The following is a 72,089-nucleotide window of genomic DNA, read 5'->3' as shown; positions in this document are numbered from 1 at the left end:
CTAGAGGCCAAAGTATGCCAACTGGAGTCATCTTGAGAGGTATGCTGTCTACCAGGTGCACACATCCAGAACTGAAAGGGTAAGAAATCTCATCAAGCCCACAGATTATTATCCTTTCTTGCTGATCCACATGGATACACATGATACTGCCCAGCACAGTCCAGAATGTATTAAAAGAGACTATGTGGCTCTGGGTAAGAAGGTGAAGGATCTAGGAGAATAGCTTTTATTTTCATCAGTTCTTCCTGTTGAAGGCCATGGCTTAGAAAGCGAAAGAAGAATACTGCAAATAAATGACTGGCTATGTAGATGGTGTCATCAGGAAAGGTTTGGACTTTTGGACCATGGATTATGTTTTCAAGATGAAACTCTTCTAACAGGAGATGGGTTGCACCTCACAAAGGCAGGGAAAATTGTGTTTGCTAAGAGTCTCGCAAACCTAATAAGGAGAGCTTTAAACTAAATTCTATGCAGGAGTGAGACAAAAAATCAGGCCTAGTACAATGCCAATAACTGGGGACAAGAAGACCAAAGTTTTGCAGGGAATGGCACATATGCAAGGGACAGTAACTGCTAAAGCTCAAGGAGTATAGAACATGGATTCTGATGTCTCTAAACTAATGCACAGAGTATGTGAAACAAGCAGGAGGAACTGGAAGTCCTAATACAGGAAGGGGACTATGGCATTACTGAAACTTGGTGGGATGACACCTACAATTGGAATATTAGGATTGAAAGGTACAACTTATTTAAAAGGGACAGACAAATAAGGAAGGGTGGAGGAGTCATACTGTATGTAAAGGAGGTATATACTTGTAAGAAAATATGGGAATCTGAGTATGGAAGTTCAGTTGAGAGTCTCTGGGTAAAAATAAAAGGAGTAAGAAATAATAGTGATATTATGATGGGGGTCTGCTATAGACCACCAAGCCAGGCAGAGGACTTGGATGAGGCACTACTAGAACAGATTACAAAGTTCTCAAAGAGACGGGACATGGAGGTCATGGAAGATTTCAATTACCCGGATATCTGTTGGATGTCCAACTCTGCTAAAAGCAAAAGGTCAAATAAATCCCTAACGTGTCTTGCTGACAACTTCATTTTCCAGAAAGTGTAGAGGGAAACAAGGAGATCTGCTATCTTGGACTTGATTCTCACCAACAGGGAAGAACTGGTAGACAAGGTGACTGTAGTTTTGGAATTTACAATCTTGGGGAAGGGAAAAGCTGTATAGGTTGGACTTCAGGAAAGTGAATTTCGATAAACTTAAAGTTATGCTAGGTAAAATCTCATGGCCAGAAATACTTGAGAAGGAGTTCAAGAGAGGGTGGGAGTTTCTTAAAAGTGAAATATTGAAGGCATAATCACAAATGATTCCTATGAGAAGAAAAAATGGGAGGAGGGGAGCCTTAAAAAGTCAAGATGACTCCATAAACAGTTTTCTAAGGACCTGAGAAATAAAAAAAGACTCAGTTTGGACATGGAAAGAGGGTCTTAAAACCAAGGATGAATATAAACAAAGAACCAGTGCTTGTAGAGAGAAAGGAAAGCTAAAGCTCAGGATGAGCTTAGGCTAGGGAGAGATGCTAAAAAAACAAAAAAAGGATTCCTTTCTGATGTTCAAAGTAAGAAAAAGAGCAAGGACATGCTAGTCTCATTGTGGGGACAGGAAAGTGAAATTGTAAGAGGTGATGAAGAAAGGGCAGAACTGCTCAATTCTTATTTTCTTTAGTCTTCTTCTGTAAGGGAAAAGGTGCTCAATGTGGCAAAAACATAACACATGATGAGGGAAGGGAGTTGCAGCCTAGGATTTACATGGGGTAAGTACATAAACACCTATTTTCTTTAAATGAAACAAAGTACTTGGGGCCAGATGAACTGCATCCAAGAGTACTAAAAGAATTTGCGAACATAATTTTTGAACCTCTGGCCATTATTTTTGAGAATTCTTGGAGAACAGGTGAGGTGCCAGACGATTAGAGGTGGGCAAATGTTGTCCCCATCTTCAAGAAGGGGAAGAAGGCAGATCCAGGTAACTAGTGACCTGTCAGCTTGATGTCTATACCTGGAAAGTTTTAGAACATATAATCAGTCAGTCCTTGAGCATTTAGAAAAGATAGTTGTGCTTACTAAGAGCCAGCATGGGTTTCTCAAGAATAAGTCATGTCGCACGAACCTTCTCTTTCTTTTTGGGGGAAAAATGTACTTACATTGCTGGATCAGGTAATGCTGTAGACATCGTTTATCTTCATTTCAGTAAGGCTGGCAAATTGGTAAAATGTGGTTTGGATCCTGTTATGTATGTGCTCATGAGAACTGAATTGGGTGTTGCTGCCTGGCTTATTGGAGCCAGACAACCAGAGCTTGGCGACTTGGGAACAATGGGCAGCAGGATCCTAATTCCTGCTGCCCCACTCCAATCATGGGCCCCCTACTGGTTTGGATGGACCAATAGAGTGTTTGCGCAGAAACCCTGACGTGTATATAAATTGGCCCTGTGGGCCCAGTCTTCAATCTTATGCTTAGCCTTAATATGTAATCAATAAAGTGCTGATGTTTCACTACCACCTCGACTCATCGATCCATGGAACCCACTATATTATAGATCCTGTTACTGTTAGGTAGATCTGTAACTGGTTGACAGATTGTGCCCAAAGAGTGTTTGTGAATGGTTCCTCATCCTTTTGGAGAGGAATAGCAAGTGGTGTGATTCGAAGATCTGTCCTGGGACCTGTTTTGTTCCAACATCTTTATAAATGATTTGGAGGAAGGAATAGAGGGAATGTTTATTAAATTTGCAGATGATACTAAGTTGGGAGGGGTAGGAAGGAGGAGGAGGAGGACGATGATGACATTGGATTTATATCCCGCCCTCCACTCCGAGTCTCAGAGCAATTCACAATCTCCTTTGTCTTCTTCCCCAACAACAGACACCCTGTGAGGTGGGTGGGGCTGAGAGGGCTCTCACAGCAGCTGCCCTTTCAAGGACAACCTCTGCTAGAGCTATCGCTGACCCAAGGTCATTCCAGCAGGTTCAAATGGAGGAGTGGGGGAAACAAACCCGGTTCTCCCAGATAAGGGTCCATGCATTTAACCACTACACCAAACCACTGCACCAAACCACTACACCAAACTAGAAGACTGAGTCAGGATACAAGATAATCTTGACAGGCTGGAAAACTGAGCTAAAACCAATAAAATTAATTTTAACAGGGATAAATGTAAAATTCTGCATTTAGGTAGGAAGAATCCAGTGCATAATTATAGGATGGGGGGGACTTATCTTAGCAGCTGTAAGTGCAAAAATGATTTAGGGATCTTGGTAGATCATACACTGAACATGAGTCAGCAGTGTGATGCAGTAGCTAAAAAGGCAAATTCAGTTTTGGGCAATATCAACAGAAATATAGTGTACAGAACACACAAAGTGATGATCAGGGCTGGTGCATGGGAGTAGACGGGGTTGTCAGCTGCCTAGAGTGCTACCTTGCCTTGGGGGTGCCGCTAGGTGCCCCCTTACTCTCCCTTGACCCTGCAGAGCTCTCTTCCAAGCCTGCCTTAAAGGCAGGCTCAGAGGAGCACTACACAATGCACTAAGCTCTTTGAAGGCTTCCTTGGAAGCTTTCGAAGAGTGCACTGTAGGAAAGTGGTGGCACAGCAGCACTCTTGTGCGCTGCCCATCACTCCCTCTCCCTGCCACTTTCAGTGACATCATAGTGCTGTGCACACACAAAGCATGTGTGCAAGAGGATTACCCTTAGGGGAGCTTGCAGGGGGAGGGTACCACCTTTACCCAGTACCCCAGAGAACTAAAATAGAACCTTGTCAGAAAATGAAGCACCAAGATGTTTCTAAAATTCAAAAACCAAATATGAAGGCAAGGAAGGGAGAAAGTAATAATTATTGGATGTTATTAAAACTCAGTTGGCAGGCAGAAATTCAAATTAACAAATTATCTCTAAACATTTGAGATGTTGGCAGGCTAATGTTATATAAACAACAGGCAAGCTGCTATTATAAAACAAATAAACAAACAGTGTTTCCTTAGCTCTGGAAAACACTTTGGCTTAGGGAAAGATTATAAAGTTGTCTTAGACTTTTAAAATATATATAAAATCCACACACTCTTTGTCATGCACTCAGAGGACTGTCTGAACTTGTGACAGAATTTATCCCCACACAGGCACTCTCCATTAGTACACAGGTACACTCCTAACTTTGTATCCATGGACATGGCTCAGCCAATCATAGTGAGCTTTTTCACACTGAGCGTTTTCGCACTCACCTTCAGCCGGCGCGACGCCCCTCTTCATTATTTATTATTTATTAATTTCATTTATATCCCACCCTCCCCCACCTTGGCAGGCTCAGGGCGGCTAACAACATTCCATAAAAACATACAGTAATAAATAAAGCATTAGATTTACAATATAGAACAATAAAACATGAAAACATTAAATTAAAACCAGTCTAGTAGATACAATTATACTGCGGTATAGATCTTTAGACCACATTGGCGGATCTTTGATTACCATTTTTCTTAGCAGTCCGAATATGCTGATTTAAAAAGGGTGGTCTTGCAGGCCCTGCGGAACTGTTCAAGGTTCCGCAGGGCCCGCACCTCCTCGGGGAGTCGGTTCCATAGGGTAGGGGCCGCGATCGAAAAGGCCCGTACTCTGGTGCTCTGATATTTAATTTCCTTCGGCCCAGGGATAGTCATTAGGTTTTTCCCCGTTGACCTCAGTGCTCTCTGGGGTTCATATGGGGAAAGACGGTCCCTCAGGTAGGCAGGTCCTCGGCCATATAAGGCTTTAAAGGTAACGACCAACACTTTGTACTGGACCCGGTATATAATCGGCAGCCAGTGCAGTTCACGTAGCCCCGGCCGTATATGTTCCCGTTTCGGGAGTCCCAACAACAGCCTGGCCGCCGCGTTCTGCACTAGCTGCAATTTCCGGGTCCGACACAGAGGTAGCCCCAAGTAGAGGGCATTACAGTAGTCTAGTCTTGAGGTGACCGTTGCGTGGATCACTGTTGCGAGGTCACCTTCACCATGCAGGATCTGCGCGGATTTCACACTAAACGCCGTGGAGCAGCCGGAAGAGCCGGAAAGTCCCGGCGCTTTTGCGGCGCAAACAGAAACCACCAAAAAGCAGAAGAGGGGAGTCGCGCCGGCTGAAGGTGAGTGCGAAAACGCCCACTCAGTCAGGCAAACTGCTTTCAGTTCATCACAGCACTAAAATGGTTAAGGGAATGGAACACCGTCCCTATGATGAAAGGTTAAAGAAGTTAGGGCTTTTTAGCTTGGAGAAATAATGACTGAGGAGTGACATAGTAGAGGTTTACAAAATTATGCATGGGACAGAGAAGGTAGAGAATGAAGTACTTTTCTCCCTTTCTCACAATACTCATGGACAGGAGGCTTAGAACAGATAAAAGAAAGTGGTGGTAGCTACATGCAGAGGTCGCTTCAGCAGGGGACTGGCTAAACATATGGACCAGAAGTCCATCAGTGGCTATTAGCCACCAAGTATAGATGGAATACTATGTCTGAGGCAGTAATGCTCTATATTCTTGGTGCTTGGGGGCAGCCGTGGGAGGGCTTCTGAAGTTATGGCCCCACTGGTGACCTCCTGATGGTACCTGAGTTATGGCCACTGTATGACACAAAGTGTTGGAATTGACCTGATCCAACATGGCTTCTCTTATGTTCACCCCTGAATAATTCTTGCCTTGAAAACCCCACAAGTTCACCATAAGTCAGCTGTGGTTTGACAGCATTTTCCACTAGCATGGCAACCAGTGCATAAAATCAACTGTCCCATGAGCTACCAAAATTTCAAAGTGAGTGAACAATATCATGGACCTTAGCATACAATGGTATCATGAGACAAACCTCCAGCCCAGCAATGATATATTTCAGAATGTCCGCCTTCTAAATAGTGGATGGATATTTATACTGCAAAGGTGTGGCCCTTTGTGTATAACACCAAATTAACTCTCAACTATTGAAGAACCTCTTGGGTTGGTTCACCTTGGTTGCTCCTGGATCATGCATGCTACAAACTATAATTGAGGTTTTGACTACATTGCGATACACCCCAGCCACACATGCACATAGTTGATTCATCAAATTTGTACTGTCTGTCTGCATACTTTGGAAACTGCTACTAAAATATTTCTCCTTTCACCTAATAACCTACCACACTTGCTAGCAGGGTTCTTGAAGGAGATTATAAACCATTTTAAACAGTCAGTTTTTACAGTAATGCAGTCAACAATCACAAAGCACAAAGATAATAACATACACTCTTAAACCTAGAGGACAAAACCTCACCACAAAAACCAGAGTTCCACTAAAACAGCCAATGTACGTTTTATCCCACTAAAAACCCTAGATTTTTTTTTAAAGTTCTTCACCTGGCCAAGCAAAGTGGGCAGCTGGCAAGTAGTGGACATGAAGAGGGAATTCAAAGAATGTGCTACCATCATAGAGGAAGTTTTGTTGCTTGAAAACTCCCAACTCATTTCCAAAGGACACACAGAGCAGTGATCCTGAAGAAAATACTCAGGCAGTTTCACACAGGAGAAGGTGGTTCTTCAGATATCCTTAGTCCTCAGGGGTCGTTTTGTAGAAAAATACTGTAGGTCAGGGGTGGCCAATGGTAGCTCTCCAGATGTTTTTTGCCTACAACTCCCATCAGTTTCAGCCATTGGCCATGCTGGCTGGGGCTGATGGGAGTTGTAGGCAAAAAACATCTGGAAAGCTACCTTTGGCCACCCCTGCTGTAGGTGGTGGAGCTCATCCAGGGATTGTTATGCAGCTGCAGCTACTATTCAATGGGCAAGGTGGGAAGGAGGAGGAGGGACCCTCAGAAAGGTCCAAGAGCTGTGCTCCTGTGAGCTCCTGTTGAATCTGAGGCCTGCTAGTCCCAGACTAAAAAAAAATAAAATAAGAACTAGTACTTTTAGTTGTGGGAGTGCACTGGTAACCAGAGGCAGCTGTTGTCAGGCTGTTACCAAGATCAAAAGAGTCAATGGTTAGCCTTTTTCATGCCAGTGGAATAGAAAGCCAGTGCCAGTGGAACAGTACATAATACAGAAATGATAATTGATATTCCATTGGATACAGCTGGGGGAGAGATCAGGAAATAGCAAGGAGAAGTAATGGGAGTCTCAAATGCAAGCGGATCAGCCAAAAGTTGGTTAGGGTAGGTAAGAAAAAAGGCTTTATTAAAATAATGGTTTTGAGAAAACTGGCAAAAAGGGGACTATTCCAAGAATAGAGTACTACACAAAAGAAAGCACAGGTATGGGTGAGAGAAAAGCTACAGTGAATTGATGCAGGATGAGCAAGACATTCAAACCAACATGCTATACTCCCAAGATTCCAGACTGATATTTATCCAGGAAACCCAGACTGATTTCACAGGAGGCTTGTTCCGGGTAGAGAGCCCTTTTACTCCCAGGGCTTCTCTCCATTTTCACACAAGTTGTCCCAGAGCTGCGAGTTGGCAGCAAGCAGAATCCTCTTCCAAGTGGTTTCTGCTTGCCGCGGGAGAACAGCGGGCCAACTTGCAGCTCTGGGCCAACTTGTGCGAAAATGGAGAGAAGTGCCGGGATCAAAAGGGCTCTCTAGCCGGAACAAGCCTCCTGCGAAATCGGTCTGGGTTTCAATTTCCCCTCTTTACTATAAAAAATGTAAAGGTAATCCCCTGCACAAGCACCAGTTGTTCCCGACTCTGGGGTGATGTTGCTTTCACAACGTTTTCACGGCAGACTTTTTATGGGGTGGTTTGCCATTGCCTCAGACTGGGGAAGGCAATGGCAAACCACCCTGTAAAAAGTCTGTCATGAAAACATTGTGAAAGCAACATCACCCCAGAGTCAGAAACAACTGGTGCTTGCACAGGGGACCTTTCCTTTCCTTCCTTTGCCATTGCCTTTCCCAGTCATCTACACTTCCCCCCCTCCAGCAAGCTGGGTACTCACTTTACTGACCTCTGAAGGATGGAAGGCTGAGTCAAACTCGAGCTGGCTACCTGAAACCCAGCTTCCGCCGGGATCGAACTCCAGTCGTGAGCAGAGCTTAGGACTGCTGTACCACAGCTTTACCACTCTACTATACAATTCCCCTATCCCTGTATCTGATTTAAATTTATTTTATGTAAAACATTATATTCTACACACAAAGAATATAATGTAGTTGGCTTACCCCACTTAAAGAGGGGTAGGTAGGCTTACCCCACTTAAATAGTTTAAAAAAGGCAAACAAAAAATAGAAACTGAGAGCTGATAAACTATCTGTGAAAAGCCAGAGTGAGGAATCAAAACCCTAAGCACAAGTAAGAACACAATCACCATCCAAACAGTAGCAGAGCAATCAATATGAGAGTAGAGCAAACCTGAAGACAACCATGATAAATAATGTAGAGTTAAGCATCCCCAGCCCAGAAAAGCCTATGGGAACAAATTTTTGGGAACCTCACAAGAACCAAGTGAGGACCTACATGAAAAAAGTTCAAGAGAAACCACCACAGCCCTTTCTCTAGTGCTACCTACATTACCTCTGAAGGCAGATCACTATACAGGGTCTAAAGTTGTCAGCCTCCTGATTAATTTGGCCATTTAAAAATGCCATGAGGGACATCATCATAACATCTGGTTTGGCCCTTAGGCAACAGGTAGTGTGCCTGCCATACTGACAGATGACTGATGGGGATCCGAAGCTGTACTTCCGTGCATGTATTTGTCTCAGACATGCTTCTAAAAGCTATAGTAACTCACAGCCGCTATAATTATAAAATTAATAGCTTTAGCACATAGAAAATACACTTATGGAAAACGAAACATAAGCAAGAGAAGAACAAAACACCTAAATAAATGTTTTCAAAAGTCCACCAGTACTATTTCAATTCTTAAGTCTTTTTTTGTTAAATGTGCCAAGTTCCAAACTCCTGTGAAGGAAACACAGTTAAAGACTGCCTCCAGAATGCCAAATTGAATGGGCGAATGTCAGCCAGCCAGGAATGATTCTTAAATGTGCAGTATATTTCCTTTTTTGATTTATAAGAACTAAATGAAGTTTCTGGAATATTCAGAACCCATTTTCACCTCCCAGGCTTTCTCTAAACTCCAATTATGACAAGGCACTTTAAAAAAGATCCATAGTTTCAGCTTTTCACAGCTCCAGACAGGTTTCCAATTTACAGATGAGGGCATATTGACAGATTAGGGCATAAATATTTGTGATATTTTGCTCCACTACCTGGAGTATTAAACTCATTGATTGGGTCACTGAAGTTAAACAGGATCGCCCCTGACTAATATTTGGATGGGAGACCTCCAAGAAATACCAGGATCATGACATGGAGGCAGGAAAAGGCAAGCCACCTCTGAATGCCTCTTGCCTTGAAAACCTTCCGGGATCACTGCAAGCCAGCTGTGACTTGATGCCACTTTTCACCATCACTACATTTGCAAGGGGGATCCTTGTCCATCAGCTGAAGTCCATCAAGCTTCAATATGCCAGAGAAAAGGAGAAACCCAAACAAGCACATCTATTCAGTTGCTGCTCGTAGCGTTTCCTCCTGTTTGGTCAGTGGAGTGGAGTGTGATAGCAGTTGGATTTGTCTGAAAATGCCATTTAGGTATTTCCTGTTTTTAATTTCCTTGAATTCGTTTAGGGAAAAGGTGGATATAAATATTTTAAATAAGCATTCCTTCCCCCTCAAAAAAAAAAATCAGCAAACCAGATGGAAAAAGGAATTGTTCAACTACCAAGAGAAAGAATAAGAACATACCAAATGACAACCAATTCCAGACACAACTAGTGAGCATGGCATTAACTAAAGAGGCTAGTCTTTATGTTTTTGTACTTCAAATTTGTACCAATAATATTTGCCCCTCTTCAATATGATGTAGCTTTCCTTCACTCCATAACTATTCTCTGCTAGAATCTATATAAATATCAGGCAAATAAATGTCTTTTAAAAAAAAATTCCCTCAGAGAAGTTGATGGTCATATTATGTCAGGCTACAAACTTAATTTTAGTGTTTCAGAAAGCAATCATACACAGGTCTACTCAATGTGGTTTACTCCCAGAGATTTGTTCCTAGAATTGTACTAACTTTTGATTCTGATAAAACTACTTTGTTGATAAGATCCTCTGCTCCATTGCAAATTTTGATATCTCTGTAATTTCCTCATGCAGACAGTGGGCTACAACACAAAGACTAATGGTCCTGGACAAGTTTGGCATCTATGCTGTTTGAGAAGTGCTGGAGTTTATGGCTACTATGCATAGGGTTGCCAATCCCCAGGTGGGGGCAGGGGATCCCCCGGTTTGGAGGCCCTCCCTCTGCTTCAGGGTCATCAGAAAGCGGGGGGAGGGGAGGGAAATATCTGCTGGGAACTCTGTTATTCCCTATATTTATTCCCATAGAAAATCATGGAGAATTGATCTGCGGGTATCTGTGGCTCTGGGGGCGGGGCTGATTTTTGGGGTAGAGGCACCAAATTTTCAGTATAGTGCCTCTCCCCAAAATACCCCCCAAGTTTCAAAAGGATTGGACCAGGGGGTCCAATTCTATGAGCCCCAAAAGAAGGTGCCCCTATCCTTTATGATTTCCTATGGAAGAAAGGAATTGAAAAGGTGTGCCGTCCCTTTAAATGTGATGGCCAGAACTCCCTTTGGAGTTCAATTATGCTTGTCACAGCCTTGATCTTGGCTCCACCCCTAATGTCTCCTGGCTCCACCCCCAAAGTCCCCAGATATTTCTTGAATTGGACTTGGCAACCCTAACTATGCATGATGAGATTGTCTCATGTGATTTTGGGCCTGAAACAAACAGCTAGAACATTGTAGAAGACTTCTTCTGAATCAGACGGAGTACACTGCAGTGCTCAGTTGGAAACTCTATGAAGCTAGTGGTGACAACAGCAAATAATGTTTTTCTTTGCTACTTTGGCATAAGATGAATTCTGTCATGTACAGTGACACCTGGATATGTTTCTCCTGTTGATTCTGTTTTTCAGTTTAGCTGTGGCAACTTTGCTGTGTTCTCTGCCAAATCAGAAAATGCCAAGAGGAAGTCTTGTTAGGGTTGCCAGTCTCCAAATGGGGCATGGAGATCTTTCGCTTTTACAACTGATCTCCAGCCGGCAGAAATTAGCTCCCCTGGAGAAAATGGCTGCTTTGAAGGGTGGCCTCTATGGCATTGTACCATGCTGAAGCCCCATCCCTCCCCAAACCCTACCTGTCTTGGATCCACTCTCAAAGTCTCCAGGTATTTTCCAACAAAGAATTGGCAACCCTAAAGTTGATGGAAATAATGGCTGGAAAATTTGGGCAAGAACTTCAGGAAGAGTAACAGTAAGGTTTCACTATGGCAACCTACTGTTTTACACTTGTCAGTATTATTGTAATTTGTTCCTGTGGTACAGTTTTAGGCATATCAAGCTCCCCAAAAGAGGCAAACATTTTGATTATTAATTCCACACAGCCCCCCACTGATAAAAAGATGAACTACATAGCTATATGCATGTCTACTCAGAAGTAAATTCTCTTATATTCAGTGGGTTTTACATTCAAGCACACACAGGACTGCAATGCAAGAGTTAAAGAACTGCATGGACATCCTCTGAAAACAGGGCTGTTCAAAGGTTAAAGCACATTTAGAACTGGAATATTCTCATATCAGAGGTGGCCAAAATTGCTTAGTGTAATTGCCTCATAGAATAAACATCAGACATTTGAGAATTGCAAGACATGAATGTCAGATGTTTGAGAGCTGCCAGACAAGGAAGGAAGGAAGGCAAATAGATGGTGGAAAGAGAGGTAGAAAGAAAGCAACTTTAACTTTAAATGCATTCTCCCAGCAGCCAGCTAGCTTGGCTTAGAGAATTATTTAAAGAGACAAATGCTTTCTCCAAGCTGGCCAATGGGCCAGTGGGGGCTTCAAGAGCTACATAATATGTGTGAAAGAGCCACGTGTGGCTACTGAACCACAGTTAGGCCACCCCTGCTACAGATAGTACTACTTTGTAATGCAACGAAAATCATGAAAGAACCTTATATATAGCACTATTAAAATGTTGTAATCTGTATACAACACAGAGATTTGCATTGTGAATGGTATATGTTCTGCTACTACAAGGGACAGAGATGAAGAAAAAAAAACAAGTACAGGGCCCTGATACCACATTCCCTCCAATTGTACTTGCAGTGCATGTTTACTCAGAAGTCCCACATTATTCGATGGGTCTTACTCCCAGTAAGTGTTCATAGAATTTCTGCCTTACAGTGCACCCCTAAGCAAAATTGTACTGAGTTGATTTCAATGGACTCAGAAGGGTATAATTTTGCGTAAGAATACACTCACTGTTAGTCTACCAGCACAGACAAGTACTAGAGGTTGCATGTTGCCACACAGATCCAAAGCAAAATCCAAAACCAGAAACCATAGATATCAGTAAGACCATAAGTGACATAGAGCAATATGCAGGGATTCAGGCTCACCAGAACTCTTTAGCAGGCTGGATATGAAAAAGGGGGGAAAAATGGAAAGGATGTTTCAGCCTATGATCTTAGGACCTTTTGTAACAATGCTTTGAGGAATGCTGAATAAGCCTTCTTCCACATGGGGATTTCCCCCCAGGTGGATCACAGCATGCCTTCATTGAATTTGGGACCTTTTACAGGAGATTTTGTGCTCTTTCCAAGCACTACAGCACAACCCCCAGGGTTTTTCCTTATAATCTGGAGCAAAGAAAAGCCCCCTTTACTCCAATTTGAAGGAGAAATGGGGCACAAGCTGCAGGCAAAGCTTCCCACCTGGCCACACCCAATCCACAGAGGGGGTGGGATTTCAAAATGCTGTTGCTCTGAAGAAGATATTGGATTTATATCCTGCCCTATACTCTGAATTTCAGAGTCGCAGAGCGGTCACAGTCTCCTTTACCTCTCCCCCCCGCCCCGCCCACAACAGACACTGTGAGAGGTGGTTGGGGCTAAGAGTTCTTGCAGCAGCTGCCCTTTCAAGGACAACTGCTACAAGAGCTATGGCTGACACAAAGCCATTCCAGCAGGTGCAAGTGGAGGAGTAGGGAATCAAACCCAGTTCTCCCAGATAAGAGTCTGTACACTTAGCCACTACTCCAAACTGACATTTCCCTAGCCTTTTAAAGCTTTTACTTCTTCTTCTATTATTATTATTAATCATCCAAACACCTCAGCCATGGCTCAGCCTTTGGGGACAGGTTTCTTTGCTGGGTCATGGGTGTCCCAGCAAGATTCTAGTCAAGACAGGGCTTTTGTTTCAAGGCAGCAAGGAAGAAGGGGGTGGGAAGTAGGGTTTCCAGGTCCTCATGGTGAGCATGGAGGAGGTAGAGTTGCCCGATCCAGGTTGGAAAACTGAAGATTTGGGACTGGAGCCTGGGGAGGATAGGGACCATAATGGGATAAAATGCCATAGAGTCCACCGCGCTCCAAAGCATCCATTTTCTCCAAGGGAACTGATCTCTGTAGTCTGGAGATGAGCTGTAATTCCAAGGGATTCCCAGGTCCCAACATGGGACTGGCATCCCTAGTGAGAGGGATGTTAGTAGCAGTGACAGGACAGAGTGTGTGGATGTCATCCCACTGTGCTTCTATCACACTCACTACTTTCACACAGTAGGGGTAGCTTTTCTTGCTGCTCTTTGGAAGTACTTTTCTCCCTTTCTCACAACTCATTGGCACTCAATGAAATTGCTAAGCAGACAGGTTAGAATGGATAAAAGGAAGTACTTCTTCACCCAAAGGGTGATTAACACGTGGAATTTACTGCCACAGGAGGTGGTGGCCGCCACAAGCATAGCCAGCTTCAAGAGGGAACTGGATAAACATATGGAGCAGAGGTCCATCAGTGGCAGCATATTGTTGGAACTCTGTCTGGGGCAGTAATGCTCTGTATTCTTGGTGCTTGGGAGGGAAACAGTGTGAGGACTTCTAGTGTCCTGGTCCCACTAATGGACCTCCTGATGGCACCTGGGTTTTTTGGCCACTGTGTGACACAGAGTATTGGACTGGATGGGCCATTGGCCTGATCCAACATGGCTTCTCTTATGTTCTTAACCCACCCAGGTTTGCAGAGAGAAAAAAATGGTATCAGGTGGAGCCAGATCGTACCTTTGGCCTCCTGTGAAGCAACAAGACAAGGAAGCAACCAACTAAGAATATAAAAACAAATCCCTGATTACTAGTAGTATTAGCAATTTTTGCCTTTAAAAAAATGAAACTTGAGGCTCTCCAGCCATTGAATATTAAATCCCATACTTGTCCAGTGTGATCAGATTTGCAAGGAATAGCAGTATTTTGTTTTCTCCACACTTAGTTCTGCCTAGCAACATATTGGTTATTTCAAGTCTGAGCTTCACTTTGCCAAATGCAACAAATTATACCACATAGTTGAATTGCTGCCATGAGTTGGCAAGTTAGGATCCGTTTGTACTATCTGCCTCCTAAATAACTTTCTATGTTATTTTAAGTTTATTAAATCTATACATTTATTATATTAGCAGCTTTTTTCATTCATTACTCGAAAATCCACAAACCTAGAGTACTTGGTAGCTGAATTAGAAGGCTGGCTATATATGTTCCAAGAAATTCTGTGGCTGATTGGTGCTGGTTCTTAGACTATGAGCAGCCCCGTGGCACAAAGTGGTAAAGCAGCAGTACTGCAGTACTGTGGTCTGAACTCTCTGCTCATGACCTGAGTTCGATTCCGACGGAAGCTGGATTCAAGTAGCCGGCCCAAGGTTGACTCAGCCTTCCATCCTTCCAAGGTCGGTAAAATGAGTACCCAGCTTGCTGGGGGGGAAATGTAGATGACTGGGGAAGGCAATGGCAAACCACCCCATAAAAAGTCTGCCGTGAAAACGTTGTGAAAGCAACGTCACCCCAGAGTCAGAAACGACTGGTGCTTGCACAGGGGACCTTTCCTTTTCCTTTCCTTAGACTATGACAAATTTTATTCACTCCTTCTCACCTGCAATTTCTGGGAATGCAGAAATATCTGCCCTGTGTGTTAATGATCTGTATATATTTCACTAGTTAAAATAGGACAGTGGCTTCTGCTCTGTAAGTTCTCTTTGTCTTCTGGATCAGTAGAAAAACAAAAAATCAAATGGCAGTTCTCTTAATGCAAATCGTCATTGGAGACAGGTTTTCTTTCTGGGAGAGCATGGTAGAACAGAGTTCCCAAACCTCTTCATGGAAACAAAATTCTCAAAAAATGTTTAAAAGTTCATGCAGGGCACCTGTGTGTTTCTCCTTCATTGTCCTCTTGAGAGTTCTGGCACCTCTTTTCCCAGAAGAAAAGCCCTGATTGAAAGGCATTCTAATTGCACAAGTTGTACCTTGTATGTACCTTGAATGGCAGTAACTTCTCTTTCATGGGAAGTTAGATGTGTCAGATCGCTGATACCCAGTGCTCAGCGGCCAACAATAAATACTTATTAATGGCAAAATAAGCCTCACTTACTCCTAACTCGTTTGCAGGTGCTCAGATGTGGTGAGGTAGCTAAAGGTTTTGCAACGGAGTATTTAGGACACATTTTTTAAGACTGCTGTTTTCAGGTCTACCTTTTCTTCCAGTCTTATTTTTGAACGTCTTCATAAGGCAAGGTCCAAGGGCTTTCTGTTAGTTTAGGCATAGCACAGTGAAGCTTTCTAATTAACCTCAGTTATACTTTGATGGAATTAAATGGCTAGTTCAAACTAAAAATATAAAGCCAGCAGATTTTTAATGAAGGAACATAATGATAGGATGGAAGGTATCTGAGTAAAAGTCAGATCTAGATTATTTTAAATCATATGAATTCATGAGGATCCATGTAGATCCAACTTTTACTTTTTCTGGATGGCTTTTTTCTGGAAGTTTTTTTGGACATGGCCACATCTAAAAACCAAGTTAGACTCAAAGCATAAAAAGGATTTTGCCCAGTATAATATTCTGGGCATTGATGAATGACCAGATTATCCAACATGTTAAATAATAGAATTTTCATCATTGCTAAGTGCTATGGACACTATGGTTGTTTTCCGCATAGGGCAGGCTTATTCAACTTACCTCTTGCTGCTGCTGCTGCTGCTTACCCTGTACGTTCTCTATTCCCATACCCCAGCGATGATGACTGCCCCCTCCTTCTGCAGGACCAAGGCTTTTCCATTATTATTTTTTAGAACCATCAATTGAATGGGGTTGCTGGGGATTATGTTATCAGCTTTCATTTTTAAAAAAAAATCTAGCCCCTTTCCTTGTAGAGATTTGCCTTTCCCCTTTTATCTCTACAATAAATGGGCTGGAGGCTTACTGAGAATTCAAAGAATCTGATAGGCATATTATTATAATTATATTTAATTGCCAATTAAAAAGAAAAAAAACATGGAAATGGCCACCACAGGTACAGGGGCAGGGAAAATGGCTGCCCTGCGGACAGGAAAATGCAAACTTTCTAACCCTACAATTGCCAATCCCCAGGTGGGGGCAGGGGATCCCCCGGTTTGGAGGCCCTCCCCCCGCTTCAGGGTTGTCAGAAAGCGGGGGGAGGGGAGGGAAATGTCTGCTGAGAACTCTTATTATTCCCTATGGAGATTTATCCCCATAGAAAATAATGGAGAATTGATCCGCGGGTATCTGGGGCTCTAAGGGGGCTGTTGTTTGGGGTAGAGGCACCACATTTTCAGTATAGCATCTAGTGCTTCTCCCCAAAATACCCCCCCCCCCAAGTTTCAAAAAGATTGGACCAGGGGGTCCAATTCTATGAGCCCCAAAAGAAGGTGCCCCTATCCCTTATTTCCTATGGAAGGAAGGCATTGAAAAGGTGTGCCGTCCCTTTAAATGTGATGGCCAGAACTCCCTTTAGAGTTCAATTATGCTTGTCACAGCCTTGATATTGGCTCCACCCCCAAAGTCCCCAGATAGTTCTTAAACTGGACTTGACAACCCTATCTGACCCACACAGCAGCCCTCCAGACTTTGCTACAGCCTTCTCAAGACTTCATAGTAAAGCAGGTTTCTAAAGGTTTGGAGGAAAGCTGGGGATATGCTGGGAGGTGTGGTTGCACAAAAACACAGTAATGGCATGGGGGAGAAAATTGCTTCCCAATGGCATCAAACCTGGGGACAATAATCCAGGTAGAAACAGCCATGTTCTTCTAGAGAAGTTACAACCAAACAAATGACAACTGATTGTGCCTTTGCATGGCTAGCATAAACTATGCTGCTCCCCTAAGTGCCCTCCTTCCATACCATCCAGAGATGTATAAGCTGTATCAATGGTACCCAGGGCTTTATTTGATCAGGAGCGCACAGGAATGCAGCTCCAGCTGGCTTAGTGTCAGGGGTGTGTGGCCTAATATGCAAATGAGTTCCTGCTGGGATTTTCTACAAAAAGCCCTGTGCTAAACATCAGGGGGAGCGGCTTAATATGCAAATGAGTTCTCACTGGGTTTTTTCCTACCAAAAAAAGCCCTGATGGTACCTCTATAGCTCACTCTGGTGAGTCCCAGTGTTAGCTCAAGAAGGTGAGGCCAGGAGATCTACTGCTTTTACAATTGATCTCCAGCAGGCAGAGATGAGTGCCCCTGGAGAAAATTATTGCTTTGAAGGGTGGACTCTATGGCATTGTGCTATACTGAGACGCCTTGCCTCACTCCACCCTCTCCTGGATCTACCCCTAAAGTCTACCAGTATTTTCCAACACAGATCTTGCAACCCTAGCTATAAAAGTTTCTGTAGTGTGTCCTGTAGCCAGGCCATGATAAAAATGGGTACAAACTATACCTGTTCTCACACATCATCACCCTCTGCAGATTTGACACTCCAAGCTAGGGTTGCCAGGTCCAAGTCAAGAAATATCTGGGGACTTTGGAGGTGGAGCCAAGGTTGTGACAAGCATAATTGAATTCCAAAGGCAGTTCTGGCCATCATATTTAAAGGGGCTGTGCTTGTTTTAAATACTTCCCCTTCACTGGAAGTAATGGAGGAGGGGGCACATTCTAGAGGGGCTCATAGAATTGGACCCCCTGGTCCAATCTTTTTGAAACTTGGGGTTTTGAGCTGAGGCACCAGATGCTATGCTGAAATGTTTGTGCCTCTACCTCAAAAAAACAGCCTCCCCAAAGCCCCAGATACCCATTGATCGATTCTCTATTACACCCTATGGGAACCAGTTTCCATAGGGTGCAACAGAGTAGCCAGTGGACATTCAACTCCCCCCACCCCGCTTTCTGATAACTGTGAACTGGGGGGAGGGCATCCAAACCAGAGAATCTCCTGTGCAACCCTACAAGCAGCCACTTGGACAGAGAATGATAGCATTCTCTCTTTTGTGCAGCAGAAGATATTAAACAAAAATTTGGAGCCTATATTGGAGATATTATGAAAGTCCAACAGGGAAAGTGCTTCACCACCTAACCTAACACTTAATAAAAAGTAATCATCTCATTTTTGCATTGCAGATAGTTTGGGAAGTCTGCATGCATCTTTTCCAGAGGACATCAAAGGAACTATATTTACATTCAAAGGCACCACTCAGCCCTCTTCACCCACCTAGAGACATAGTCGACTAGTTAAAAGGTAAAGGTAGTACCCTGTGCAAGCACTGGCTCATTACTGACCCATAGGGTGACATCACATTAGGATGTTTTGTTGGCAGACTTTTACGGGGTGGTTTGCCACTGCCTTCCCCAGTCATCTACGCTTTACCTAGAGGGGAGGTAAAGAACCTTCTACACGGGCCTGAACTATGAGGAAGGGTAAAAATAGCTCCTGAAACATTGGGAATACCTCAGGCAATGTCCGTAGTTAGCATCAGTGGACAGATTTTTCCTGAACAGCTACCCCTCCTCTCAGCCATTTTACACTACCAGAACGATCATGAATTTGGCCTGGTGATTCTGACAGTCAGATGGGGAAGGCAAAGAGGTGGGAAGGAAAAGTAAGGAGGCTGTTTCCAAACTTTGCTCTATTCCATATACTTCTAAATTCCACAAAAGTGCTTCAAGATTCCCCACCCCCGGCAAACACACACACAAAAGATATTGGTGTGAATAGGCATAACTATAGTCTATGCATCCACAAGGAATGTCTAAAACTTCATATCTGGAGCGAAAACAGCATTATGAAATAAATATATGCACAAAGTGTAAAACACTATAAATATATCCACAGAACCTAGAATACTCAGATTTCTAAACCTATCACCAAACAAGGGCAAGATTGGCAGTAGGGGACTATTTACTTCTATTCTATGAGACCGCTGTATGAAAAGGAGTGGCTGAGAAACTTTCTGCCTAAATGAAACAGAATTGCAGACTTAAACAGCGAACTTGGCTGACACCTCTTGCAGAAACAAACAGGGTGCTAAAGGAAGTCCCATTGGCACTCCCCTTTCTGACCCTTCCCTTTCTGCAGCTGAGACATTTGTCTTCAATCAACAATGTGGTCCCTGAAGTACTACTAAGCTTTTGTATCATATGCTGTATTCAGTTGACAGTTTTATTAAAGTGCTCTGTTAATGGAGAACCTTTGAGCTTTGTTCCTACAGGCCCCAGAACAAATGAACAGGTCTGCTGTTTGAACATGCTCAGGTTCCTCTGTGGCAACAGAAAAGAATGTTGATTTATTGCTTACATTGCTGCAGGCAAATCTCAAGCCTTTCATTCATAAACCTTCTGTTGCAAAATCTTGATTCTGCATGACAGGTTTACCAGAAAAACAAGACTCGCACAGCTTCTGAGATAGGTTTGCCGACTCAAGTCCAACTCAGGAAATATCTGGGGACTTTGAGGACGGAGCCAGGAGACTTTGGGGGTGGACCAAGAGCAAGGTTGTGACAAGCACGATTGAACTCCAAAGGGAGTTCTGGCCATCACATTTAAAGGGCCCATGCTCCTTTTAAATGCCTTCCCTGCATTGAAAATAATGGAGGATGGGGGCACCTAATTTGGGAGCTTGCAGAATTGGACCCTTTGGTCCAATCTTTTTGAAACTTGTAGGAGGGGGGCATTTTGAGGAGACACACTAGAAGCTATGCTGAAAATTTGATGCTTCTACCTCAAACAACAGCCCCCCCCCCGCCCCCGCAAGCCCCAGATACTTTATGGGAATTAGTGTCCTGGAGTATCCAGCAGACATTCTCCTCTCCCACTTTCCAATAACCCTAAAGCAGGGAGAGGGGCTCCAACCCGGGGGATCCCCTGCCCCCAACTGGGGCTTGTCAACCCTTTCAGTTACCAGTGATCTCTTCTAGAAATCTACTTTCATTTCCAGGACTGCCTTCTCATACTGAGGACAAGGTTGCTTTACAGAGCTCAGCTTCCCAGGACCTTTCTTCAAATAAACTCCCCCCTTCCCCTAAGTTTGATGCACTCAGGGCACTAGAAACAATTTCTCTTATAAAACTTCTATCAAGTTGAGAAAACATGAAATCAGGAATTCTCCCTCTAGGGTTGCCAGGTCCATTTCAAGAAATACTTGGGGACTTTGGGGGTGGAGCCGGGAGACTTTGGGGAGGGTGGAGCAAGCTTAACAAGCATAATTGAACTCCAAAGGGAGTTCTGGGACTGCACACCCTTTAAATGTCTTCCCTCCATTGGACATAATGAAGAATGGGGCACCTTCTTTTGGGGGTCATGGAATTGGACCCCCTAATCCAATCTTTTTTAAACTTGGAGGGTATTTTTAGGAGAGGTGCTGGATGCTATGCTAAAAATTTGGTGCCTCTACCTCAAAAATAGCCCACCTAGAGACCCAGATATCAATGGATCAATTACGTATGCATTATACCCCATGGGAATTGATCTCCATAGGGAATAATGGAGTACCCAGCAGACATTTCCCTCCCCCCCCACACACACACTTTCTGATGACTCTGAAGCAGGGAGAGGGCCTCCAAACCAGGGGATCCCCTGCCCTCACTTGGGGATTGACAACTCTATCTCCCTCAACAATCTTTTCATTGTTAAAATGATAGGATTCCTGCTCTCATACGTGCATTGCATTGACCTCCATCTGGACAATCTTAAAAAAAAAAAAAAAAACTCTGCTGAATTTCATTATTTGTCATCAGTTGTAACCTATCTCCATAAGTGCCTGCAATCTCTCTCATTTTAATGTCATTTTAGATTTGCCAAGTATAAACCATTATTTCATCCAGTTAGAAGAAAAACGATAAAGACCTTTGGGTACAAGACAGTTCCATGCTGAACTCTCTCCTCCCAGTGAATCACTGTTCCATTAATGATATGTGTGCCAAAGCATTTGCTACCAACACATACCAGCAAACACTGAAATAGCAACACCCTCGTAGAACCTGTCTAGGCAGCTGGTGACATAGTATTAACCAGATGGCTGGAGCAAAATGCTCAGGAATTTTACCTGCCCTAGAACTTGAAATCATGGTGAATTCCTGGTGCCAATCCATGTAGCCTTTCACAGTAACTGGCGCACTGGAGACAACAGTGAGGAGTACTGAGCAGGAACTCATGATAAAATGTTTCATGGTGGTATGTGATTATGGTATGGAAGTGCTTACTTATATGGATCTCCTGCATGCAATTGTGAAAAACAGCCTCAAAAATATATTCAAAAGAAATTTTATCCTCCAAGACTAGCAGCATGGCACCTCTCCACAATACTCAATTAAAATGTCAAGCTTAACAGATGCCAAAGTAGGTAAAAGTTTATATACCAGCTATAGTTTCATTTTTTGGAATTACCACCTTCTTCTTTATGATATAGCTAATATTCTTGATCTGTCAGTATAAAATAAAAGTTGCATCCATGTGTTTGCCTATCAAGAGACTGACCTGAATTTTTAAGGGGAAAGTGTTTATTCTTCTGCTAACCTCCCATATAACAGAAGTTTGCCTGGACTACACAAGGGACCATTTTTGAGAGACAAGGATGACCATCATTGTAATCTCTAATGAAACTTAGTATTTGTTTGCTGAAGGATTCAGTGGGTTTCATTTCCAGCACTGTAAAATGAGGATATTTTCAGATAAAATGGAGACTTATCACAAATAGGGACATGCATGCATGCAAATGAAAAACATTGTGCATTTGCTTCTTAAATATAATTATGTTCAGTATGTATCAAATGTCATCTGACAAGTTAAGTAGAACAAACTTTTATTGATAAAACAGATCATATTCAAACTTTGAAAACAAACATTTAAAAGGTGTATTAAAACATACCCGAATCTGAAGAGTCTCAATTTTCTGTTTTAGAAAAACCATGTACAATGGACTGAAATACTATATACACAGTATATTTTTATTAGTCTGTCAACACAGTTAATTCATTCAGAAGACTACTGTACACGTGGTTCTGTAATCTACACTATTTAAACTGCTTTTAAGTTTCTAGTCTGTTATACTTTTTGAATGCTGTTTTCCTCATGGGGAGGGGCCATAGCTCAGTTGCAGAGCATCCCAGATTCAATCCCCCACATCTCCAGTCAGAAAGATCAGGTAGGAGGTGCAGTACAAGATCTCAACCTGAACCCTTGGAGAGCTGCTGCCAGTCAAGAGTAGACAGCATTGACCTTCATAGACCAATGGTCTGATTCAATATTAGGCAACAATTACCAGGCACCCCTTCTTACATTTTCTTCCATTCACATTAACACAGAGACAGCTATCAATGATACTATCCATACCTGGAGGGGAGGGGAACAACTGAACGTTTTTTATAGGTCTTAAACTGCTTAATTTTTTAGTAGCATCAGCCCACTGGACTTCAGCATCAGCTAAAAGACTGAGGACCCTGAAAAACTAATGAAGCAGCATAAAGACCAAGAACCATTAAGAGTGGGAGAGTGCCACACTGGGGTCTGCACCTGCTTTTGTGGGCTCCAAGTTTCCTTCTGGCCCTTGTTTCCAGTGTTGACAGTGCTCATCCTGATGTACATCCCATATAGACAAAAGCTAGTACTGTATTTCAGAAATGAATTCCTATGTGTCACCAACTTTAGTTAGCATTAGGGTCTTATGGTTCTTATTGCAAGCACTAGCAAATGACAACCATGGAAAACTGTGACCATCTGAGAACAAAGACATGTGAAGCATTAAAATCAGTATTTTACACATTCTTTCCCCCCAACCACCACCACCCAAACAATCTTGAGTTTTGGAAACTGATATTTCAAGAGGAGAGCAACAAAGATGGTGAGGGGTCTGGAAACAAGTCCTACAAAGAAAGGCTGAAGGAGCTGGGCATGTTTAGCCTGGAGAGGAGGCAGCTGAGAGGTGATATGATCACCATCTTCAAGTACTTGAAAGGCTATCATATAGAGGATGGTGCAGAATTGTTTTCTGTAGCCCCAGAAGGTAGGACCAGAACCAATGGGTTGAAATTAAATCAAAAGAATTTCTGGCTCAATATTAGGAAAAACTTCCTGACAGAGCAGTGCCTCGGTGGAACAGGCTTCCTCTGGAGATGGTGGGCTCTCCTTCCTTGGAGGTTTTTAAACCAGAGGCTGGATGGCCATCTGACAGCAATGCAGATCCTATGAATTTAGGGGGAAGTATTTGTGAATTTCTTGCACTGTGCAGGGGGCTGGACTAGAAGACCCTGGTGATACCTTCCAACTCTATGATTCTATGAAGAACCAATTAAAACTACTTTTCATGCATCAATGCAAATTTTCAGATAGACTTTTGCATAATTAAAATATGCAAACAAATTATTTCAAAAAATATTTTAGAATGACATTATGTCCCTCCTATTATTTGTATGAATGTAAAAAAATTGAAATATTAGATAATGGACTCTACACAGTAAAAAAGACAAGCACCTGCTTAACTGTATTAAAAGATGTCCCTCACACCACAGAGTGAGTCAAGCCCTTCTTTGCTGAAGTACAGTATCTTTATATATGGCTTGCTCAGCTCTGTGTTCTCGAAAAGTGGCAGACTGTACTCATGATTTTGCTGGCTCCTGCTCCCATTCTCACTCAGTTCATTTGACTGCATTGCTACATCAACAGGTAGCTTCTGCTTGGCTAGAATTCAGATTCACCCACAAATGTTAAGCAGAGACATGTACCACGGTCATAGTCCGAGTAGACCCTCCCCAAAAGTAGGCCTCCAAAGTCTCATTGGAAAGATTAACCCTAAGCAAGCAGCATCTATTCACTTATGTCTCACTGAGAAGCATGATAACAGGACCGTGCCCACTCTGCTTAGCCAGCTGCAATGGGGTCTGAAATGCAAGGTTTTGTGCATTGGTAAGGGCTCCATGCTTTAAGAGAACCTCAACTGCATGTGTGTGTCCACCCTTTGCTGCAAAATGCAAAGCCACCAACCCTTCCTCATCAGGGTCATTTATATTTTCTGGACTGACAAGTTCCTCTACAACTTCATAGTGTCCATTTTCAGCAGCAAGATGGAGTGCCGTCCTGTTCAAAGGGCCTCTAGCCAGGATATCAGCACCTTCCTCAGTCAGGAGCTTGACAGTGGACAGGTGGCCATTGCGAGCTGCCAGGTGGAGCACAGTGAACCCTTCTGCTGTTACTGCTTCGACATCCGCTCCCCGGTTGAGAAGCAGCCTGGAAGTACTGGTGTGGCCAGTTTCAGCAGCTATGTGGAGAGCAGTGTGAAGATACATATTTCTTATGTTGACTCCAGACTGCAGCTCTACAAGTATACGGGCTACTCTGTAATGCCCTCTCTGAGCTGCCAGGTGCAATGGGGTTCTTCCATCCACTGTCTGTGCATTCACGTTTACACCTGACTGCTTGGCCAGAAGTTTTACAATGGGTAGGTGACCCTGCCAGGCAGCATAATGCAGAGGCATCCAGTCATCCTTTCCTTTCATATCTATGTTAACCCCTCTTCTCAGGAAGATGCGCACTATGTTCTCTTGGCCATGCTGGCAGGCAATGTGGATAGGAGCTCTCCCTTCAAAGTCTACTTCATTCAGCAAGCAATTCTTCTCAAGCAGCATTCTTGTGCTAAACTCATCACCATTCTGGGCAGCAAAGTGAAGGGCTGTCCACTGGTCCTCATCTTTTGCATTCACATTAATCTTCCTTGCCAGAAGCAGCTCCACAATGCTTTTATTCTTTCTCTCTATAGCTACATGGAGGGGAGTAGAGCCTCTCTTGTTGGTCAGATTGGGGTTTGCATTATACAGGAGAAGCCACTTGACACATTCTTCCTGGCCTGACTCAACTGCCAAATGCAGAAGGCTAGAGTTCCCATCTAAAACAAGATCAACATCCTGAGGTTGAAGGATCTTCATCAATTTGCCTGTGTCCCCAGATATGATAGCCTCTGTCAGCTTTCTCTTCTGGATATCAGTTGTGCCAATATCTGGAGAAACAAAAAGTAACACCAACATTTCATTATAATCAGTTTCCATACTTCCAGAAATCCAGAAATGTAAATCTGTGTAAGTACAGGTGTCAGCATACCCCATCTGGATTGTTATATTCATGCTGTGGGCAACCAGTGTATCAGCTTCTATGATGCATAGCTTTCATTTGATTTACTGGGATCACATGCACTGAATTAGTACATGTAGGCACATACAAATCTAGACTAGTAGGCTTTTAATGACAGTACTTTGAGCACTTAAGTCCTATTTAATTTCAAAGGAAAAACCAGCAGCAAATGTGTGTCTAGCATCTTGTGGGAGTCTTTGAACACACCCTGTTAAATAAATATCCAAGTCCTAACTAGATGTAAACACTTAAGGATCAATTCACATAGTCAGGTGTTCACCCGTGTGACATGACCCAAATGACATTCACAAGAGCAGTGCAACATGATCAGGCACTCCACAGAGACAGTTCAGAACTTCTTCCTGCAAATGTGTTTGTGACCATGAAAGGTCCTGAGAAATGCAGCTATGGCCTAGGCCACACAAACATCCTATGGAGTAGTGCACCCTGGCACATGGCTAAGATGTACTACATAAAAAACTATTTCATGTTATTCAAAATTTTGGAACATATGAACCCATTCTCAGGCACCTAGTTTTAGAATAATGGTGTTCAACAAGTTCACTATCAATTGGACAGACAAATTAAAAGAATGCAATCAGAGAGCCATTTTGAGACTATGAAACTCAGTCAAGATCCTGGCTCACCGGCTGCTGTTAAGCCTCTGAAACATGAGCTGCCTCTAAAGAGGTGATGAGCAGTGACTGACATGCATCTGGATGAACTCGCTGGCATGTTTGCAACTTGTCATCAGCCCCCACCACCACCACCAAGTCCTCTGTATCAGCTTAGTTACTTCCGCTCACTTTCTCAAAATGGTTGTCCAGATCCATTCATAGCAAAATGTGTTTGAATATAAGACAAGAAGACACACTTGTATTTTGGGCTGGGGAAAAGCCATCTTCCAAGCCTTGCCTTGCCCAATCATAAAATACTTACCACTTCCAGAATTCTCTCTCTCAAATGACAGTGACAGGGAACCTCGTGAAGAAAATGCTGAGTCCACAGAAGATACCCCGGAAAGCCTCTTGTCACTGGAAGCAAGTCTGGATTCAGAAGCACTGCGGCTGAGCTCTTCAGGCTCTTCGGTCTGTGAAATTCCTGAATCCAGCTGGGACAACAACTCTGACAGACTAAAATCCTTAGCTGATGTGGGATCAGACTCTTGCTTTAGCTGGCATAACACAGACATCTTCTGAAAGTGGTGGGAGAAGAGATTGGGGGGGAGGGGGGGAAGAAACATTCACATTTTAGGAAGAGCCCAACATTGGCTTTTCAATTGTTGGTCAGGAGAAAGGCAAGTTCCCTTTTTTATTTCATATACTGTTCAAATGTATACCTTAGCGTACAACTCCTGAGTATTCTTTGTATCTTCCTCAACTATAATCTCCTTATTTTCATGTTCTGGTTTTTCATAAAGATCTTCTGTCTCAGAAGTGATTTCTTAAAGAAACATAAATAAAGAGATGGTTACAAAAGATGCATGGCTGCAGTAGCTGTGAACAGCTGCCATCCAATAAAATTTCCTTTTCAACAGAGTCTTACATGACTCTAGATAAAAGATTAGTTGCTCTGTATTTGGAGAAATGTACTGCAAACTCTGCCTCCTGCTTGGAAGTAGGGTCAACCACTCCTCTGCTTAACACTGCTTAATTTCAAGTGGCAGATACATGTCCTTGATCAAAATGCAAAACATGAGGTACAACAGCACTCCTCCTCCTCCCATCTGTTCCCCAAATATTCTTCACTTCCTCTATGCAAGTAGTCATATCTGTGGAGAAATTCTGTACAGTAGATATCATATTATGTAACCATAAAACCTAGTGAAGTAGAAGTATGCCAGTTGCACAACTGAACAGGATACGTAGCCTTTTGCAAATTCAGTCACAAGGAACTAGGGAAGTGGGAAGATCAGTAGGTGTACTGAATGGGGAGTGGGGAGAGTGTCTCCTCCCTGCCAGGACTGGAATTCCTTCACCACCAGTCTTTTTGGTTTATTTTTAGAAGAAGCTGACAGATTTAACATTTGTATTAAAATAAACAAAATGAAAGCTAATGTTCTCAGGAAATCTAGATGCATAGACTGCATTTTCTACTGCATATTCTACACTATGCTAGTTTTAAGAGTCTTTAATATGCATAGCTGTTAACAAGCTGTAAAATGCTGAGCAACTTACAGTACAAGTGGTGTGAGTGAATTCATGACACTGAGGACACAAAAGAAACAAGGCATCTAATGTTTTGCCTTGCATTAAATCCAGCACACCTAGGACACATGGATTAGTAAATTCACCCGAGGAAACAGTTTGGGGAGTTAAGCTGGATCTGTAGTCTTTAATATCTATCAACACCCAATCATGATCAGACACGTTCTTTTCTGATGCCTTCCCTGTAGCAAGGAAGTGCCCCACTCCATTGCCTGAACACAACAGTGGATTAGTGTGCTCTGCATAAATCAATTTACAAGACTTTGGTGGAGTACCATAAGAGATTAATATAGCCTTAAACAGTGAACTGACTCACTACATTACCAACTATTTGGATCTGGAAAAAGTTTACCTTGAAATGTTGGTCTCTTGCTAGGGTCATCCTGCCAGCACTTCTGCATCAGTTTGATCAAATTATTACATGCATGAGGTCTGGATTTGGGGAGAGCTGGCAGTTCTGGACGGTGACCATTAACTACTTTCACCATAATATGTAGAATGTTATTGTCTTCTGCAAAGAAAAAGTTCAAGTTAGAATTCTCTCATGCACAAGCCATCTGCTCTTCTCCATTATGGTTCCTCTCTCCACAGCTCCTCTACACTTTAGCCCTCTCAGAAACAAATAACATGCAATACCAGGAGCTCTAGGGCCAGAGTAGGTTTCCCCTTCAGTGCAGTGCAGGAATGCAGTTTGGATCAGGATCATGATGTAAAGAAGGACTATGTTTAACTTTCCATCACCTGACACAATTTTGTTAATCTGCAAATATGGTGTTTCTCCTAGAGCAAACATAAATGCAGGGGCACAGGGAGGAAGGGTGGAATCCCTTTCCACCTGGTTACAACCTGAATTGGGGCCCCATATCACTTTGAAATCCAAATAACACACCTGGTTTGGCCCTTAATAAACTATTCATTGCATTTTGAGAATAATACATTCATCTTTTACAGAAGGATGGAGATAGGACACTCTAATTTTCTTAAACTGCTTGCTTAGACAAGAGGCTGAGTAGATATACTTCAAAGATACAAGAGAGAACAATATGCTATTTAAGTGTGACACAAGAATCAGTGATTGTAAAGTGGACATAAATTCACCAGCATTCAACATTAGTGAAAATTAGTAATAATGAATAAATATTAACAAGACTTTTGATAACCAGCTTTAGTGGTAACAAAGAATATTGCCTCATCTTCCCGTTTCATCCCTCCTTGCAGCAGAGATGTATCCTATTACATTTTCCCTGTGGATGCGTTACCATACTCAGGATCCATTACTGGCCACTGACCCAGAGGCTACTGGTGATGCCAGAAGACATGTGACTTGTGCATGTCATCTTACTTTATCAAACTCTGCATCAGTTTCTGCAGTCCATTTGTTCTTTGATGGCAGCACACCATAGATTTCAATTACTTGGTTGATTATTAATGGATAGAAAGCATGGGACCTGCCTTATAGGAGGTGATTTGCCTAAGAGGCCTTTTAGTGCCTTACTATATATGCAGAAATGACAGCATGGATTTTCCCAAAAACTTTCTTGAAAGACACAGACATTAATTTAAGAAACCATTACAGATACACATTTGCCATTATGAATTTGGTATACTAAATGCACACCATGACAAGTTCTCTCGAACACATATGCTCATCTGGAAGAAATATGTTATAAATAATTTCAAGTATGACTCAAGCAAATGTGAATTTATTTGCTAACCTGAAAATGGCTTCTTCTGTGTGAGGACTCCCCAAATAACAATGGAAAAACTGTAAGAGAAACATTTACAGTTAGACTGTCAACTGTGTAGCCATGCTGCTCATCAGAAATAAATGCTAGGAGTGAACACAAGTCTCAGTAACATGAGAACTGACAACATTGATCAAGTCCAACACAGTGTTGTCACTGGAAGCTAATACACAAATAAAATATGAGTTATGTTTGCCCTAGGTATTCCTGACACTGAGAAATATGCTGCCTCTGAGCACAGAGATCCAGTTTAACTGTCACTATTGTTAGTCACTGATTAAACAATCCTCTATGGGTTTTTAAAGCCACATGAGCTAGAGAATCATTGCCCCACCTTGTTATGTGAATTTTGTAAGTTAATTTTGTGCAGAAATATTCTTCGCTGACCTAATCTATAACTAATGCATTACATTGATTAGAACATATTACAGATCCCAGAAAAGGATATTATGCATCTACTGTACCACACCCTTTCCTCTACAACAAGCTACAATTCTAATGGAAATGCCTGAACACAAATTAAGTATGTTGAAGGCAGTGTCACTAGCCACTTGCCAATTAATATCAAGGGGTATCCATATATTATACCTTTCCCAGTTTGTAGTCAGTCAACAAGACTGCATTTGTTGAGCCTTGAATAAACCATTGCAATAGCATTATGCCTCTGTAGCCTGTATTCTACCACTCCAATAAACAAAACCTAAAGCGTTCTTCCAGCTCACGGAGCCTTCTTCCAACTTAAGGGGCTCTTCCTCCAATGCCAGTTAATAGGGATGCCAGTCCCCAGGTGGGGGAAGGAGATATCCCAATTTTGCAAGTTCCAGCTCACCACCAGCCAACTGGTAGGGAAAACCCTGCTCCAAGTAAAAGGACAGGTCCTCTTGTGGATCAAAAACTGGCTGAGTAATAGGAAGCAGAGAGTGAGTATAAATGGGCAGTCTTCGCAGTGGAGGACGGTAAGCAGTGGGGTGCCGCAGGGCTCGGTACTGGGTCCCATGCTCTTTAACTTGTTCATAAATGATTTAGAGTTGGGAGTGAGCAGTGAAGTGGCCAAGTTTGCGGATGACACTAAATTGTTCAGGGTGGTGAGAACCAGAAAGGATTGTGAGGAACTCTAAAGGGATCTGTTGAGGCTGGGTGAGTGGGCGTCAACGTGGCAGATGCAGTTCAATGTGGCCAAGTGCAAAGTAATGCACATTGGGGCCAAAAATCCCAGCTACAAATACAAGTTGATGGGGTGTGAACTGGCAGAGACTGACCAAGAGAGAGATCTTGGGGTCGTGGTAGATAACTCACTGAAAATGTCAAGACAGTGTGCGTTTGCAATAAAAAAGGCCAACGCCATGCTGGGAATTATTAGGAAGGGAATTGAAAACAAATCAGCCAGTATCATAATGCCCCTGTATAAATCGATGGTGCGGTCTCATTTGGAGTACTGTGTGCAGTTCTGGTTGCCGCACCTCAAAAAGGATATTATAGCATTGGAGAAAGTCCAGAGAAGGGCAACTAGAATGATTAAAGGGCTGGAACACTTTCCCTATGAAGAAAGGCTGAAATGCTTGGGACTCTTTAGCTTGGAGAAACGTCAACTGCGGGGTGACATGATAGAGGTTTACAAGATAATGCATGGGATGGAGAAAGTAGAGAAAGAAGTCCTTTTCTCCCTTTCTCACAATACAAGAACTCGTGGGCATTCAATGAAATTGCTGAGCAGACAGGTTAAAACGGATAAAAGGAAGTACTTCTTCACCCAAAGGGTGATTAACATGTGGAATTCACTGCCACAGGAGGTAGTGGCGGCCACAAGCATAACCACCTTCAAGAGGGGTTTAGATAAAAATATGGAGCAGAGGTCCATCAGTGGCTATTAGCCACAGTGTGTGTGTGTGTGTGTATGTATGTATGTGTGTGTGTGTGTGTGTGTGTATATATATATATATATAAAATTTGCCACTGTGTGACACAGAGTGTTGGACTGGATGGGCCATTGGCCTGATCTAACATGGCTTCTCTTATGTTCTTATGTTCAAGCCCCACCCCCAGCAATGGTCACAGGCAGCCACCCCTTTCCCTCCCCTCCTGTGAGACTTAAAGGGCCCTCCAGCTGATCGGCAGGAGCACATGGCCTACCAATCACCTGGGGGGCTCTTTAAATCTTGCAGGAGGGCAAAGAGAGGGGCAGCTGCTGGCCACAGGCCTGAACTCCAAGCCACAAATTTGACACTTGGAATTCAGGTGTGTGCAGCCCTTGCTTGCAAAAAGCATTTAAAGAGTCCTTTTAAAAGCTTTTGCAAGCTGGGGCTATGGACACCTGAATTCCAAGTGGTGAATTCACTGCTTAGAGTTTAGGCTTGCAGGGCACCAGGGCACCCTTTGCAAAAACTATTTAAAAGGATGGTTCCCTTTGAATGGTTCCTGCAAGCTGGCACTAAAACACCTTCCATGGGGCTGCATCCCTAATGTGATTATGTCACTTCTGTGTGCTGATGAGGCAGGTCCTGGCAACCCTACCCATTAAGTTGGAGAAAGGTTCCTTAGGCTGGAGGAACTTTCCTCAGTCTAAAATAGGATACTGCCCAGTGCTTTGAATGCCTCACATTAGTATGTTAAACCTAGGGTTGCCAGGTGCTACCTTTGATCCAGTGGGAGGGCTTCCAGGTCTTCCCTGAGATCTTGTGGCAACACTCTAGGTTTTGGGCAAAACTCTATGGTTTTCAGACAAATTTACAATAGAGTTTTGCCCAAAACCTAGAGCATCGGCAATGACATCATGTGACATGACTCAATAGGGAGTTGACGGGACCGGGTCTGAAGGCAGAATCGGGCCGGTTCCGTCACAAATGCCATCAGGACTGAATAACAAATGGGATCTTTCCTGTTCTCTGTAATTGTGTAACTGTGGGACAGTGCTGTAATTGTGTGGTTGTGGGACATTGTTAGAATTGTGTGTTAATTTGTTGCATGTTTGCATACGTTCGTATGGAGGATTTCTACTATGGTATATACCTTGCCAGCCAGCTAGCCAGCAGTGGGGAGAACCTCACAAAAGCAGGGGAATTCCTGAGTGGACTGGTTAAACCAGATGGCATTGGGGGAAGGCACAGGATAAGAATAGTAACTATGTTCTAATTTTACTCCCTCTAAATAGTATAGACACATGTCCCAATAAGGATATCTGAGTGCAAGTATAAGGAGAAACTTCAAGATATGGACCAACTACACTTCAATAAAATCACTATATTCCACACTAAATCCATAGTGGCTCCTGGAGTTATCTTCAACTATACTGGGTTTACACACTGTCGTTGTTGATACTAGAATGTAATGAAACAAGAATAATTCACTGCTAAATTCTTGAACAAGTATTCTCCAGGCATTTAAAGATGCACTAACATTGCACTTGTAGAAAAGTTACAGACCTGTAGACGTCATGCTTGGTGTCAAAATATCTGGTCTTCTCTTTAATGCGTTCAGGTGGCAGGTATGCAATAGTTCCACAAAGTCCATCCATGCTGAGATTGTGAGAATGAGAAAGTCCATTGCACTTGGCTAATCCAAAATCAGAAATCTGGTAAAAGAAATCCACACATGAAAAATATATGTGATTTTACTACATTATTCTATTAAGTTTTAAAAAATACACTTGGAGACTCTAGAAAAGGTCTTTTTTACTAGCTTAGATTATAAAATAAAGCCAAACAGATTTTAAAAAGTCATATAAGCTTATACAAGACAAAATACTGGTCAAAACCCAATGCTAGCTACAGGAGACAATTTTCCAGAAACTTTTGTTCAGCAATACTTTTTGCTTAGCTGAACAAAATTATATATATATATGGCTTCCAGCAACAGTTATACCACAAAACACTCTAGAGAAATGTGAGGTATGTGATTACTTGAATCTTTACGGCATTTCACAATGCATATACAACCTCAAGACTGCAGCTTTCAGCTGAAGTTAGCACTTAAATAAATCTATGGATTTAATATAAAACATGAACATCCAATAAAAATTAAAGAAAACAGATTACCAGGAGATAATTGTAACCCACTTTTCTCTGCAATTGGTTCCCAAAGTGGATTACATCATTCTATTTTATCCATCTCTTTCTTTTTATCCTCAAAACCACCCTGTAAGGTAAATGAAGCTCAGAGTGTGTGTAACTTGCACAAGGACACCCAGCAGGCCTTCATGGCAGAGTAGGGATTCAAATGTGGGCCTTCTAGAACCTAGTCCAACTTCAACTGCTACATCACATTGGCTTAGGCTTGCCAATCCCCAGGTCCCAGCAGGAATTCTTCCACTTTCCCAGGCTCCTTCCCACCCCCAGTCAGCTGGCCTGCAGGGGGAAGCCCCACCCCCAGAGGACCATGTGCCTTTGCACCTCCAGAGGCTTCAGTCTCCGATTGAAAGGCTTCCTCTTGGGATGGTGTGTCTGTGTTGCTGTGAAGAAGTTGGCAGCAACTCGTGAGTAGAGAGGCCACTCCCCTGCTTCAGACTTGCCAGAAAGGGGGGGCGGGGGGGACGTCTGCTGAGCACTTCATTATTTCCTATGTGGAGATCGATTCTCATAGGGTATAATGGGGAATTGATCTGGAGGTTTCAGGGGCTCTGGGGGAGCTTTTTTTTTAGTTAGAGGCACCAAATTTTCAGTATAGTATCTAGTGCCTCTCCCCAAAGTACCCCCCAAGTTTCAAAATGATTGAATCAGGGGGTCCAATTCTATGAGCCCCAAAAGAAGGTGCCCCTATCCATTATTTCCTATGGAAGGAAGACATTTAAAAAGGTGTGCTATCCCTTTAAATGGGATGGCCAGAACTCTCTTGGAGTTCAATTATGCTTGTCACAGCCTTGTTCCTGGCTCCACCCCCATAGTCCCCAGATATTTCTTGAATTGGACTTGGCAACCCTACACTGGCTCCACTGGTACATCATTCCATGAAGTCCAACCTCCAAAGCAGCCATTTTATCCAGGGGAACTGATTCTCTGCAGTCTGAAGATCAGATATAATTCCAGGAGAACACCAGTCCCCACCTGAAGGCTGGCAATCCTATTTCCACGTCATTAGAAGCATCAGTTTTAGGGTTGCCAGGTCTGACTCAGGAAATATCTGGGGACTTTGCAGGTGAGCCAGGAGACTTTGGGGGTGGAGCAAGGTTGTGACCAGGGGTCATTTTGCAGATAAATAGGTGGTGGAGCTCATCCAAGGATTGGTATGCAGCTGCACATACAATTCAATGGAGAAGGAGGTAGAACTCTCAGGAGGAGGAGGAGGAACTCTCAGAAAGGTTCAGGAGCTACGCTCCTGTGAGCTCCCACTGAATCTGAGCCCTGGTTGTGACAAGCATGATTGAACTCCAAAGGGAGTTCTCGCCATCACATTTAAAGAGGACTGCTCACCTTTTAAATGCCTCCTCTCCTTTGGAAATAATGGAGGATAGCGACCCCTTCTTTTGGGGCTCAAAGAATTGGACCCCTGGTCCAATCTTTTTGAAACCTGGGAATTTTTTCAGAAGAGGTACCAGATGCTATGCTGAAAATTTGGTGCCTCTACCTCAAAAAACAGAGCCCCCTCCAGTCCCAGATACCCATGGATCAATTCTCCATTATATCCTATGGAAACATTCAACCCCCCCACCCCCGCTGATAACCCTGAAGTGGGGGGAGGGCCTCCAAACCAAGGGATCCCTTGCCCCCAATTGGGGGTTGGCAACCCTAATATACACCGAGAAATAAGCTCTGTTTTGTACCTCAGTGAAAAAACATGGTCCATAAATGAAATAAATAAACAAAATGATGTTGAATTAAGCATGTAAAGCACATGTTTATGTGCTAACTGGTCCCTCCAAGAAATATAAACATACATTTTTTAAAAAAAGGAAATAAAAGAAGCATTTAACAGATTGGTCAGTTGAATGGTTTGATGAAGACATTAATCAAGCATGATAAACAACAAGCTTTCCCACAGATGTTAGAATAATACTTGCATACTTATGAAGTAATGAAAACAAACACGCCTATACAGAAACATAGTTAGAGAGAGTAAGGGCAACAACTTCAAAGTGCAAGCAATTAAAAGCTCACATCCACATGCACTGTGTTTTCACATTAACATGCGCTAGTTATCCTCCCAGAGCACCCATGACACCACTCTATGTGGTGGGCTCATCATCAGGGGAGTTACTCCTATATGCCTCTTAGCCATCATGCTCAAGCATGGGATTCATTACTCTGTATCCTGAGAAACCCAGATTGCTCCACAAGTTTAGCTGCTCCTTGTCTTTTAGGGAAAATACTTTTCTCTTTATACATAGGATATGTATAAAAATGATGACTACTTTATTATATATACATATTTATGTTTTGTGGATAAAATAAATTAAGATGGAATATGGCACAAAAAGGAAAAAAGGAAGGAAGGAACAACAAGGAGAGAAACTGAAGTTATTGGCAACTTCTGATCAAGGATAACTTTTGATTTGTAACCTGCTCACTGAGGATAGGTAACATTTATAAATACATACCAGCACAAAACACTTAAGTTAATTTGCCATCCAGAAAGCCATTTGGGATAGATAACAAGCACAACATTTATTAAAAGGCTTGTATCACATGTGTTAGGGGTTGCCAGGTCAATGTTGGAAAATACCTGGAAACTTTGGAGATGGATCTGGAAGAGGGGAAGGTTTGAAGAGGGGAGGAGTCTCAGCATGGCACAATGCCATAGAGTCCACCCTTCAAAGCAGTCATTTTCTTCAGGGGAACTCATCTCTGCCAGCTGGAGATCAGGTGTAAAAGCAGTAGATCTCCAGGCCTGGAGGGTGGAACCCTAAAGTGTGTATGTGCGGAGAATGAAATAGGACTGTATTTAATGCTGAACTTGGCTTCAGGATGCAGATCAAAACACCTGCACAGTATGACCACATATAGGAAGGAGAAATGTTTCTATAAATCTGGGAGTTTTGCAGAAAAATCCCAGAACATAAAATAATTAGAAGTCAAACACCCCCCTTCAATGAGAAGTGATGCCTTCAAGTAGAGCTATTACAATTCAAATTAAAAAGTCAAATCTGGGTTGAGGCTGAGGTAGCTTAGCATCCAGTGCTCCATTAATTCTGTTTCTGCCAACTAACTGGTTAATGGGGGTGAAGAGGGGGCTGCAGGAAGTGTCCCCTACTTGTTCTGTTATATTTTTATTGTACAATGGAAACACCAAAACAGCCTCCAAGCCTTTTGAACAAGGTTTTTGTTTTATATTTACAACAGGATATAAAGTAACTGACAAAAATAGGCAGGAAAAAGGAAAAGAGATTAAATCCTATGCATTCACTGCTGAACGAAATTCAGACATTCCTTTAACTCAACATATTATTGAAAGAGCACTGCTGTAAAGATTACAAAGTGATCAGCTAAACCATGAAGCTGTGGCCTTGGGCAAGCCATTTTTCCCACAAAGCCTAAATGCATAAAGCACTTGAGGAAGGGAAGGTATAAATATGGTTATTTATTGCCATTGCAGCTTGCTTATAATCTGACTGTTGGATAGGGTAGCAGGCCTGGAGATTTTGGGGGTAGATTCAGTACAGGGTGGGATTTGGGGTGGAGAGTGGCCTCAGCATGCTACAATGTCACAGAGTCCAACCTTCAAAGCAACAAGTGCCGGTTACAGTGAAGAAAAAGACATGACGTTGTTCTAGGGTTGCCAATCCCCAGGTGGGGGCAGGGGATCCCCCGGTTTGGAGACCCTCCCCCCGCTTCAGGGTCATCAGAAAGCGGGGGGGGGGAGGGAAATGTCTGATGGGAACTCTTGTTATTCCCTATGGAGATTTATTCCCATAGGAAATAATGGAGAATTGATCTGTGGGTATCTGGGGCTCTGGGGGGGGCTGTTTTTTGAGGTAGAGGCACCAAATTTTTAGTACAGCATCTAGTGCCTCTCCCCAAAATACCCCCCAAGTTTCAAAACGATTGGACCAGGGAGTCCAATTCTATGAGCCCCAAAAGAAGGTGCCCCTATCCTTCATTATTTCCTATGGAAGGAAGGCATTGAAAAGGTGTGCTATCCCTTTAAATGTGATGGCCAGAACTCACTTTGGAGTTCAATTATGCTTGTCACAGCCTTGATCTTGGCTCCACTCCCAAAGTCTCCTGGGTCCACCCCAAAATCCCCAGATATTTCTTAAATTGGACTTGGCAACCCTACGTTGTTCATATAATTGTGTATTACACTGTGGCTCTGTGAAGAATTGTTTGAAATAAGAGAGAGAGAGCAGAGAAAGACTTCGAAACCACCAGCAAGGTTGATGTGGCGAGTTCTCTCCTTCTCTTGTGTGTATAATTGTTTTGTTGTGAGTATTCTGTCTCTTTCTTATGTTGTGGAAGTCAGCATGACCCAAACAAGACAAGTGTAAGATATCAAAAGAGCAACACTTTGGAACAATCTTTGGGATCACTACCCCTTTAAGAGACAGTAACATCCGGATGGATGGAAGCTATTCAATACGGACATTTTTGTGGCTGCATGTTCATTACTTAAGAAATATTTTGTTATGAGGTATCTTTAATGTTAATATAGATACTACATGATCTTTTCAGAGTGCTGTATATTCCAGTGTTTATTTTTTCTTTGACATTTTCTCCAGAGGAGCTGATCTCTGCCACCTGGAGATCAGTAGTAAAAGCAAGACATTCTTCAGGTCCCACCTGGAGACTGGCAACCCTAATTTAAGAAGGGCTGTTAGGCCTAGCTTCCAACAGTCTGCTTCTCACACACCTTATGCAGCGAGACAGTGAAACTGAATTAAATTCATCAACTCAGATTTTGACAGGTTCTCCATGTGTTAAATCCTTACTGTAATCTCCAATCTTATCCATCAGCACAATTTACTTTCTACAGTTTAACTCACAGCACTGTCTAGAACAAGTAGTGAAAGCAGAAACTAGTGTGCAAACCAGCCTTGAGAGCTCTTGTTGACTAAATCTCTAAGCAGTTGTGTTTTGAACTGTGGATGAAACATGTCTGCCAGCTACATTTCATCTCTCCTCTGTGCCAAAGAGCTCAGATCAGCATTATAGCCTTTCCTCAACCCTGTAGGCTGGGAGGTAGTGAGTTGTCCAAAGCAATTTGAAGCAGTCTAGATGCACTTTCACACACACTAAATAATGCACTTTGCAGCTGGCAAGTCCCCAATGTTCTACAGTCAGTTTTGGGAGATCGGGCAGCAGGGAAGAGGAATTAGTGTGACATCCACTCATAAACAGATAATTTGTATTTATACCATACAACCTATGGATCCAAACAAGGAACTGCTACTAGTGACAAAAAATATGATTGTGATGTCATACTTGGCAATGTGAGAAATTGCTGCAGCTTCTTACTTTAAATATCAATGGCAAGTTAATAGTAAAACAAGTAATAGTAAATATGTAGATTACTTTTCGGTATATTTCAAGCCTAGGGTATAGACTTATAACAAGTGTTGCTTTCCAATAATTTTGTAATTATGATTCCAATGTATCAGAATATTTTTAAACTTTTAAAAGAGAAGTAAATTGGCAACTGGAAAAAATATGATCCAAGGAATCTGAGAAGACAGGAGCTAACCTGATAATCAAGGAATAAATCAAAAATCAAATGGAGTTGGGCCTGCAGAAAGAAAAGAATGTACGGTAAATGCACTCTAGGGTACAGGGAGAAAGAGGAGAACAGCAGAAAGAAAATTAAAGCAATGTGAAGTTAAAATGCTTTTGTGGTTAACACAGCAAGGTGATACAAGTTGAGTGTGTATTAGAATTAGAAGACCCATACACACATAGAGGAATTGTTGTCAATATTCAGCCAGCATCTATTTATCTGGTTTTGCCCTAGCAATCAGAACAGATGTTTTCTGTTCCATTATTTTCTGACATACATTTTAGTAGTTTGTGAATGCACAACTTTCCCTACAAAAGTATTTAGTTCCACACCAGACTGTTGATAAACATGAACTTCTTTCGAGGGCTGGAGAGAGAAAGGGTTAATATCCACCACTGTTATTTTCCTACAAGGGAAATATTCCACATTTTTATCTATGGTGTTGAATAAAACTTGCTGCTAGTTATGCTTAATGCAGAAGAAAATATTTTAACCTTTATCTTAGGTTGATGTTCTACTTTTTGAATCACCATTTTATAGTACATATGCTGCAGTTGTTCTTAGAGAACTGCATAACATCCAATAGTTACTTAAATTCATCACCAACCATTACATTATGCATAACAGGCACGAATTTATTTTGAATCCCCCAAATTAAGGTTTTATTATACTGGAATTGTCACCTTAATATGGCCATTTCAATGGAGTATAGGGTTGCCAGGTCCTACCAAGCTGCCAATGGGGGGAGTTCCCTCATGCGTGGCACAATGAAATCACCTGGAAATGATGTATTCACACCAGGCCACTCTAGCATTTTGGTATAAAACTTTATGGTGCCATAGAGTTTTATACAGAAATGCTAGCGTGTCCCCATGCAACATGTCCAATACAATAATATCTAGGCTTGCTAATCCCCAGGTCCCAGCGGGGGTTCTTTCGCTTTCCCAGGCTCCTTCCCACTCCCAGTCAGCTGGCCGGCAGGGGGAAGCCCCGCCCCCAGAGGACCATGTGCCTTTCCACCTCCGGAGGCTTCAGTCTCCGATTGAAAGGCCTCCTCTTGGGATGGTGTGTCTGTGTTACTTTGAAGAAGTTGGCAGCAACTCGTGAGTAGAGAGGCCAATCCCTCATTTCAGTTGCCAGAAACGGGGGTGGGGGGTGGGGAACGTCTGCTGAGCACTTCATTATTCCCTATGTGGAGATGTCATGGGTGCTGGGGACTCTGCAGAAGGAGTGGAGCCTGCAGAGGAAACTGTGCCCCTGCCACCTGCACCAGCGCCCCTGCCTCCTGCTGGAGAAGATCCCAGCCCCCCTGCCTCACCCTCTCGGGTGGCTCGTGTGCGTGACCGCCTTCGTCAGGACCTCAGGGATTGGAGGAGGGTGGCACGCTCACAAGCAAGACGCTCCCTGAGCCCTGAGTTTTGAAAGGATTCTGGCCCTTTTAAGGGCAAGGATGCTTGAGTTGTAGCAGGATCCTGGCTGCCTCTCTGAGCCAGCAATTAGCCCAAATGGGCAACAGCCAGCAGAGGGCTATATAGCTGTGGGCTTTGGGAGGAGGCTTTGTGGAAGCAACTAGTCATCTACCTGATGTTCTAGCATCCACTCCGGCTTTGACTTTGGCTTTTGGACTCCCTGACTTCGGCTCTTGACTTCTGGACTCCCTGACTTCGGCTTCTGAACCTCTGACCTGCGTTACCTGGATGGTGATTCGGATTTGGCGCCTCGGACCCTCTTGCCTACCGGCTACAGACCTCGGCCTGCCCTTGAACTTTGCCTGACCCAGCCCCAGCCGTGACAGGAGATCGATTCTCATAGGGTATAATGGGGAATTGATCTGGAGCTTTCGGGGGCTCTGGGGGAGCTGTTGTTTTAGGTAGAGGCACCAAATTGTCAGTATAGTATTTAGTGCCTCTCCCCAAAGTACCCCCCAAGTTTCAAAACGATTGGACCAGGGGGTCCAATTCTATGAGCCCCAAAAGAAGGTGACCGTATCCTTCATTATTTCCTGTGGAAGGAAGACATTTAAAAAGGTGTGCTGTCCCTTTAAATGTGATGGCCAGAACTCCTTTGGAGTTCAATTATGCTTGTCACACCTGTGTTCCTGGCTCCGCCCCAATGTCTCCTGGCTCCATCCCCAAAGTCTCCAGATATTTCTTGAATTGGACTTGGCAACCCTAATTACATCACTTCCACATGGCATCATCGCACCAGACATGTTTGGCACCATCGAAGGTCTCTGGGGGCAGTTCTCCCCCTGCCAGCCAATCCTGTGCCAGTTGGTTGGAGGCCCGGAGATCAGCAGGAGGTTGGGAATGCTAATGGGGTAGCCAGGTTGAGATGCTGCAGAAACAAGTGGAGGGAAGAGAGTTCTATAATACCTTTTATTTTAAAAGCACTATGCCTTCATAGGTAAAATTCAGGGCAAATATGCAGGTCCTAGAGACTTACCTTAACATGATAATGGGCATCAAGTAATATGTTTGCAGGCTTGAGGTCCAGATGTAGCAGGGGTGGGGACATACAGTGAAGAAAGTTCATGCCCACAGCTGTCTCATGGATGATTCGGAAGCGCAGTTTCCAAGGCAGTGGCTCTGAGGCCAAGAGCTTTTCCAGTGACCCCGTCTCCATATATTCCATGACCAAGCCCACTGGCTCCTTACAGATGCCATAAACAGGAAGGATGTAGCGAAACTTTGCCATTTCCATTTTCTTGGCTTCTTCCAACAGTTCCATACGTTCTCTAAATAAAAAGTGCAAAAAAAAATCAGGACTAATTTAGCTCACATCACATGGGTGTTCCACCCATTTGTTGGTGCTGACATTTTACATGTGATCATTTAACCAAAATGCAAGGTATAAATTCCACATAGTCACTCCCACTGTATCACTATTACAAGTTTTTAAACAACAACTACCTTTATTGGCATAACAGCATAGATGTGCACAATTGGCAAGGGAGAAAACATATTACCCCAACATTTACAAGTTAATTAAGAGAAGACTAGTTATTGGCTATGGGGCGATATTGACTGCCCCTCTCTCCTGGCACTAGAAAGGGAGAAAGTGGTTTCTCATTATTGAAATAGACCTTTTTCTTCTACACATTATCTGGTGCACACAGAAGATCGGGAAGGGGGGGATGTTAGTGGCAATGTCAAGTCATGGTTGTTTAGTAAACCAATCCACATTTATCATCATTCTACCTGACATTATTGGATAAATAATGGATAAATTCTACCTGACATTATTGGGGAGGACATTGGAGTCCTCCAGCAACACTGCTGGCAACAGTCCCAGATTTAGTACACCACCAGTTAGTTAAAACCTCCAGTGGTACTCAGTTGCATGCAACTTGGTAGCATGCAATCATATGGCAGTCACTTCATTTGAGGGTGGCACAGGCAAGAGATTTATGGAAGTCAAGAGCACTTACTCTGTTCACATAGATGAAGCTTAACTTCTTATAAAATGCCATGCCATTTTGCAATCTACATTTGTTAAATACAACCATTCATTAAAAGATTACAGGGACTTCATACAAGGCACAATAAGAAAACCTCTGAAGAATAATTTTACAATCTAACTTTATATAAATATTTTGTGTGTGGAACTAGAACAAGCATAGCAATTTTGGCTATGGTGAAAAAAATGAGGTGGACATAAAGTGACTATTTCCTGGATTCATTTTTAAAAGAATTGATTATTTATCCTCACAACCGGAATGAACAAGATCCAGCCAGGTCCCTCCTAGACTGCCTGACTAGGACATGAAGTTGTCCTCTCTTAAACCCCTTCTGGGGGCTGCTTGATGATCCCACTGCTCACAGGTTTACTGATGTGAATTACACTTAAGCTGGTGAAAGTAGCTTGTACACATCAAGCAAGGACAAAGGTTAAGCTGCTGGAGTCAGTTCTCTTAAATTCCTAACAAACTCACTTTCATGTGCAACTTGCATACACAGAACACCTAGCAAAGTCCTGGCAGAAATGGTTTTTCAGGATTATTTGCTAATGTTCAAGGCAAGTTACAGTATATAGCAGGGGAGGCCAACGGTAGCTCTCCAGTCGGTTTTTTTGCCTACAACTCCCATCAGCCCCAGCCATTGGCCATGCTGACTGGGGCTGATGGGAGTTGTAGACAAAAAAACATCTGGAGAGCTACCGTTGGCTACCCCTGGTATATAGAATTCGATACACAAAAATGTTTTATTTACTTTAAGCAAGCTAAGGGCTTTAGTATGGTAGTGAGCAGGCCAGATGAACAAATAGCCTGTATGGAGGTCTGGCTGTAGATTAGGGTTGCAAGTTTCCAGATGGTGGCTGGAGAATTTTTAAAGTATCCACTTAGCACATACTAATGACGTCATGAGATGTTGTTCTCCAAGAAAACCAGATTAAGCCATCTGAACAGGTATGGTAGTCAAGAAACATCCAGCATTTGTGCACTAATTTATACTTAGTTAACAAGAACAGATGTTAAGTAAGTACAGCTCAAAGGAATGGTTTATTATTATTGTCCTAGGAAAGCGTCTCAAGTAGTATGAAAGTATGATAAATACAAATTTAACATTCAAATTACAAACACAAGGCTGAGTCTAAAGAACAATCAGCAGGGCTCTACTATCAGAAAGGAACTTCCCACCAAAGCACATTTAGCATCTGAATACCCTGCTGACAGAGGCACTGAGGAAATTTACAGGAGGGGTAAACAGCCAAAATCCCCCTCCTATTCTCAGAAGTAGCTTGCCATTGGCAGGTGAAGTTGCAATGACATTTGAATCAAACCTGCATCCATAAACTGACAAGCCCATATTTAGAAGCAAGAGTTGTATAATGTTTCTGACAATAGGGCTGATTAATCACACCAAGGAAGAGCAAATTAAAGAGTCAAGTCTCCAAAAGACCTGGAGTCCATCTCTGAAGAAGTTCTGCTTAAACAATAGTAATTCTTTAGTTCTGGTATAGTAAGAGTTTAGGGACATGGAAAAGCGGTAGAGTATCTGCTTTGTATGTGGAAGGTCTCAAGTTCAGTACCTGGCATCTCCAGTGACTAGGACCAGGTGATAAGAAAGACTCTGAGAGTGTCTGGAGGAAACTGAGACCCTGGAGAGCTTCTGCCAATCTGAGTAGACAGTACTGACTTTGGGAGACTAAAGGTCTGACATCAGTATAAAGTAGCTTCATGTATGTACAGATAGGGAGGTCTTTTTTTAGCTTCCATAAATATTGCTACTCTGCCTTGAGCAAATACTCTTTGAAATGGGTAATTACATTTGAAGAAAAACACCAAGATGTTTGCTGAGGGAAGGGAGTGCCAGGGAATGAACAGAACCACCAACTCTTCCTCCTAAGCACGCATAATTCATCCAGCTCCAGCTAACTTGGGATGCACAAAGGTACAATATGTCTGAACAGTGAGGTAGAATTAGTAAGAATAGTCAGTCATTATCTTAGTATGTAAAAAAAAGAGGTTAAGTCAAAGATTAATTTATAAACAAGCAAAAAAATTCTGTGTCCTGTTATATTTTATTTATTTATTTTTATTTATCTGAGATTTATATCCCGCCCTTCCCACTAGGTGGCTCAGGGCAGCTTACAACATGTAAAACTAACATAAAATATAAAATTAAGCATTAAAATTAACATTACATAATTTATAATTAAAAATCTAAACATTTGTTATATACATAAAACATTAAAATCATTCAGCGGTCTTAAGTTACGCTCAGTTCAAATTCTATGTTCAGTGTTCAGTACTCAGTGCTGGAAGAGGGCTGTCTTACAGGCCCTGCGGAATTGGGTAAGATCCCGCAGGGCCCTTACCTCTTCCGGCAGCTGGTTCCACCAAGATGGAGCCATTATGGAGAAGGCCCTGTCCCTTGTAGCTTTCAAACGGGCTTCTTTTGGCCCGGGGACAACCAGGAGGTTTTGAGTTCCCGATCTCAGTGCTCGCTGGGGAACGTGTGGGAAGAGACGGTCCCTCAGGTAGGCAGGTCTTAGGCCATATAGGGCTTTAAAGGTAATAACCAGCACCTTGTACCGAACTCAGTAGGATATTGGCAGCCAGTGCAGAGCCCGAAGTCCCGGCTGAATGTGCTCCCACCTTGGGAGCCCCAATAACAACCGGTGTCATCAACATACTGGTGACAACCCAGCCCGTACCTTCAGGCAATCTGGGCGAGGGGACGCGTATAGATGTTAAATAACATCGGGGAAACAACCGCACCCTGAGGCACCCCGCAATCAAGCGTGTGCCTACGGGACAGCTCATCCCCAATAGCGACCCTCTGTCCCCGACCTTCAAGAAAAGAGGAAAGCCATTGCAAGGCTAACCCCTGAATCCCCGCGTCGGCGAGACGGCGGGCCAGCAGCCGATGGTCGACCGTATCGAACACCGCCGATAGGTCCAACAACATCAGTATTGCCGAGCCGCCCCGATCCAGATGCCATTGCAGGTCATCTACTAGGGCGACCAGCACCGTCTCCGTCCCAAGGACCGGGCGGAGGCCGGACTGAAGGGGATCAAGGATGGAAGCATCATCCAGGAAAGTCTGTAGCTGCATCGCCACTGCCCTCTCGATAAGTTTGCCCAGAAAGGGCAAATTCGAGACCGGCCGATAATGTGCCAATTGGGCCGGGTCTAATGATGTTTTTTTCAAGAGGGGATGGACCACCGCCTCTTTAAGCTGTGTTGGAAATTGCCCTTCCGTGAGGGATCTATTTATGATATCCCGCACAGGATATCTAAGCTCCCTCTGGCAGGATTTAATAAGCCAGGAGGGGCATGGGTCAAATTTACAGGTTGTTGGGCGAGCAGATAAGAGGATCCTGTCAACTTCCTCCAGACTGAGAGGGCTGAAACCATCCAGAACATAATCCGAAGACAGGCCCGGAGCCTCGGTTTCGCTAACTGCCTCCAATGTGGCAGGGAGGTCAAGGCGTAGCGACGCGATCTTGTCCACAAAGAAATTTGCAAAAGCCTCACAGCCAATCTCCAATTCTTTACAATTTGGTCTGCCCTGCAGCAGTGTTGTTAGACTCCGAATTATATTAAATAGTTGTGCCGGGTGCGATGTTGCGGACGCAATCTCAGCCGCAAAGTATGTTCTCTTTGCGGTTTTGATTGCCACCTCATAGGACTTCATAATCTCTCTATAAGATGTTCGAGTCGCTTCGTCTTGAGTACACCGCCATTGCCTCTCTAGTCGACTGAGTTCCCGTTTTAGTTGTCGCAACCCCTGGTTATACCAGGGCGTCGACTTCAAACGGGAGCGCAGAGGACGTCTAGGTGCGATTTCTTCGATAGCTCTGGAGAGTCTATCATTCCAGGACTCCACCAGACCAGCCAAGGAATCGCCAGGGGGCCCAGGATCCCACAGGGCCCTCAGGAACCGTTCCGGGTCCATCAGGCTCCGCGGGCGAGCTAAAATACGCTCTCCGCCTAAACAGGTTTGGGGTGGCACACCCACGCGAGCCTTAAGGGCATAGTGATCCGACCATGGCACTGCTCTGGCAGTAATATCGTTCACTAAAACTCCCGCCGCGAAGACCAGGTCTAACATGTGCCCCGCCTGATGAGTGGGCGTTGTGACAACTTGGGAGAGTCCCAGTGTCGCCATGGATGACACCAGGTCCATCGCCTGACTGGAGGCCGCGTCATCGGCGTGAACATTGAAGTCACCCAAGACCAGCAGCCTTGGGTACTCCAATGCCCAGCCTGCCGCGGCCTCCATCAGGGATGATAAGGTGCCGGCCGGTGCGTTAGGCGGACGGTACACCAGCCAGATCGCCAACCCCTCCCCAACGTCCCACATCAGGCCGACACATTCAACACCCCTGATCTCTGGGGCTGGGAGGGCCCTAAAGGAGTAAACCTCTCGTATGAGAAGCGCCACTCCTCCCCCCCCGCCCACTAGTCCGGGACTGGTGAAAGACCGAGTATCCCGGGGGCGCCGTCTGAGAGAGGGCTACGGTCTCCCCATCACGCACCCAGGTCTCGGTCGCGCATGCCAGGTCCGCCTCCTGTTCCAGTACGAAATCCCGGAGGACAGCGGTCTTATTATTAATGGACCTGGCATTACATGACACCAGTGCCGGAGGTGGGTAAGATCGCCTGGCCCCACTACCTGTCACCATCGGGATGGGACGCAGGCAGGAAGGCGGTCGAGCACTGCTATGTCTCGGCCTCCTTCCCCTATATGAAAAGACTTGCAGTAATACCACTATACCACATCCATATCCAGTTATGAACTAGCCAGCATGATAAACAGGGTTGCCAGCCCCCAGGGATTCCCCTGCTTTTGGGGCTTTAATCCACCACTGGCCACCCCCAAACAGGGATATTGCTGTGCAACATCTCTGATGCAATGATGTCACTGCCAGGTGATGTCATCATGCCAGGGACATTGCATAGGTTTGGGGGCAAACTCTATGGTCAGGTTTTGGAGCAAACTCTATGGTTTTGAAGGCAAAAAAACCCCCATAGGGTTTTGCCGAAAAATCAGAGCATTGCATATGTCACTGACGTGATGATGTTACTTACAGGTGACATCACTGCAACCCTATTAATGTTGGGCAACCAACAGAGTTGGAATTCTTATACTTCATGCTTCATACACCAGTAATATTCACATTGAAAAGGTGATAGAACCTAAAAGAAACTAGCTCTGTGAAGCTTGTACAGCATGCTGTAGAGGTGAAGAGTAGTTAAGAACCGGGTTTGATTCCTCTCTCCTCCATATGAAGCCTGCTGAGTCACAATTCTCTCATAGGTCTCTCAGCCCCATGGTCTCTCAGCCACAAGGCGCCTGTTGTGGGGAGAGGAAGGGAATGTGATTGTAAGCTGCTTTGAGACTCCTTAAGGTAGAGAAAAGTGATGTTTAAAACCTACTACTACTCTTCTTGTTGTTCTACAGCATTAAACTAAACTTATCTGATATTGCTTTATCAGCTGCCAACTCAACAAACAGCACAGAAAACTAAAATGGGCATTAGCCTCAGAATCCTCAGGAAACTATCCTCAATGGGCACATACTAGCTGTGTGTGTCATTTGCCATCACAGTGCTTAAAACTCATGGTGACCCAATGAATTAATGACCCCCAAAATATTTTATAATTAACAGCCTTGCTCAGGTCTTGCAAACTGAAAGCTGTGGCTTCCTTGATTGAGTCAATCCATCTCACATTAGGTCTTCCTCTTTTTCTCCTGCCTTCAAATTTTCCTAGTGTTATTGTCTTTTCCAGTGACCTTTCTCATAATGTGACTAAGTTATGATAGCCTCAGGTTAGTCATTTTAGCTTCTAGGGAGAGTTCAGGCTTGAGTGGATTTAGAACCTGCAAGGTATCACCTGTCTTGAATATTTCTAGGTTGCCACCATGTAAGAGGAACTGCATGTGCATAATTAAATTAACTAACTTACTGAGTCCAAGCAGAAATGCATAAACAGCTGTTTGTGGCCATGTCTTGCTCCATCATGTCCATTTGCACACAGTTTGCTAGAAAGATTGTTAGGTTTATCTTCTTATCTTTAAGTCTCAGTCAATGGAACACAAGTGTTCAGATCCTCACTGCCAGCCTTCTCCTGCCTCTATGGCTAATCTTCCAGTTTTGCAGAACTATGTTGGTAATTGAAATATACTCCTTCAAAGCAGAATTCTGAATGGCCAGCATATGAGTCTTGAAGAGTAAACAGAATAAGTTCCAGCAATGTTTCCAAAGCCCTGCAAAAAACCCTACAGTTCCTCTGGGAAGGGAAGCTCCAATCTTGTTGTAGACTTTTACTGCCACATAAATGGCTTTAAACAGTGAATCCCACACTCTAACAATTCCTTTTGGGGACAGATTTTTTTATTTGTCTCAGCTGATGCAAGAACACCATGCCTTGTGGACAAAACTATTCAGAAGAAATCTATGGTAGGGCCAGAAACATCTGTTCAGTAACCCAAAGTAACACCACAACCTGCTCCTGCATCTGTACCCTCTTACAAGCTGCTGGATTGCTCTTTTTGTATCATGTAAATGGCCTTTGTCTCCCTAAATTTATGTGGGAAAGTGTGCATGCACAGGAAAACTTATACCCAGAATTAAACTTTGTTGGTCTTAAAGGTGCCATTGGGTTCAGATTTTGTTCTATTGTTTCAGACCAACATGGCAACCCACCTGAATCTATCCCTAAATGTGTACCTGTTTTTTACTGTAATGCCCAAAGGACTGTACTCTGCAGATTACAATTATAAAAACTGGATAGGCAAGCAATACTGCTTTAAAAGTGTATGTTTCTAGCACCTACATCCTGAGAGAAGCCAGTTAAATGCTTCATTAGTATTTCAAAAAGGAAGATAAAGATCCAGCAGAAGTCAGTAAAAAAAATGATTCACATTTATTCTGTGAACTAGCTACAGGAGGAGGAAATCAGTCCATTTCCAGCTGAAAGGTTCAACAGTACCTTTCCAGAACTCAGCCTTCCGCACAAACCCTTTCCACAGTACAGGCCACAAAAATATGTACCATTATTTCACTTTTTGGGATAAGCAGTTCTGAAAGTCTCAGACAACAGATGTAGCGCACAGAGAACATGGTTAGGATTACCACCATTTGTTTTTCTATGTCCTTCACAGCAACAAACTATGCAGATGTTTAACAGGAAAACCTTCCATTTCCTATACTGACATGCCAGACAGTCCTTACCTGTTAAATTTCTGCTACCCATGCACTCTTAAAGACAAGGGGAGCCATGCCAGGCAAAAACTGAACTCACTATCACTAGTAGTTGTATTTTTAAACCTTGCTCAATAGAAGTTGTATGGTGATTTTTGCACCAGATGCTGCAGGAAGCAACTAGGATCCACATAGACATGTACAGACAAGAAGAGGTATGCACAATGCAGCAACTGCACATTCTTTAACTCCCTTCAGCAAATTAACAGACCATTCTTGAAAGCTACATCGAGTCCTTGCCCATATTTAAGACATTAAAATAATCCAAATTATTATCCACACTGTGCTCTTCACTTACTGAATAAGAAGGCTTGTTCTTCAATAAAATGCTAATATATTTTAATTGTTACCAATGCTGGGACCATCTTGTCCAATATGCTTTTAAGGACAAGCTGATCAACACAATCTTTTTACTACATATCTGAGCTTTCTACAGTAATTTGTTCACAGGTGATCTTCTGAATACCATAAAATGCAATAAGGTCGCCATACCCCAGTTCAATTCACATTAAGGTTTTACAGGGTACAGCTATTTGCAACCTAATTTTAAGACAAAATACATAGAAGAATGCTTCTATGTGTGAGACCTTCATCATGAGAAAATGGTGTGGTTGGCCTTAAGTGCCATGTACGTAATTATTACCTTTCAAAGCAGGTTCTTTGCACTGTGTAGCACTTGACCTTAAGGGGGAAGGAGGCAAGGTAACTGCTTGGCTTTCCCACACTATCCAAAATCCTGGTTGAAAAATATACAGGTGGAACAGGTAAAAGCCAGAAACAAAAGTGGGAAGAACAACCAGGAGTTCCTTCTTGGTGGACAGAGAATTCTGGTAGAACAAGGAATGACAAACACATCTCATGGGGACAAAAATGTGAGGACAAAAGCCTCAGAAGAAAAGATCATTACTTTAAAAGCGATTTTAGAACTTCCCTTGTTTCTTATTTTAAGTTGGAAATATTTTCTGATTTTTAAAAGAAATATATACATGTTTTGAACAGAGAGGATACAAGATACTTTCCTTTGTCAGGAACCAAATAGGTTAATCAATTTAGTTGTCTTCCATAATCATGATTAAAGATTTTGGCAATTATTCTTTTTTCTAGTCTCCTCCATTTTCAGAAGGCTAGCTTAAATGATCACTTTATGGCAATAAGCTTTACCATACCCTTTGGACATCTTTAGGGTCTCTATGGATAAGTACAGAGCTCCAAGTTTTTCACAAGTGATGCAAGTCCAATTTCTTCCCGATTTTACAACTTACGAGATACACTTCTATAATGGTGAACAGAATGCTGGTTTGGACAACTGCCGTAATTCCCTTTGTATCATGTATGATGTAGAAAAGGCAGCACTTATACACAGCTAATCGCCATCTTATAATTGAAGTAGTAATAGATTATAAATCTATAACTACAATTAATTTTTACAACTTACTACTTTTACTATTTAGGCAATACAATATAATGATAACTGTGCATAGAAAAATCCAGGTGGGCAGCTGTGTTGGTCTGAAGCAATAGAACAAAGTAGGAGTCCAGTAGCACCTTTAAGACCAACCAAGTTTTATTCAGACTGCAAGCTTTCATATGCATGCATACTTCATTAGACAATGGAATGGGCAGTGAGCAGAACTACATATAACTGGCGGGCTGTGGTTATGAATGCAAGGTGGTACAAAGTGCATAGAAACGTTAGGCTATCATTAACTGTGTGGACTATCTATAAAGAAACTAAACTCCTGGGAATTTTGATGGATTATTACAGCTTCTATCAGTGTTTGTTGGTTTTTCAGTGGGTATTTTGGGGGCACTAGTATATATTGAGATATTTGACACCTGTGAATCCCTACCCACTTTGGTGTAGTGGTTAAGTGCGTGGACTCTTATCTGGGAGAACCGGGTTTGATTCCCCACTCCTCCACTTGCACCTGCTGGAATGGCCTTGGGTTAGCCATAGCTCTGGCAGAGGTTGTCCTTGAAAGGGCAGCTGCTGTGAGAGCCCTCTCAGCCCCACCCACCTCACAGGGTGTCTGTTGTGGGGGGAGAAGATAAAGGAGATTGTAAGCCGCTCTGAGTCTCTGATTCAGAGAGAAGGGCGGGGTATAAATCTGCAATTCTTCTTCTTCTTCTACCCTTTAAGATAATTTTTGAAGTCTTTATGGAAACTTCTACATTTCAGATAGTAATAGATTTCAATTTGTCTGGTCAAAATTTTACTATGTATCTATTTTGGGGAATGTAATTGTATTGCAATAAAATTTAAAAACAAAAACACAGCTCTCCACAGATGTAGAAAAGGCAACACTTAAACATAGCTGTTTATTTATTGTTTCATTTATACAAAAAGCCAAAATAGAACAGGATTCCCCTTTTCTACATCCTTGCATTGGTTGCCATACACATGGCTGTATTTGATTGGGAACCAAAGATTTGCTATAGCTGTAAGTTCCTGGCCCCTTGTGTGAAACTGATCTGGGAACTGGAGGCAGAGGGTATGCAATATAATTGGCTTCAACAAATCAACGCGGCCTGCAGCTGGCCTCTGTGGCCAACTTGCAGACCAAGTTTCTTTAGTGCTCAAAGCTGGAAATTGAAATATGTTTGACTTGAAGGTAAGCTTCTGAATAGGCCTTCACTGTAGAAATATTACATCTGCTTTTACCCCACCTGAATTCAAATTGTTTGCTGCCTTCCTGTTGAATGAAAGCCATTCTGTCATTTCAGCATGTGTATTCCCAGCATTGCAGCTGCAATCTATCAATATATTGTTCATATAATATTACTTAGCCAGAACAAGCTCAATGGTATCATCAGATACAAGAATTTTGGCTCTCAATAAATACAGATCAAGTTGTCTGAAAGATTAGGTTTCTAGAAGTTGAATGGATTTTGTCATCAATACCACCTTGGGAGTTAAGGGAAAGTATTCTTGGCTGTACACCCAGTCTTTTTTTTCCATTCCTAGCTGCATCTAGCACAAAGAGCTTAGCTTTCATGTATATACAGAAATGCAACAAAGTGATACTCATATTGCAGCTGCAGCATTCTTTCACTGAAGCCCCAGGTTCTCTTTGGGAACCACAGAGTTATAACAAACCATTCAATATGTTTAATGATCTCCATCGCTCTCTAGTAGCTATTTGAAAAACTATGTTAAATTAGTGGATCCTGCAGAAGTTGCCAATGTATGGATTGCTCAAGCTGCTCTAAAATAACATGTGTTATTGCATTGATTTCAAAGGTTTCTAGAGAACGTTCCTCGAACATTCAAGGCAGTTTACAATAACTATCAGAACATTTCAATTCACAGATCAGTTTGACAGTATCAGCATTACTGTGACCTTCCCATAACACAGTATGAGTATTAAATCTCTTAATGAAAACATCAACAAATTGACATGTGTCACTTCTGTAACAGTGTGAATACAATGCAATAGCGGCTAGGCTATTGTTAGGGCTCCAGAAGTGGGAGCACATACGGCCAGGGCTGCGTGGGCTGCACTGGCTGCCAGTTGCATACCGGGTTCGGTACAAAGTGCTGGTTATTACCTTTAAAGCCCTATATGGTCGAGGGCCTGCCTACCTGAGGGACCATCTCTCCCCATACGAACCCCAGAGAGCACCGAGGTCAGTGGGAAAGAACCAGCTGAATATCCCTGGGCTGAGGGAGGCCAAATTGAATAACACAAGGGAACGGGCCTTCTCTATCGCAGCTCCACACCTGTGGAATCAACTTCCGGGCGAAGTGCGGGCCCTACGGAGTCTTGACCAATTCTGCAGGGCCTGCAAGACTACTCTTTTTAAGATGGCCCTCGCTGAATGCTGAGCAAATGATAGTTTCGCTGCTGTTGTATTCTGCCATCAATTTATTAAAAACCTGTAATTTAGCACGATAACTGTTAATTTTAATTGGAATGTCGATTTAAATGATGGTTTTATAATGTAGTATTTATTGAATTATAAGATTGTATTGTATTGAACTAATATGTTGTGAGCCTCCCTGAGCCTGCTTCGGCGGGGAGGGTGGGATATAAATAAAAAGTATTATTATTATTATTATTATTATTATTATTATCTCTAAACCAGAATTAAGTGTTTGAAATAGGGTTGCCAAGTCCAATTCAAGAAATATCTGGGGACTTTGGGGGTGGAGCCAGGAACAAGGGTGTGACAAGCATAATTGAACTCCAAAGGAGTTCTGGCCATCACATTTAAAGGGACAGCACACCTTTTTAAATGCCGTTCTTCCATAGGAAATAATGAAGGATAGGGGCACCATCTTTTGGGGCTCATAGAATTGGACACCCTGGTCCAATCATTTTGAAACTTGGGGGGTATTTTGGGGAGAGGCACTAGATGCTATACTAAAAATTTGGTGCCTCTACCTCAAAACATAGCCCCCCCCGAGCTTCCAATACCCGTGGATCAATTCCCCATTACTCCCTATGGGAATCATTCTCCATAGGGAATAATAGAGTGCCCAGTAGACATTTCCCTCCCCCCTTTCTAAAGTTGGGGGAGGGCCTCCCTCTCTCTCACACACACAAATACTTACTGGGTCTTGTTCCTGCAGAACTTTACTTGATCTGAAAACGAAAGCAAAACAAAGGGAGGGGCTGTTCTCCGAAGCCCTTCCTGTTTCCTGCTTCCTGCTCAGCTTTAAAGGCACATATTTTAAAAACAGACCTGCAGGTGCTCTAAAACTACATGGTGATTGTGGGGGGCAAAGCTTCCCCGCCGGCCAGCTGGCTGGGGGTGGGGAGAAACCTGTAAAAACGAGGGATCCCCCGCTGGGGCCTGGGGATTGGGAAGCCTAGTTTGGAAACCTAAGCATACAAACCAAACACAGAACAAATTTGTTGTACTTGGTCTTGACTATGGCTCAGTGGAGAAAAGAAGACTGTACTTAGCATATTCTAAGGCAAGGTATCCCAACATGGAGCTCATGATGAGCACCATGGTGCTCACCAGTATTTCTCTGACACCCACCAAACTTTTCAAAAAGTAAGTGGGGCTTTTTAAAAGGCTGGGCTTATTATTCTCCTGAGATTCTTTTTGCAAAGTGAGGAAGAAAATACTGTGTTTGAATCTGCCTCCCATGGCAGCCATTTTGGGTAGCACCATGCCTTTCTAAGGAGGGCTCTCTCAAAGCCATTAAATAATTATGATTTTGAGAAAAATGTTAATAGCAAGAAGCTTTCCCTAAAAAATTTACTTTAATTAATTCTCTGTACCTGTTTTCATTGTGGAAAATGTGAAGCACATACCCACACCAGAGACATTAGGAAGGTGTCTGAAGAACTGAATCAACTTGAAGTGACTAGAAGTGAGGTTCTACAACTAGTAAGGTAAAGGTATCCCCTGTACAAACACCAGTCGTTTCTGACTCTGGGGTAATGCTGTATCACGTTTTCACTGCTTTTTTAATAGGGTAGTTTGCCGTTATCTTCCCCAGTCATCTACACTTTACCCCCAGCAAGGCGGGTACTCATTTTACCAACCTTGGAAGGATGGAAGGTTGAATCAGCCTTGAGCCAGCTATCAATCCAGCTTCCACTGGGATCGAACTCAGGTCGTGAGCAGAGTTTGAACTGCAATACTGCAACTTACCGCTCTGTGCCACTGGGCTCCTTCTAGAGCTAGTAGGCAAACTGAAAATAAGTCTGGATGGTATACACCAAAGGTCCTTAAGCAGCTAAAATATGAAACAGCTGATCTAGTAGTATGTCTAACTGGTCACTACAAATCAGCCTGTATACCAGAGGACAGACAAGTAGCAAACATTACAGCAGTTTTTAAAAAGGGGTCCAGGGGGATATTGAAATTTATAGCCAATTAGGCTAATAACTGTCCCAAGTAAATGAGTAGAATTGGTAGACACTATTATTAAAGATAGAATTATTAAGCACAAAAAACTTTTGAAAAAGGTCAACTCAGTGTTCAGCAGTAGTACAAAAAAAAGATAAAAACACCATGCTGGAGATTACTGGGAAAGGAACTGAAAATAAAATGGTCAATATTATAACACAGCTTTTGGGGGGCAGGAATGCACAGGAACACAGTTCCGGCTGGCTTGGTGTCAGGGAGTGTAGCCTAATACACAAAAAAGTTCCTGCTGGGCTTTTTCTACAATCCCCCCCCCCCCCAATGATTAATGCCCCTGTATAAATCAATGGTGAGGTCTTATTTGGAGTACTGTGTGCAGGCTTTTTTTCTGGAAAAAGAAGTACTGGAACTTTCAAGAAGGGAATAACGGAGAAAAACATTTTTTGAGAATTTTGTTTCCACAAAGAGGTTCCAGATCTCTGTTCTACTGCATTCCCCCAGAAAAAAAGCCTTGGGTCACAGAATCTTTAAAAGAATGTTGTGCAGCTGGGGGAGGGGGGATACAGAAAAGGGCAACCAAGATGACTGAGGGACTGGAGACCCTTCCTATGAAGAAAAAGCTAGAGTCTGGAACTTTTCAGTTTAGAAACAAAGATGAGTTCTAGAGAAGAGAAAGGATCCAGAACACCTAAAAGGCTAACAAAACTTGTGGCAGGGTATGAGCTTTCATGAGTTACTGCTTACTTCTGTAGATTCTTCTTCAGATTCTTGCCCTTTTCTACTGCTACAGACAGACTAACATTGGCTACTCATCTTGAGTAGCCACGTCGCTCTCAATCCCTCAGTTTGGAGGAAAATTCCACCTCCTAGGCTGTTCTTTCATTTTCTTGTTAGTCTGAAGAAGTTGGTTGAAATACAGCAGATGATTATATTCAGCAATGTGAGTAAATTGCCTCAGTGAGGTCACAAAAGTCTGTGCTTGCTAACTATGTTTATTTTGGCTGCTTTGTGAAAGTGTGCGTGTTCACTTTCATTTAGCGGAAGTTTAGATGCTGGGGGCTGAGGAAATAAAGACTGTATTCAGTGGAACTGCACTGCTGTATTTTTTATTTATTTTAGGGAATGGGAATCTCCTGGCTCCACCTCCAAAGTCCCCAGATATTTTCTGAGTTGGACCTTGCAACCCTAGGGAATCTCCATATTCAGAGGTAGCAAACCTCTGAATACTATTATCAGGAGGCAACTGAATACTATTATCAGGAGATGAAGGCCTAGGCCTTTAGGATCTGTTATTGGCCCTCCAAAGCAACTACTTGGGTACTGTGTGAAACATATTTCTGGACTACATGATCTAATCCAGCAGGGTTTAAGATTTTTATGTACTTTTACAAAAGGTATAATTAGCAGAAGACATAAAGTTAACCATATAAGCAAAGTTACTAGTGTGAGGTTTCTGGGGGTTTTTTAAATTTCAAAAACACAGTAATTCAGAATCAAACAGTGCATTTTTAAGGCTTACACTTTCAGTGCTAAATGCTTTGTAGCTGACAAGTTTGTAATACAATTGTTACCAAAACCAGCCATTTACACCATGTTCAGTTGCTACCAAATGACAAACCACGTTCCAGACCCTAGAAGTAACTTCTATAGCATAGTGGCAAGGAAAACCTTCTAATGGACACAGCAGATGTTATCAGTCCCTTTACCATTGCTGTCGCTGTTATACCACTCAATCTGGCATCTGAATGGATCTGGTTAGTTAGCATGATCAAGCTTTGCACTGAAGCTGACAGCAGCAGGGAGTAAACATTTGTGGTGCACTGAGATGCCAAAAGGAAGCAACGATATTGTGCATGAGTGGCCCAAAGAAGCACACACAGCTTGCATGATAAAAATCACACAAATATTGATGCTGTGAAGATACTGGCTTGGACTCTTCCCACAGTGTGGACAGAAATAAGTCTTTGCTCAGAGGTCTGAGGAATGCATTTTTATAATAGTCATTTCCTTATGCCAGAATAATTACAAATGAGGAAAGTAAAATTAAAGTATTTCTACTTTGTGAATGCTTATTTCTATTTCCTGTAATTCAATTGTGTTTAACTAAGAAACAGGGGTGCCAAACTCATTTGTTAAGAGGACCAGATCTGACATAAATGAGAACTTGCAGGGCCGGGCCATGTGTGTCATAAAATGTAATGCCAGGTAGCGGAGATATAAACTTTATAACGGACACAAACACAAAGTGTTTTTTTAAAAAAAAAAATCTTAAAATAAAACATGCTTAAAAGATTAGTACTCTTGTTTATTTAACAGTTTCTGATAACTGACACCACTTGCTCTGAAATACTGAATCAAAATCTGGAGACAATGTCTGTGCTGCAGCAATCTTGAGAATGTTCAGGTGTATATCTGTAAATTGCAAACCGATTTACTGCCATTCACTGCAGAAATCTCATAGTCAACACTTTGGAGCCTGACCCAGGGGAAAACATGAAATGACTGGGCATTGCAAGCTTTTTACATAAGTTGCTTCATGTGCTGGTCTATCAATGGAGAAAATGGAGGCTTTGCTCTGTAGCTCCTGTGCGATTGAGCAAGCCTGGCAAAACAAGCTGTGATGAAGAAGGAAGCAAGAGAGAGAAGGAAGCAGAGAACAGTGAGTTGCTCACGGGCCTGATTGGAACTCCCCAGGGGTCTGATCTGGCCCGCAGGCCACACGTTTGACACCCCTACATTACAATTTCAAAAAGTATATGTAGGCTATCTAACTGCAGTACCACTTAGCAGCTTGGTCCATAAACTTCATAAGTCAAGTTGCTTTTCCATTGGTTCTCCTGCTGACTCAACATAATTATAATTCTTTAAAACACACAAAACCTAGATGAATTAACAGCAACAATCAAACAATTGCTTTAATGTTTCACATTTGAACTAGGGTTGCAAACCTCCAGGTGGGACCAGGATATCTTCCACTTTTACATCTGATCTCCAGCTGGCACAGATCAGCTCCCATGGAGAAAATGGCTGCTTTAAAGGGTGAACCCTATGGCATTGTATCATGCTGAGGCCCCTCCCCTCCCCAAACCCTGCCCTCTCCTGGATCCACCTCCAAAGTCTCCAGGTATTTTCCAACACAGACCTGGCAATCCTAATTTCAACTACTGCTTACACTGGAAGGCATTTTAGTCACAGAGAACTCTGGCAGTTGTGAACAGCTTTACATTACATATGTAGTACCATAAATATTCAGAGGGGGCTTTACAGTAAAAGTAGCAAAAAAGAAATTATACAGTTTGAATGTATGGACAGAACAAAAGGAGGAAGATATGAGATGACAGCAACCAAATGTGGCATAATTTTTCCCGAATTTTAGTTGGAAATGAAAGAGCTTAAATGGATTAATTGAAAAGGTGATCTTTAAGAAAAGTATGAAGAAAAGTTCCAGACTTAAGCAGGAACAAAAAAGAATTGATAGAAACTAACCAGAGACCCTTGGAGAGCTCAGAGAGACAGAACTGGAGGTAATGATATATTGGGAAACAGTTTGCCTCCCTCAGTCTTCTATAGGGTTCCCAAATCCCCCGCTAGGCCTGGAGACCCCCGATTTGGAGCCTCTTCCCCCCGCTGGCCATAAAAGGGAAAGCGGGGGGGAGGGGGAGAACGGCAGCCCTTCCCACCCAGCCCCGATCGCAGCAGCCAGAGCTCTTCCGTTTTCTCAGGCTGCTTCCCGCCCCCAGTCAGCTGGCCGGTGAAGGGAGGGGAGCCCAGCCACGCCCCCAAAGGACCATGTGCCTTTGCACCTCCAGAGGTGAGTGAGTTCTGCCGGCTTCCTATTCCATGCCATAAAGTGCCCAGCTGATGTGCCTGTGTTGCTGTGAGAAGCTGGCAGCAACTCATGAGTACAGAGTCCCCTGCATCAGATTTGCCAGAAACGGGGGTGGGGGGAGAGGGGTGGAGAGGGAAACGTCTTCTCATAGGGTATAATGGGGAATTGATCTGGAGGTTTCGGGGGCTCTGGGGGAGCTGTTTTTTGAGGTAGAGGCACCAAATTTTCAATATAGTATCTAGTGCCTCTCCCCAAAGTATCCCCCAAATTTCAAAACGATTGGACCAGGGGGTCCAATTCTATGAGCCCCAAAAGAAGGTGCCCTTATCCATTATTTCCTATGGAAGGAAGACATTTAAAAAGGTGTGCTGTCCCTTTAAATGTGATGGCCAGAACTCTCTTGGAGTTCAATTATGCTTGTCACACTCTTGTTCCTGGCTCCGCCCCAATGTCTCCTGGCTCCACCCCCAAAGTCTCCTGGCTCCACCCCCAAAGTCCCCAGATATTTCTTGAATTGGACTTGGCAACCCTAGTCTTCTATGGTTATTTTCAAGAAATGGAAGTGAGGAACACCCAGTTCACCCTACCCCACAAAATACAGTCAGGATGTCAACACAGTGGAACTGGTGTGGGAGTCTGTGAGAGAGAGTTATCCATTCTTTGACAGAAAAAAAAAATGCACAGACCTTTACAAAGATAAATGAAGACCTCAACCAGGAGTGGAATCTTTGCATGCAACTACCACCCACATAAATCAAGTCACGCTAAATGAAATGCCCAAATTTGAATGTGACAATTCTCAAGTACTAAACAAATGGTATGCAAGATCTTACTTCGACTGGAATACCAGCCACGCAATTCAATCCAGTTATACCACCACAGTTATCTCTTGATAAAACATTTGATAATTAACACAAGCACAGATAAGCCATATGGTAACTATTCTTGCCTCCCAATCATAATTACCATGGGCTTAAAAAAGAAAATCCTGCTTACATTCCATTCTTTTATTTGTACTTCAATTTTTTTTAAAAAACCAAACACCTGAAGCGCTTCCTGCTTCAGTGCTGCCTGTTTTGACCTCTGGAGCTGCAATGGGTACTGTTTATTAGGAAAAGCTAACACATGCCTAACTAAGGCAGGGCTCCCTGTGCTGGGAACTGCTCCCAGCCAAGAAGGCACAAGATGACATGTCAAACTGAGCTAGTATGATATCCCTGCTGGCAGCCTGAAGTGGTTAAACCCCATCCTCCACCATCACAGGCCTGCCCAGGGCATTGCAGCCAATAAGCTACACACACACAGGCTGCTGAAATTGCCCTCAGTTATTTTTTCTTTTTTCTTTTCTTTTCTTTGCTGCTTTGGACATTAGCTACATTTAAGAGATTTAATAGCTACATGTAATCGCCATTTATACACACACACAATTATGAATGGGCTCAGGGCTTTTTAATAGAAAAAACCCAGCAGGAACTCATTTGCATATTAGGCCACACCCCCTGATACCAAGCCAGCCAGAAATGCATTCCTGCTTAAAAAAAAAAGTCTTGCGTGGGGCAGTTGGGAATATTATGCAGTGTGGCTGGGACCCACCCATATTATAGCCTACCTTCAAAATGCAAACATTTATGGACTGCATCTCTAAATACATTAAACAACTGGTTTTCAGTATTTTCATTTAACTTGCTGTAGCCAAGGGGATGGGGGAATCCAAAGTCTTAAATCCTTCACTTACCTGAGTTTTTTTTTAATGCCATGGTTTATTCATTACTCAATCACATATTGTTCTTTCCAAATCTGCGATTACCTTACTTCCTGCAGCAAGGCATTTTCAGAAACAAGATAGCTATTGTATCTCTAGGCTGTACCAGCAAACAAGTACAAACACCACCTCATGGGTCATGATTCAAGTCTTGTTTGCCCAAGCTTTCTTTAAATGGTGAAAGGAATTTTACTACTTTATACTTCAGTGAGAGTCTGAAAGCCAAGATCTTTGTCTAAGTGACAGCGGAAGGAGCACATGACAACAAAACTGTTCTGTATGGATTGTCTCTTGTCATTGTACTGCCAGCAATCCTTAGCCTTCTCCTATCTGGTGCAGGGGCTACAGTGTCCAACTCTAACGGAAACAGTCAGTGTCTCTGAAACCTAGGTAGTTTCCATTGCTCTGTATGTTCTATGCACTACGCCATTCCAGTTTTGTAATACAGTTTTGTTCCACTGTTGATTGCACTGCTTTTAACTGTTTTTAATTTACCTTGAGTCTCAGTGAGGAAAGGTGGGCTATAAATGAAGTTAAATAAATAAAAAACACTAGAACTGAAATGATCTATGTTTAAATTCCTGCACTCCCATGAAGTTTTGCCAGCTATGATCTCTCAGTGTACCACCGCAGGGTGTGGTTGTGAGGATTAAATGACAGAAATAACCATATATACTACTTTGAGCTGATTAAAGGAGAGATAAAGCAAAAAAACCCCCCGCAAAATGTAATATTCACCCCACCCGAAGAAAAATCACTACGAGCCCAAGCATTAACTCTTTGAGACAATTACAGGCCCAGAAGTCTGCCCTGCATGCCATGATGCAACAGTATTAAAAACAGGTTCAAGAAGTGTAAAGAACTGTTGATCAACTCTGTGTGCATGTGTGTGTATGTGGACTGTGTGGGAGCTAGCACAGTCCACTTGCAAGGAAAGTGGTTTTACCTTATCCGCACAAAAAGCTATGTAAAGTAAATCTGAAGAAAATTAATTCCTGACTCTATCTTATTTGTTCCATACCATGCCTTCGTTTAACTTGTGACACATCATAGTTTGGATTAACATAGTTTGGCTTGTAGGAAGGCTTCAAGACTCCAGTTCTGATACAATATCTGCAATAGCAACCCTTGCAACCACAACAGACCGGGCTTTTTTTCTAGGGTAATGCAGTGCAACTGAGTTCCAGAACCTCTTTGTGGAAACAAATGGAGGGCAGCACCTCTTTTCCCAGAAAAATAGCCCTGACAAGACATATTTATGTGTAAAAGAAAAATCACTATTGGGGTACTAGGTCACATGATTTGGACCATGGATTTTGAGTACTTGCTAGTAGCAAACATTTTGCAATACATAATGATGTATTAGCAATCAAATTCCAGCACTTTACAGTTAGAACTGAGTGACATGCAAATTAGTAGGATTTAGCTCTGGAATTTCTTAATTGATATAATGTGTGTGTGTGTTTCAGTATCCTGAAGTGGCTAGCACTTGCTGAGGTAAATGCTGAGGCTAGCCCCTGTTTAACTACCCCTTTGCATTGCATTTATACAATTCACAACAGGTGATCTCTTATCAGTACAATGTGTTCTGTTAATGATGAATAACCAGAAATTTCACCTAGGGGGGTGGACTGTGACCAGATCTATGTGTTTGGGCCTGAGGGGGGCTGGGAGCATTGTGGGCAGGCTTCCAGTGTTTGCCAGGGGTCTCTCCCAAGCACCTCTGGAGTAACTATTGGGGACCCCTGTCAAAACTTTGGGGATGTCTGCCTTTCTGTCCTACAGAACCTGCCTTTGGAGACTTGGGAGGAGCTATGAGCGTGGGGGGGGGGCCGCTTGCTTTGTTTCCAGTTTTTGGCTGGGAGGGTCTGCCCAGATGAAGTTTCCCTGTGAGTTTGGTGTCGCTGGCTTGTTCCTGAGCCATTCCATTGACTTCTGTAACTGCAGCTGTCTTTTCCAGAGACAGAGCTAAGGAGATTTTTTTTTTTGGGGGGGGGGTCTTTAACTGGCACCCCAGAAATGTAATCCACACCCTAATTTGGAGAGATTGTAGACGAGGCTCCCCGGCCATTTGGTGTGTGTAGTTTGCTGGAGGTCCTTTCTATACACTTTTGAACCTAAGCCTGACATTTTCCCCAAAAGCACTTCTTTGGAGGACAATAACTCAGACACACACACACACCCTAAATCAAATGTGCATATAACTTGGAGGGCATGTAGAGGAGCATTGGGGGAGACCATCAATGATTTTGATGTTTCTAGCTTGCACAGGGTCAATTCTCTACACTCCTAAACTTCCTGGACCTATCATTTTCTCAGAAAGCACTTTCCTGCTTTGGGGAGCCATAACTCAGACCCCATAAATTCAATCCTCATCAAACTTGGTGGAGTCAGCAGGAGATCTCCTGTGAGTTCGGTGACCCAGGTGTGTGTGTGTTCTACTATGTCTTGAAGCTCACCAACTGAGCCAGTTCATTTGGCACCAAAAAGTTTGCTCTGGCACACCATGAACCATCACAAACCACATTTTCCCAGTTCCTGCCCATCACTATGTGTGTACAACCACCCACCAGTTTCCATCTGACAGAATAGTCCATGGAAATCATGTGGATGGATGAGAGACTGCTAGTGAAGAAAACATGGGGACACAAAGGCCCTTTGTTACAGAGAAGGCCCCGTGGCGCAGAGTGGTAAAGCAGCAGTACTGTAGTCTGAACTTCTCTGCTCAGGACCTGAGTTCAATTCTGGCAGAAGCTGGGTTCAGGTAGCCGGCCCAAGGTTGACTTGCTGGGGGGAAAGCGTAAAAGTCTGGGGAAGGCAATGGCAAAGCATCCCGTAAAAAGTCTGCTGTGAAAGCAATGTCACCTCAGAATCGGAAACGACTGGTGCTTGCACAAGAGACTTTTTCTTTCCTTACAGAGAAGGAAGCCGCACTAAAATCAGTTGGATTTGCTCCCAAAGACCTTCAGACTTCACTGGAAACATAATTTAGCAAGGCCACTCAGTCAGAACAGTCATCATCCGACAGTTCTGAAAAAGGAAAGCATTCCCGCACTTCCACCCACCTAGGCAAGGCAGCTCCATCCCAGCAAGCCTCTCAGGCCGCTCCCTTTTCCTCCACCAGTTCTCTTGCATGCCACCACCTATCCCTTTGCAGAACAACCGGTCCTTTCCACGGAAACGCTGAAGCACAGCCCTGAAGGAAACGCAAAGGCAGAACAAGTGCACGCAAAGACAAGCCTCTTGTTTCCAGCGTCCCTTCTTTATGTCAACGCATTTTGCTTATAAATGCAGCCTCTCTTTATTAAGTATTACAACGAGTCCATTAGCACAATTTGCCTCGCTTAGCAAAAGCGGTCTTGCGAAAGCACGGGGAGAAGGCACCGCAAAATGAAAAAAATCGTTCCGCACATGAACAACATCCAGAGGCAGTGGCACCGCACCGGAGGAACTGGCCACCGTGGGAAGCGCCGTTTTCAAGGCCCTTTCGTGCTGCTTTAATACAGCCGAACTAACTTCTAAGAGATCAAATGGCATAACCAGCAGGTGTTCCGAAGAGCTCCTGCAAAGCTTTCCCACTTCTTCCGTGTTTCTTCCCGGCAGGTCAACAGCAGAGAACCTTCTTGGGCAAACGCATAACAGAATGCACAAACAAGCGAGCAAAAAAAAACCGGGGTTGGGTCCACTTTCATTCAATATAGTACTTTGAAAAAGAAAAAGAAAGAAACCCTTCGATGAAGGACCAGCACAAGCAGGTACCTGAGCCTGACTTTTCCTATATGTTGACACGAAGGGGGTGGAGAGGATTGCAAGGCAAGCAAAGAAAAGCGCTGCTTCTTTAATCGACGGGTCTCACGCAGCTCGCTGCCAGTTATTGAATCGCAGTTATGCAGGACACAAAACCACCAACGAACCGGCTCCAAAAAATGAAAATCTAAACGGAGACACTTTCCAATTTCGGTCTCTCCACACCGACTAACCTACGACATTCAAAGGCCGAAACGAACCCCGCTTGCTCTGACTTCACGGGCCTTTTCCTCTCAGAAGCGCCCCTTCGCCCGGCGGCGGGGAGCGGCCAACGGGGCTCTTTGGGCAGCGGCTCGGGCGCCTGCAGCCCAGTGCGCCTTTGACCGGCGGCGGCGGCGGCGAGCAGTAGAGCTACAAGCAGCTGTCCTGTCCACCCCTTGCTGCCCAGCAGCCCCCCGCCGCAGCAACGCGAAGCGAACAAACGCCTTGTTGAGCGTCACTCACTCGGCGATGGCGATTTTTGTTCTTCATTGTATAGAAGACTAAAAAACCCCCAACCCTGTTATACTCCCCCGCCCGCCCCCGGTACAACCAAGTTTTGCTCGACGTGGTTTTCTCGCTCCCTGCTAAGAGGCAGCGTTGCAAAAGCAAGAGTGGCCAACTCGCGGCAGGTCTGCTGCTTTCTTCTTTGCAGCCAGGCTCCCCGGCGCACACTTACTTCTCGTCCACATGCAGGCTGGGTGAGCATTTGATAGCGAGCCATGTTTTCCAGTGGATGTGGCGGACCTTGTAAACCTGTCCGAAGCCACCGGAGCCGATCTTCTCCCAGCTGACGAACTCACTGGAATCAAAGGTTTTCAGCAGCCCCATGGCCCACGGGGAGCTACCCTCCTTTTCCATGGGGCCCCCTGCCTGACCCCCAGGGTGACAGGTTTGCCGGCCGAGCCGCTGCTGAACTGCCGAAGCGCTTCTCTCCCTTCTCCGCTGCTGCTCTGTCTGGGCCTAGGTGACTCAAGGTGTAGTCATTCGCCAGCCCATTACATCACTTCCTGGCTACACTTCTCTCCGCTCGATTGTGAGTGTAATCCGAGCCTCTCCCCTATCAGAAAGGGAAAGGTGTTGCAACACCAGCCGGTTTCCATTAAAGAAGCTTTTCCCAAGAAAAGAGAGAGGAGCTAGTGTGGCATGCATGATGATCCCCTTATTTCCTAGAGAAGTTTGATTCTTCTCCTCACAAAATGTCAAGAAACTGGTTCCAGGGAGGTAGTTTGCTGCAGCCAAGGGTCTTTTAGCACCTTAACGCTATCTACTGTGGTGGCAGCAGCTGCTTTTGGCAGTCAGAACTCACCTGGTCAGCAGCAGGAGGAAGGAAACCCCTAATCAAATGACACTGACACCACTGAACAGATTCTAACAAGGAAATAAATTTAGTCCTGATATAAGGACTTCATGTTTTCTTTTTCCTCTGTTCTCTATTTTGAAAGGGGCTGTTTCTTCTAGGATTTACTAACATAAACAACAAGAATGCCCATTGAGTAAAAAGGGATATACCTGAAGGCCCATGCTATATACTGGGAATCAGGAATGCCGACTGACTTGCATGGGCTCCATTGAAAAACATTACAGGACAGGAAAATGGTAATGAAAATGCTAAACCGATTTTGAGAAACCTGCTCTGGGCATGGAATGACAAGTCCCCAGAGTGGACTGATGACCCCTAGCTCAAGATAAACTGTCTCTGGGACAGGAATGACAGCTATAAAGTGGAATGATGGTCCCTGGGGTGGGAATCAGTGCTCTGGTACTGGAATGGCAACCCCCACAGTGAAATGACAGTCCTTGAGAGTAGCGTAAGTGTTCTGAAATTGGAATAACAGTCATGGGTCCCTGGGCCTGGATAAATGCTCTGCAACAGAAATGACAGCCCCTAGAATGGAACAGATGTCCCAGGGAATGGCATATTTGTTCTGGGATCAGAAAGACAGCTACCAGAGTGAAAAGGCAATCCCTAAGAGTGGCATAAGAATTCTGGTACTAGAAGGACAGCTCACAGAGTGGAATATTGGTCCTTGGGAGAGTCATGAGTATTTGGGGAACTGAATGTCAGTGTTAACAATGGAAAAATGGTCTCTGGGACCTGTAAAATCACCTAGGACTGAAAGGAAAGCCCCCAATTTACAGTCCCTGGGACTAGCCACCAGTGTGGAATGACAGTCCCTGGGAGTAGCATAAGTGTTCTGGTACTGGAACAATGGCCACCAGAGTAGAATGATGGCCCAAGGAACAATATAAACAGCTCTAGGTCTGGAATGACAGCCCCCCCAAATTAAATGATGGTCACTGGGCCCAGATAAAATGCTATGGGATTGAAATGACAGTCTCCAAAATGAAATAAGGATCCCTGGTAATAGCACACTTATTATGGAACTAAAAATGACAGCCACCAAAATGGAAGGATAGCCCCTATGAGTGGCATAAATATTCTGTAATTGGAAGTACAGTGGCCCCTAGGCACAGATGAACTACTGAAATGACAGTCCCTGGAATAGAAGCACAGCCCCTGGGTGTAGCATAAGTGTTCTTGGACTGGAATGACAATCCCCAGATGGAAGGATGGCCCTTGGGACCATATGAAGAAACACGATGGCTCCTGGGAGCATATAAACTGCTCTGGGACTGTAATGACAGCCCTGGAGTGGAATGATCAGTCTGGAACTGGAATGATAGCTCCGAGAATGGAAGGTTGGTCCCTGAGCCCAGATAAACTGCTCTAGAAATAAAATGAACAGCCCCCAGAATTGAGTGACAGTCCATGGAAGTGGTATACTGGTTCTGGGACTGGAAAGACAACCACCATAGTGGAAGGATAGTCCCTATGAGTGACATAGTATTCTGGAGCAAGAATGAAAGGACCAACACTGGAATGACAGTTCCTGGACATCACATAAATGGACAGAGCATAAGTAGTATGGGAATGACGGCTCCACAATGGAATGAGAATTCCTGAGCCCTAACAAAATGCTCTGGGACAGAAACCACTGCCCCCAGAATGGAATGACAGCCTCTGGGACTAGCAGAAGAATTTTGGGACTGGAACGACAGCCCTTCAGAGTGGAATGACAGTCCTTGTGAGTAGCATGTGTGTTCTGGGACTGAAATAACTGCTTTCTTACTAGAATCACAGGCTCTGGGACTGGAATAAGTGCTCTGGACTCCAATGATAGCCTCTAGAATGGAATGACATTCCTGGGGAGCACATAAACTGATCTGAGACTTGAATTACAGTCCTCAGAATGGAAAGTTGCTTTCTGGGGACAACATAAGTGTTTTGTTACTGGAATAACCACTACCAGGCTGGAAGCATAATCACAAAGGGTGGCAGAGTTGCTGAAGTGCTAGAAGGGCAGCCCCTAATGTGAGCAGATGATCATTCAGAATATGATAATTATTCTGGGGCAGGAGTGATAGCCACCTGAGTGGAATGATGGTCTCTGGCAAAGACATAAGCATTTTTGGACTAGAGTGGCAGAAGTATTCTGGGACTAGAGTGACAGCCCTGAAAATGGAATGATGGCTCCTGGGAATGTGGTAAGTGCTCTGGGACTGGAATGGCAGCCCCCAGGGTGGAATGACAATGCATGGGAGTGGCATAAGTGTTCTGGGATTGTAATGACAGCCCACGGAGAGGAATGATGTTCCCTGGGACCAGATAATCTGATACTGGACTGGGATGCAGGACAGCAAGTTTGGTGATTGAGGAGGACCCAGAGGACCAGGGAGGGTCCAGTACTGCTGAGGTGCCTGCCAGTGCTAAGAATGTACTCATGCCTGCCAAGGATGTACCAGTGGCACCAGAAGCAACACTGCCAAACCTGCTAGGCCTCTGCTGGGCAGGACTCAAACCTGGACCTGTAGCTGCTCAGGACCCTCTCCTGCTCCACAGGAATGCTAACTGTAGAAGGCCCGGGCAGGAATGCAGTCCTGACTGGCTTGGCATCAGGGGGAAGTGGCCTAATATGCAAATGAGTTCCTGCTTGGCCTTTTCTACAAAAAAGCCCTGTGTGAAACAATGGTGACATCAGGAGTGTGGCCTAATATGCAAATAAGTTCCTGCTGGACTTTTTCTTTTAAAAAAGAAAAAGCATAGGACAACTGGAGTGACAGCTCCCAGAGTGGAAGTATTGTCCCTAAGATTTGCATAAGTGTTTTGGGGCTGGAAAGATAAACCCCAGAGTAGACTGAGGATCCCTGGAAGTAGCATAAGTATTCTAAGAATCATAGAATCATAGAGTTGGAAGGGACTTCCAGGGTCATCTAGTCCAACCCCCTGCACAATGCAGGAAACTCACAAATACCTCCCTATAAATTCACAGGATTTTTATTCCTGTCAGATGGCCATCTAGCCTCTGTTTAAAAATGTCCACGGAAAGAGAGCCCACCACCTCCCAAGGAAGCCTGTTCCACTGAGGAATTGCTCTAACGGTCAGGAAGTTCTTCCTAATGTTGAGCCAGAAACTCTTTTGATTTAATTTCAACCAGTTGGTTCTGGTCCTACCTTCTGGGGCCAGAAAACAATTCCACACCATCCTCTATATCAGGGCTGGCCAACGGTAGCTCTCCAAATGTTTTTTGCCTACAACTCCCATCAGCCCCAGCCAGCATGGCCAGTGGCTGGGGCAGATGGGAGTTGTAGGCAAAAAACATCTGGAGAGCTACCATTGGCCACCCCTGCTCTATATGACAGCCCTTCTAGTACTTGAAGATGGTGATCATATCACCTCTCAGCCACCTCCTCTCCAGGCTAAACATCCCCAGCTCTTTCAATGTTTCTTCATAGGACTTGGTCTCCAGACCCCTCACCATCTTTGTCACCCTCCTCTGGACCCGTTCCAGCTTGTCTATATCCTTCTTAAAATGTGGTGCCCAAAACTGAACACAATAATCCAGGTGAGGTCTTACCAGAGCAGAGTAAAGCGATACCATCACATCACGTGATCTGGACACTATACTTCTGTTGATACAGCCCAAAATTGCATTTGCCTTTTTAGCCACCACATCACACTGTTGACTCATGTTCAGCATATGGTCCACTAAGACCCCTAGATCCTTTTTGCACGTACTACTGCTAAGACAAGTCTCACCCATCTATAACCATGCATTGGATTTTTCCTCCCTAAATGCAGAACTTTACATTTATTCCTATTAAAAATCATTTTATGGTTTTAGCCCAGTTTTCCATCCTGTTAAGGTCATCCTGTATCCCAAGGGTGGCCAACAGTAACTCTCCAGATTTTTTTGTCTATAACTCCCATCAGTCCCAGCCATTGGCCATGCTGGCTGGGGCTGATGGGAGTTGTAGGCAAAAAAAAACATCTGGAGAGCTACAGGGCAGATATTTCCCAGAAATTGCAGGTGAGAAGGAGTGAATAAAATTTGTCATAGTCTAAGGAAAGGAAAAGGAAAGGTCCCCTGTGCAATCACCAGTTGTTTCTGACTCTGGGGTGACGTTGCTTTCACAATGATTTCATGGCAGACTTTTTACGGGGTGGTTTGCCATTGCCTTCCCCAGTCATCTACACTTTCCCCCCAGCAAGCTGGGTACTCATTTTACCAACCTCAGAAGGATGGAAGGCTGAGTCAACACCGAGCCAGCTACCTGAACCCAGCTTCCGCCAGGATCAAACTCAGGTTGTGAGCAGAGTTTAGGACTGCAGTACTGCAACTTTACCACTCTGCACCACGAGGCTCTGGGATTGGAATGACCAGGGTTTTTTTTTTAACAGGAATGTAGTTCTGGCTGACTTGGTGTCAGGGTGTGTGGCCTAATATGCAAATGAGGTTTTTGTAGAAAAAAACACTGTGACCTAATATGCAAATGAGTTCTTGCTGGGCTTTTTCTACAAAAAAAAAAAGCGCCCTGGGAATAACAATGAAATGATGGTCTCTGGGAATGAAATCCATTCTCTCATTTTAGAATTATAGCTCCAAGAGCCATATGCCATTCCCTGGGACCAGAGAAAGTGATCTCAGACTAGAATGATAACACCCAGAGTAGAATCACAATTCTTTGGAATAGCTGGGATTGGAATGACAGCCACGAGCATGGAAGGACCATCACCAGGAGTGGAATAAGTGTTCTAGGACTGGAATGACAGCCCCCAAAGTGGAATGATGATCCCTTGGAAATGGAATCAGTGCTCTGGACCTGGAATAATAGCCCCAAGAGTGGAATGACATTCCCTGGGGCCAGATAAACTCAGACTGGAATGATGGTCCTATGGAGTGCATTAGTGTGTTCCTGCACTAGAATGACCATCCCTTAGACTGGAATGATGAGCAGAATGACCATCATTGGGAGTAACATAAGTGTGTTCTAGGACTGGGATGATGTCCTGAGGAATGGAACGATCATCCCTGAGACAAGCTAAACTGTTGTGGGCCTGAGATGACAGACCCCACATAGGGTTGCCAATTCTCAGTTGGGTGGCAGAGATAAAAAGCAACACTTCCATATATAAATTACTATCAATTGCGCTTCTGAAAGCTAACACAAATAAAGTTATTCTAACACAAAAATATAACTTGCCTTATCAAAACATATATTTAGCAAACACAGGCCGTAGCCAGGATTTCATGTTTGGTGGGGCCCATAGTAGGATTTGTTGTTTGTGGGGGGTGAGGGGGCACTGTAAGCTGCCTTGAGCTCCACAAACTAATCCCCCTTCATGCCTGGGCAGTCACAGCAACTCTGCTCCCCCACCCCTTTCTTATGTGTCCTTCTCTCAGAGAAGCAGACACCTCTTGACTCTTCCCCCCCTCTCCTTTGCTATGCAAGGTGTGTTAGGGAAGGGGAGAAAAAAAAAGCAAAAAGACCATCAGCAATGATACTACTTGTTTAGAGTGGTGGTGAGCAAAGGGGACAGATTGGGGGCCCTCCAATGGAGGGGCCATATAGTTGGAAGGGGGATTGAAAGGATGGGCCTGGCCCCTCCCAGGCCCCATGTAGCTAAGGGCCTGGTCAAAGGCCTAATGACATTTAAAAAAAAAAAAAACTTCACAGAGGCAATTTCCTTTTTTCTTGTCAATTTCTTAGAAGGTGCAGGTTCAGTCTCCCGTGGAGCA

The 72,089-nt window shown here is 43.6% G+C and overlaps 1 protein-coding gene across 1 annotated transcript; it reads right to left on the bottom strand.

The window, feature by feature from the left end:
* Positions 1 to 22,165: 22,165 nt before the first annotated feature.
* On the bottom strand, positions 22,166 to 65,899 carry RIPK4 (receptor interacting serine/threonine kinase 4). The gene is made up of 8 exons (XM_060234226.1): positions 65,686 to 65,899; positions 41,533 to 41,824; positions 32,871 to 33,019; positions 29,422 to 29,471; positions 28,059 to 28,217; positions 26,839 to 26,942; positions 26,439 to 26,694; positions 22,166 to 25,368 (listed from the first exon to the last, which is right to left on the bottom strand). Exons 1-8 carry the CDS (start codon positions 65,865 to 65,867, stop codon positions 24,191 to 24,193), a joined length of 2,370 nt encoding a protein of 789 aa, XP_060090209.1. The 5' UTR covers positions 65,868 to 65,899; the 3' UTR covers positions 22,166 to 24,190.
* Positions 65,900 to 72,089: the final 6,190 nt, after the last annotated feature.

Source organism: Heteronotia binoei, chromosome 3, assembly GCF_032191835.1.
Source record: "Heteronotia binoei isolate CCM8104 ecotype False Entrance Well chromosome 3, APGP_CSIRO_Hbin_v1, whole genome shotgun sequence".
Taxonomy (NCBI): domain Eukaryota; kingdom Metazoa; phylum Chordata; class Lepidosauria; order Squamata; family Gekkonidae; genus Heteronotia; species Heteronotia binoei.
The sequence above is the reverse complement of the archived record's forward strand: the minus strand, read 5'-3'. Positions and strand labels throughout refer to the sequence as shown.

Excerpts from the sequence above, each read along its gene's own strand:
- RIPK4 (XM_060234226.1), bottom strand. The coding sequence starts at position 65,867 with ATGGAAAAGGAGGGTAGCTCCCCGTGGGCCATGGGGCTGCTGAAAACC. Across the intron at positions 41,825-65,685 it reads AGCCTGCATGTGGACGAGAA|AGAACGTATGGAACTGTTGG; the intron begins GTAAGTGTGCGC and ends CTTTTTATTTAG. Across the intron at positions 26,695-26,838 it reads CTCAGGAGTTGTACGCTAAG|AAGATGTCTGTGTTATGCCA; the intron begins GTATACATTTGA and ends CACCACTTTCAG.